This window comes from Humulus lupulus, chromosome 1 (assembly GCF_963169125.1).
Source record: "Humulus lupulus chromosome 1, drHumLupu1.1, whole genome shotgun sequence".
NCBI lineage: Eukaryota > Viridiplantae > Streptophyta > Magnoliopsida > Rosales > Cannabaceae > Humulus > Humulus lupulus.
This window is the reverse complement of record NC_084793.1, coordinates 84,128,412-84,200,500: the sequence shown is the minus strand read 5'-3', so window position 1 is coordinate 84,200,500 and position 72,089 is coordinate 84,128,412. Positions and strand designations below refer to the sequence as shown.

The following is a 72,089-nucleotide window of genomic DNA, read 5'->3' as shown; positions in this document are numbered from 1 at the left end:
ATATATACAATCATGAACGAAAAGTTAATTCTCATTGCTCAATACATAAAAAACGGCCTTTCTGAGTAAGCCTTACAAGGGTGTTACTGATAATACTTTTTCAAGTAGGTGGCGTTCCAAGCCCGTGGGACCGTTTCTCCACTAAGCCGGGCTAGCTTGTAGGTTCCTTCCTTTATGACCTCGACTATTTGATAAGGTCCTTCCCAGTTTGGTCCCAGTACTCCGTCTTTGGGATCCTTGCTGGCTAAGAAAACTCTCATGAGGACTAGGTCACCAATGCTAAAAGCGCGTTTTTGAACCTTTGAGTTGAAATAATGCGTAATTTTTTGTTGGTAATGCGCGAGCTGGAGCCGTGACTCTTCTCGCCTTTCATCAATCAGGTCGAGAGATGAGCAAAGCAGTTCATGATTGCGATCCTGGTCATATGCCTGGACTCTATGAGAATATACCTTTAACTCAACAGGAAGGACCACCTCGCTCCCAAAAGCCAGGGAGAAAGGAGTATGACCCGTAGAGGTCCGATGCGAGGTCCGGTATGCCCACAGAACCTGGGGGAGCTGCTCCGGCCAGATCCCCTTGGCTTCGTCTAGTCTTTTCTTAAGGCTCGCCTTTAGCGTCTTGTTGACAGCCTCGACCTGGCCGTTCGCCTGAGGATAGGCCACGGAGGAGAAACTTTTCATGATGCCGTACCTTTCACAAAATTCGGTGAAGAGGTCGCTGTCGAACTGAGTCCCATTGTCGGATACGATTTTCTTCTGCAGCCCGAATCGGCAGATAATGCTCTTGACTACGAAGTCGAGGACTTTCTTGGATGTGATCGTTGCCAAAGGCTCAGCCTCAGCCCACTTTGTGAAGTAGTCGATAGCCACCACGATGTAGTGGACCCCGCCCTTTCCAGTAGGGAGGGCGCCAACCAAGTCGATTCCTCAAATTGCAAATGTCCATGGGGAGGAGATCATCTTCAGCTCAACGGGGGGAGCTCGGGCAACTGTGGCGAATCGCTGGCACTTGTCACACTTCTTGACATACGAGATCGAGTCCTTTGATAGAGTGGACCAGTAATACCCTTGCCTTAAAACTTTTAGGGCCAGGCTTTGCCCCCCAGTGTGATCCCCGCAAAAACCTTCGTGCACTTCCTGCAGGATGGCCTTTGCTTCGCCTGGAAAAACACATCGTAGGAGAGGTAGGGAGTGCCCACGTCGGTACAGCACCCCATCTACCGTCGTATACCTTGGAGCCTGGTACAGTACCCGCCGTGCGTCATTACGTCCTCCGGGTAACTTTCCCTTGGTGAGGTACTCGAGGATGGGAGTCATCCAGATCGGTCTGGCGTCAATCATCTCGACCTCCGCCCCAACCTCTTCTATACTTGGTTTTTCCAGGAACTCCATCGGTACTAACCCCAGCGTCTCCGTCTCCCCGGAGGTAGCGAGCTTGGCGAGGGCGTCTGCGTTGGCGTTCTGCTCCTGAGGTATCTACTCGATTGAGCCTCGCCTGAACGCGGACAGTTCGACTTTTACCTTGGCCAGGTAAGCGGCCATCTTGGCTCCTCATGCTTGATATTCACCTAGCACCTGGTTTACCACGAGCTAGGAGTCACTGAAGCACTGAATAGAGCTCGCCTTCAGCTCCTGGGCTACTCTTAGCCCGGCCAGTAAAGCTTCGTATTTGGCCTCGTTGTTGGAGGCCTTGAATCCGAATCTCAGCGCCGAGTGGAATCTATGTCCCTCAGGGGATACCAAAATGATTCCAGCCCCGGAGCCATTCTCATTGGATGAGCCATCCACAAAGATCTTCCACGACGTCTGGGTCGAGGTGACCTGGGGTGAGTCTTCCACAGGATCCTCCCTGAATCCTGTGCATTCAGCCACAAAATCGGCCAGGGCCTGACTTCTTATAGCAGTCTGTGGGGTGTACAAAATCTCGAACTGACTGAGTTCGATAGCCCATTTTAACAGGCGTCCCGATGCTTCAGGTTTTTGCAAAACCTGCCTTAGAGGCTGATCGGTCATGACGTGTATTGAGTGGGATTGGAAATACGGCCTGAGCTTTAGGGAGGCCGTGATAAGACAGAACGCCAATGTCTCCATCAACGGATATCGAGATTCAGCCCCTAGAAGTCTCTTGCTGATGTAATAGACCGGTTTCTGAACCCAGTCTTCTTCTCGGACCAATACGGCACTAGCTGCATCCTCTGTGACAGGTAGGTAGAGGAAAATGGGCTCCCCTGCCTTTGGTTTGGACAATACGGGCGGCTCGGCCAGATGTGCCTTCAGGTCGAGGAAAGCGCCCTCGCACTCCTTGGTCCACTCGAACTTCTTATTTCCTCGGAGCAGGTTATAGAATGGCAGGCACTTGTCGGTGGATTTTGAAATAAACCGATTTAGGACTGCCACCCTTCCTGTCAGGCCTTGGACGTCTTTACGCGACCTAGATGAAGGAAGCTCGAGCAATGACCTGACCTTATTGGGATTGGCCTCGATTCCTCTAGTGTTGACAATGAAACCCAGGAATTTTCCAGATGCGACCCCGAAAGTGCACTTCTGAGGGTTAAGCCTGATGCCGTATTCTCTTAGTATCTTGAAGCACTCCTCCAGGTCGGAAACATGGTTATCGGCAGTCTTTGACTTGACCAGCATGTCATCAATGTACACTTCCATGTTCTTCCCGATCTGGTTTGCGAACATTCTATTTACTAACCTCTGGTATGTAGCACCGGCGTTCTTCAGCCCGAATGGCATGACCTTGTAACAATAGATGTTAGTCGGGGTCATGAAGCTGGTGTGCTCTTGGTCTGCCGGATTCATGGCGATCTGATTATAGCCTGAGTACGCATAAAGGACATGAGCTCGTGCCCCGCCGTGGCATCCACCAATTGGTCAATCCTTGGCAAGGGAAAACAATCTTTGGGGCAGGCTTTATTCAGGTCGGAGAAGTCGATGCAGGTTCGCCACTTTTCGTTGGGCTTCGGGACCAGCACAGGGTTGGTGACCCAAACCGGAAAATTGGCTTCACGGATAAAGCCGCATTTCTTGAGCCGGGCCACTTCTTCCTCTAAGGCCTCAGCCCGAGTTGTTCCTAGGCGCCTCTGCTTCTGGGACTTTGCAGGAACGCTCTTATCCAAATGAAGGGTGTCCATGATGACATTTAGACTGATTCCCACCATGTCCTCGTGTGACCATGCAAACACATCCAGGTTATCCTACAAAAATTTGATTAGCTCCGCTTTCCTCTTGCCGCAGAGGTTTTTCCCGAGCTTGACCGTCCGTGAAGGATTTTGTGGATCGATGTTTACTTCCTCAAGCTCTTCAATAGCCTGGAGCTCGGACTTATCCTCGCCTATTCGGGGGTCAATATCCCCACTTAGGATGATACCTTCCCCCTCGGCGCTCTGAGGTTTTTCAATCTCAGGATTAGTTAAAGGTTCCTGAGATTCCTCTCCTCCACCTTGGATGGCCATCGTTAGCTGCCCGGATTTCGATTTCCCTTCATGGAAATGCTGTAGCATTCCCTGGCAGCAAGCTAATTGCCACGGACCGTGCATATCCCCGTGGAAGAAGGGAATTTCAGCGCGAGGTGGCGAACAGAGGTGATGGCCTCAAAAGCTATAAGTGTGGGTCGGCCCAAAATAGCATTGTATGCAGTGGGGAAGTCGATGACCACGAACTCGAGGAGTTTGGAGACTGTCCGAGGTCCCTCTCCTAAGGTGATCAGCAGCTCGATCGTCCTTATAGCCGCTGATCCTTCTTCCGAAAAACCATACAGCACCATGGAGGTCGCCTTCAGCTCGGCGACAGTCAAACCCATCTTCTCCAGCGTGGACCGGAATAGAAGGTTTACCGAGCTCCCATTTTCGATCAGCACTCTCCTAACCCTCTGATTAGCGAGCTGCACTGCTATGACCAGGGGGTCGTTATGAGGGAACTGAACATGGCCAGCATCTTCTTCTGTAAAAATGATTGGTTGCCTCTCCAATCGTTGTTGCTTTGGCAGATGCTGCTCCGGGACAAACTCTACTCCATTATGCGCCTTGAGTTCGTTTACGTACCTCTTTTGGGCACCCCGGTTTGTGCCAGCCAAATGCGGACCTCCTGAGATTGTGGATATCTATCCTCCCATCACTGGAGGAGGGACGTCTTGATCTACCCGAGACCCGGGCTGACTGACCAGGACTTCTGGAGTAGGTCGGCCGTCGGGACCCTATTCCACGCGTATTGAGCCAAGGGGCCAGCTCTGATGAGAGTTTCGATCTCATCTTTCAAATGCCTACAGTCATCGGTATTGTGGCCAACGTCGTTGTGAAAACGGCAAAACTTGGAGGTGTCTCTCTTCCCCTTCTGGTGCTTTAACGACTCCGGCTTCTTCCAGGGGAGGCGAGCAGAGTTCGCTAGGAAGATGTTCTCCCTAGAGTGGGTGAGCTCTGTATAAGTCGCGTAGATCGGCTTAAATTTATCTACAGACTTATTCTTCTTTGGGCCGTGCTGGTTGCCCTCGCCGTTCCCCTTTCTTTTGCCTCCACCGAACTGGTTATTCTGTGTAACATTCTGGGTCGCTGTCACGACCTCCGTTCCCACTCCAGTGGGCTGCTCAGGGACCTGGCTGGTTCCTGCTGCTGAGGTTTGGACCTCCTCCAAGTTGATCCACCCTTGGGCCCTATTAAGGAACTCGTTTACTGAGCTGACTCCCTTCCTTTGTATTTCGTTCCAGAGTCCCCCTCTGACGAGGATTCCAATTCTCAAAGCCACGAGCTTGGAGTTGTCATCTGCGTCTCTGGTCCGAGCAGCGACGTTCGCGAACCTGCTCAGGTATGCCTTCAAAGGCTCGTCGGGTTGTTGCCTCACGTTAGCCAGGGAGTCGGCCTCGACGCGGGCAGCCTGGGAGGCTCGGAATGCCCTTTTGAAGTCAGTAGAGAAAGTTTTCCAGGAGCTGATTGATTGTTTCTTGCTTTGTTTGAACCACTGTCTGGCTGACCCGGTCAGTGTGGAGGGAAATATCAGACACCTCAGCTCAGGGCCAATGTTGGGGGCCATCATCAGGGTATTGAACATCCCCAGATGATCCGACGGATCTCCGTCTCAGTTGAATTTGGATAGGTGCAGCATACGGAAACCGGGTGGGTATACCGTTGCCGCTATGCTTGGGGCGAAGAGCTCAAGCTCATCCCCCGAATCATTTTCGTCTTTCTCTTTCTCCGACAGGAGCTTCCTCATTAGCTCGTCCATCTGAGCCAGGTGCTCAAGGGTTTTGTCCTGATTTCCTTAGTTATTCCGGGGCTGTTCGACAGCTCCGGATCCATTGTATACGTTTGGTGGGTTATTGCCCCTCCTATCTTGAGAAAGGTTATTTGGGGCATTCCCGCCGTTACGTACCTCGGACAGGTCTCCCCCTGAGCGAGCATGGCTGCCACCTCCTACTGGTTCCCCCCTATGAGAGTTAAGGCGCTCTCGCAGGTCGCCCCTCTGGGTGGCTTGAGGACTTTGCACAGAGCTTAAGCGTTGATGCAGGTCTCCGCCAGAAAGGTCACTCCGGCGACTGCCGGTCCAGTAGCTCCTGTCAGAGAAGCTCGGAGTTCGCCTCTGGGGGTGAGGATCCGGGCTCCCTCTGGGCGCCCTGCTACGTCGGGAAGGTCCTGCGGATGGCGGGCTTCTCCTGCTGCTTCCATAAGCTGGAATATCTTGGATAGGCCGAGGAGGAGATGGATATCTTATTAGTGACGAAGGATGCCTGATCGGAGATGCAATCCTGGTTCCGCTAGGGCGGATCAAGTTAGGTGGGGGCCTTTCGACCTTGCCAACCTGCGGTCCCCGTGCCTGGCGATCTAGACGAGGCGCAGGACGGCTGGTGGGGACGGGCTGATGCTGTGAGCCCTCCCCGGATCTCCTTCTAGAATTCCCTTGAGCCCTCCTGGGCGCGCTCGAGGCTGGCTGTGAGCTGGGAGTTGAAGTTCGGACTGAGCGGCTATACTGTTGTTCAGCTCTAGGTATTTCTTCGAAGTTTGCCTCTCGACGGTGCGATGAGGGAATAGAGTTGGATGTCGGAGGTCTATCCGAGTGGCTAGGCTTGGACCGATTACCCTGGTGGGACTTACGAGTCCCGCCTTGCCTCTTTCCGACGTTAGCGTCGGTTGTAAGAGGGGGTAGTCGGGCCAACACCTCCTTAATCTGCTGACTAGCTTTTGCTAGTTGGCTCCTTAACTGAGCGTTCTCCATTTCAACCGCAGTGTAAAAATCTGGGTTTGGATTAGGTGGCCTGGGTGCCGAACTTCCAGTGTCATCCTGGCCTATTGGCTGCTTGCCCGGCTGCTGCGGGACTTCAAGATTTTGCTCACCGGAGATGGCGGCACGATGAGCCTCCTGCCCATCATGTTGTTCCGCCTCGTTACCGTGTCTTGATCGAGTGGTCACCATAGTTGGACGTTTGCGATTGCACCAATCTAACTAGCTCTAAATGAAAGCACCAAACTGTTGACGCGGTTCTTCGCCAACAGGTAATTAAGAGAATAAGAGAAAGAGATTAGTGCTTAACAATGAACCGAAACAGATGAATGATCTTTTTATGGACTGATGACACAATTACGTTTTTAGGTGGTTCAAAGGTTAAAATCCTTCTACTCCACCAGCCAATATTATTGGTATATTTCTGGTATTCTTTACAGGGTATTTCATTACACAATAGAATCCAACCCTTTCCAACTCCCAGGGTCTCCATATTTATAGGAGAGGGCACCTGAGAGTTGGTAAAAGGGGGTCATCCCGTGACCCTCTTACCCATCATGTCACTTCTGTGACATTCATGATTAATTCCTAAAACCTGACAAATGAAGTGTGGTCTAATCAATAGAAAAGGGGGATAATGGGCCGCACGGCCCAACCCAGTCGTGGGTGCCTGAATACGCACGTTCATGCTGCGTGTCCGAGAAGTCAGGGATATGTCAGACACGTGATGTCTGATATATGCACGTTTACCTTGCGTGGTTGACTTTATAAAAGGTCATAGCTTCCAACTCCAGCTCGTACCACGAGCTGGATGCCTCCTCGACCTGCAGCCTTCACAGTCCTGATTTGGTCCTTAAGTAATCTTGGTGAACCTTTGGATACCCCGAGCTAACGAGGTAGGACCTGACGACAACAGCTCTGGTCATGGGGGATCCACGTGGCTGATACAATTAGGCCATATCTCAGCTCGCTAATAGCCCATTGGAAAATTAGGGCGTACAATAGTCATCCAATCAAAAGGGCAGGATTTCTTATCCTGGATACCCCAACATTGTTTGAATTCATTTGCATGCTTGAATAAAGTTATGTTTGCTAGGCATGCCAGATATGATTTGATATCATGATATGACTGTTCATGAGCATATTGAGTTTTCTTGCTGGGCTTCGGCTCACGGGTGCTATGTGGTGCAGGTAAAGACAAAAGAAAGCTGGACCATCCTTTAGTTGGAGAGCTTAGGTGACAATGTGTACATATGTAGCTGCTCGACCGCCACGGCTGAGGTTTGAAGGAGAAGAACTAGGGCTAAACCCTGTTTTGCCGCTTAGATCGGCTGGTTGTAAATATCTTCTTGTAATAGACCTTTAAATTATATTTTTGGGATCCCAATGTATACAGTAAACGTTCTAGTGAAACGTTACATCTTAACCGAAATTTTTAATCCCTAAACCGCTAATCATACTTAGTTACACGTTTATGGCCAAATGACTCGATTAGCGAGTTTAGCACTGTTTGCAATGTGCACCGTAACGGTCCCTGGAGTTTAGGGTGTTACAAATTGGTATCAGAGCGAGCCAAGGTTTATGGGTTCCTGAAGACAAGCTAGGCATGTACACTCGTCACTAAAGATAGCTTCACTCAGGGAATGGTAACTATTTTTGTAGTTATGTGTTTAACTGCTTAAATAGAATGTAAATGCTTTACCTGCACATTGTATTAGGGAGCATGAGATTTTGATAGAGCCTGGCTCTTGACTATATGATTATATGCTCCGTGATTATGTATATGAATATGATCATATGATTACCTGCTCTGTGAATATATAATTGTGATATCTGCATGTTGGAGTTGGAGGCATGGTGTGAAAATTGGAAGAGCAGGGATTATAATTGATGTGTGAATGCCATGGGCATGTTTCTAGCACCGCAAGTGGTTTGAGATTGTGGTGTGGTAAGATTGGTCCCGTGGGGAAAGCTCTTGATATGCTCATAATGATTAATGGGTCCAGTTATTGACTGCAAATTCAAACAGCAGGTTTATAGGCAAGGCAGATAATGAGGCCTGGTGGTGGTCATACAGAGGCTGGAAATCACAGCCAGGGTATCAGTTCTTCATCTGCTCCTATGAATTTTCAGCAGATAGTCACAGATTTGCAATCAAGATTGCAGAGGCATGAGGAAGAGATTAGGAGTTTGAAGCAACAACGAAATCTGTTGGGAAGCACCTCTTCCTCTGTTGTGCCAGGAGTGGCACCAGCTTTGGCTCAGCCTAGGGTTGAGAGCAGATGAGAATTTCTCTGTGGAAGATTCCAGGAGTATTACCCTCCAGTTTTCGAGGGAGGCCTAGATCCATTTAGAGCTGAGCAATGGATGGGCATGATCAGTTCCATTCTTGATAGTATGGGGCTGGAAGGCCACGATAGGGTGGCTTGTGCGACATTTGTATTGCGGGATGATGCTCGGACGTGGTGGGAAGTGATATCCCAGACACGAGATATAGCTGTGATGGATTGGAAAGAGTTTAGGCAGCTGTTTAATGAAAAGTATTATTGTGATGTAGCTAAGACAACTAAGAGGAATGAGTTTTTGAATCTCGTTCAGGGAAAGGCATCAGTATCCGAGTATGTTAGTAGATTTAATGGGTTGACCAAGTTTTCTTTAGACATGGTACCCACAGATGTAGCTCGGAAGGAAAGGTTTGTTCAAGGACTGAATCCTGGAGTAGCTCAGGGCATTAGAGTTGCCCCAGTGCATGAAGTCTCTACCTATACTCAGGTGGTAGAGAAGGCTCTTACTGTTGAAAGCATCAGAGATGAGAAGAAGAGTTCCAGGGAGCACGAAGCTCAGATAATGGTATCTCTATCTATTGGAGCAAGAAAGAAGAAGAGTTAGAAGCCTTACCCAGAATGCGCTCGGTGCAAGAGGCATCATTTGGGAGAATGTCGAGCAAGGGCATGTTACTTATGTGGAATGGTTGGGCATTTCAAGAAGGATTTCCCAAGGCTAAGAGAGCATGAACAAAAGGGGATGGATAGCTCGACTCCAGCTCGAGTGTTCATTCCAAGGCAGTCAGAGTCTGAGTCTGAGACTAGTTCCTCAGGGGTGGCAAGTCAGTTTTCTAGTTCTGATTTCTAAGTTACGCTGATTGGTTTTGGTGCCATTCTATCCCTTTGTCAGTTGCATATAGAGAAGCATAAAGTTGACATGTAGATCACATGATCATGTTGTGATGGGAAGATGATACTGTATTGGTGACTTAAGAAATAAGTGGGGTTGTGATAAAAAGGACTCCTCAGTGGTTTGGACAAAGCTGGTTATGATTAGCTTTGGTTTGATCTGAGATATGGATAAGTTAAGTAAGTGTGGGGCAATTCTAAATGGCAAGGAAAGAATAGCATCTCTTGGGCTTGAGAGTGGAAAGCCTTGTGGCAGTTGGCACTGTGCATAGATTTGGTATGCTGATGATATCTGTATTGAGAGCTAGAGTTTTGTTGCAGGGAGATGCATAGAACTCTTAGCTAGTATGGTGGATACCACTTGGATTGTGCCAGTGAGATCAGGACAGACTGGGCTAGTCTGTGAGTTCCTGGATGTGTTTCCGAGGGATTTGCCAGGGTTTCTTTTATGTGAAACAGATAAAATGGTAATTTGATTAGTGCCAGGGATGGAGTCAGATTTAGGGCACTGTTTTGAATGGTTCCCACTACCCAGAATAGACCAACTGTTATGCAACTGCAGGACATGAAATACTCTCATTCATGGATGCATATTTTGGGTATAATCAGATAAATATGCACCTTCTCGACAAGGAACATACCAGCTTCCAGACAGACAAGGGATTGTATTGTAATAAGGTAATGCCATGCGGCTTGAAGAACGCAGGAGCCACCTAGCAGCATTTAGTGAATGGCGTGTTCTGAGACTTTATCGGCAAAAATATTGAGGTATATGTCGATGACATGTTGGTCAAGTCCAAAGAAGTTGGAGGGCATGTTCAAGACTTGGAATAATGCTTTGTAATCTTAGAAAGTATTGCATGAAGTTAAATCCTCTTAAGTGCTCATTTGGAGTTGGTTCTGGTAAGTTTCTCGGATACATAGTCAATTCACGTGGAATCGAGGCTAACCTCGAGAAGATCAAAGCATTGATTGACATGAAGTCACCTACCACAATCAAAGAAGTGCAAAGCTTAACGGGGAGAGTAGCTACCCTCAGTAAGTTCATATCGAAGTCTACTGACAAGTGTGTCCCCTTTTTTAACTTACTAAGGGGTAGCAAGAAGATCCAATGGACCTAGGAATGTGAGAAATCTTTCCAAACTTTGAAGGAGCATCTCGCTCAACCTCTAGCCCTAGCAAAGCCAATAGAAGATGAAGTGTTATTCATCTATTTGGCAATCACCGAGCATGCAATCAGTGCTGTTTTGGTGAAAGAAAATAACAGGGTACAACACCCAGTTTACTATATCAGTGAAAGGCTAGCAAGTGCAAAGTCTAGGCATCCCCCTCTTGAAAAGCTACCCTACTATTTAGTAATCGCCTCATGAAAGTTGCGTCCATACTTCCAAGCTCACTCAATCCGAGTCCTAACCGATCAACTGCTACGACAAGTTCTTCAGAAGCTAGAGGCCTCGGGACGGTTACTCAAATGGGCGGTGAGCATTGGTGGACTTCATAGCCGAGGGTACCAACCTTGAATACTCTTCCTACAAATCAGAGAATGGAGATACTGAGAAGGAAGGAGATACTCTCGTATGGAAGCTATATGTCGATGGAGCATCCAATGAACACAACTCAGGGGAAGGAATCATACCGCTCACTCCAGAGAATCATCGAATCCATTGCCCTCTCAAATTTTGATTCAACGCTTCAAACAACGAGGCTGAGTACGAGGCATTGCTAGCAGTATTATGCTTATCTTGGGATGTGCATGCACAGTCCCTGGAGATATTCAACGATTCCCAACTAGTAGTGTACCAGGTACTGGGGGAGTATCAAGCCAAGGGACTTAGGATGGTGCAATACATGAACAATGTGAAGGACTTGTTGACACAGTTCAAGAGATACTCGATTACACAAGTCCCAAGGGAATAGACTGTTGATGTTGATGCCTTAGCCAATATTGTCAGTGCCAAAGACGCGAACACCCTAAATGTCATTCCCATCGAATACTTGGCAGAAAGAAGCATAGCCGAGCAGGAGGCAAATGTATTATTTTCGAATTATCTATGTAACAACCATTTTGTTTCAGTGAATGAATGAATTTAATTTCTCGAGTTTCATAGAATTCCATTATGGATCATTTCGATCTTGGTTCCTGAGGAGCCTATCGAACCATATGCTCCAAACAAGAGACTGTTCCGAGGACCTGTCACCATTATGGAACATGTTCGATCTTGGTCCTTGAGGGACCTATCGACCCATAAGATCCAAACAAGAGACTGGTCTGAGGACCTGTCACCATTATGGATCATGTTCGATACTGGTCCTTGAGGGACCTATCGACCCATAAGATCCAAACAAGAGACTGGTCCGAGGACCTGTCGCCATTATGGATCATGTTCGATCCTGGTCCTTGAGAGACATATCGACCCATAAGATCCAAATAAGAGACTGATCCGAGGACCTGTCGCCATCATGGATTATGTTCGATCTTGGCTCTTGAGGAACCTATCGACCCATACGATCCAAAAAGAGAGACTAGTCCTATGACCTTGTCGGCAAATTATTTGATCATGTTCGATCCTGGTTCTTGAGGAACCTATCGACACATGCAATCAACAAAAGAGACTGGCCCAAGGACCAATCACCATTATTTGATCATATTTGATCCTGGTTCTTGAGGAACCTATCGACCGATACGATCAACAAAAGAGATTGTTCCCAGGACCAAGTGCCACTATTTGATCATGTTCGATCTTGGTTCTTGAGGAACCTATCGACCCATACGATAAACAAAAGAGACTGGTCCGAGGACCAGTCGCCACTATTTGATCGTGTTCGATCTTGGTTCTTGAGGAACCTATCGACCCATATGATCAACAAAAGAGACTGGGTCAGAGGACCATACGCCATTATTTGATCATGTTTAATCATGGTTCTTGAGGAACCTATTGACCCATACGATAAAAAAAAGACTGGTCCAAAGGCTAGTCGACATCATCGGATCATAATCGAATCTGGTCCTTGAGGGATCGATCGATAATTTGATCTAACACTCGTTACAGGATCAATTAGCCCATTAAGACCCGATTGGTCCAACTTAGACACTTATATCTACAATCATTATAACGAGTACATGAGAGATTATGTAGATCGTGATCGACACTTGCTACATAATTTGCATCTGTGTATAGATATCATTACTACAAAGTATGAAACCATCACCCGATTACCAATGAGGGACAAGAATTTGTTGCTTGCATCATTGGGTGAAAAGGGTAGTACTACATGTCTAAACGCTCTAAGGAAATCATGGTCAAGTAGCAAGTGACCAAGGCTTTTAAACCCATGATCAGTTGGGGGGCATATTGTAATGCCCCGAAATCCCTAATGCGGTTTAAGGGCTGGATTAGTAGGCCGGGAGGGCCATAACTGTTTAATTATGCCATTAAATGATAATATGCATGTTTATGTGAATTATATTATAATATGATGTTAAATGCATGCATGTGGGTCCATATTTCATGACAGGGGTATTTTGGTAATTTGGCCCGTTGAGGGCATAATTGTATATTTGTATGCATGTCGGTGATATATTGCTGAGGCCACATTATAATGTGGATTTGTTCGAGCTATTTGGCATGAGACGATTTTTGAATATTAAGTAGCGGTTTAGTCATAACGGGAGTAAGTTCGAGGCTCAGGGTGAGTCTCGGGATGTTTTAATGATTAGAGCGTTGCCGGGAATAAAATGGTAACGGGATATGAATTATTGGTATTTGAGAATATCGAGAATAACAGGAATTGGAGAGCGTTAATTATGATTAACGAAATAGGTGAAAGATGACCATTTTACCTTTGGGGAGACTTTAGAAACTTTAAATGACCTAGGGGCATTAGGGTCATTTGGCTTGAGATATATATGGTTTTGGTTGGCTGTAGAAACATACAGAACAAAAACAGAGCAAGGTTTCCTCTTCACGTACATCACCTTCCCTCTATCTTCCTTTGGAGTTTTTGGTCCCATATTGAAGAATCAAGCTAGGAAATCAAAGCTTGGAGGTTATAGACTTAGTTCATCTATTAGGGAGGATTCAAAACCAAGCTGGAGGTAAGAAATTGTCCATGAATTCCAAGTATTACTCTGTTTTTCTTTTAGTTTTCAGCCTATAGATTTTGATGTGGATAGTTGGAATCAATGGGAGTTTTTGTGTATGATTGATTGGGTTTTGGTGAAGGGGTGATGTAGATGAATTTTAGGGGTTGAATTGGATGTTTTGGTAAGGTTTGGGATTGGTTTGGAAGGTTGGTTTCAAGGGGAATCGCAAGGAGGGAAAATAAGAGGAGTTGCTGGTTTGAAGTTGGCGCCCCAGCGCCAGTCCTAGCACTCCAGCGCTATGCAGGGCAGAGAATGGCCCTCTCTGTTTCTGGGGCAGCACCCCAGCGCTGGTTGGAAGCGCCTAGGCACTAGGTCAGTTTCAGGGAATGTTATTTTTAGGGCTCGGGATGGTTTTTAAGGCTCGGGGGTTGGTTCATTTACCCCTTTTGAGTAGTTTGAGAGTCCCGAGAGTGAGGCATTGATCCCGGGAGTGTGGTTTAGATTGTGAACCATTCATTGATTTACTTTATTTATGGTTTCAAATTGGTTATGATTAGGTAACCGCTAAGGAATCTAAAGGTTGATCATTCTCAAGGGTCGTTCTTATATTATTTCTCGCTCGAACCCGAGGTAAGAAAACTGCACCCTGTATATATGACATGCATGATTGCTGTTGAGGTATGTTGGTTGAAAAATGTGGACATTGATTGCATATTAAATGCTAGTGAATATTGTTTACTTGTATATGGTACTGACTAGTCAGGGATACTGACCTAAGAGTCAGAAACGGCATAAGCGTTCTGAACGCAGGGCCGAATGAAGATTAGATCTAATCGATATCAGCGTTGAATGACTCTAAGGCATTAACGCTGGACCGACCCTAAGGTCGATGAATTTTATAAGCGCTTGGCTAGTCTAGGACTAGTTACTCAGAGCCAGGGCCAAAGGCCTAGGTGACTGTTTGTCACATGGCTAGGGAACTGTGTTCCATGGTTATGACTCTATGGTCATGATGTAGGTTATGTTGATGACTAGTCATCGTGCACTTAACCTGTTTAAGCTAGTGAAATGATCACTTATCTTTAAAGCCCCGGTGACCCTATCATCACATGGCTATTGGGAACTGAACCCACTTTAGTGACTTTTCCAATTGTCACTGATCTATTTGGACTGAAAGTCCTGAATGATTATTATGATCATTGTTGATATTATATCATGCTATATTGTGTTTTCTTGCCGGGCCTTGGCTCATGGGTACTATGTGGTGTAGGTAAAGGGAAAGAAAAGCTCACCCAACCTTGAGTGGAGAGCTTAGGTGGTGATGTGTACATATGCGGCCGCTTGACCACCACGGCCAAGGAGTTCTCAGAGGAACTAGGGGGTTTACCCTATTTTTGCCGCTTAGGACGGCGGGTTTGTAAATTTGAAATAGTAATGACCCTTTTTGAGTTGTAAATAACTTGTAAAAGATTTATGGGCCCATGAAAAGTATTATGTACTTAATAAAATATATTATTTCCTTTTTATTGGTTTTTCACCTTAGCCTGTTAATAACACTTAGATGCACGTTTTTAACCAAAGGACTCGGGTAGCGAGTCAAATTTTCGATTCACCGTTCATAGTAACTGTCCTGGGGTAACCATGGCATTACACATATAGTACATACCAATCGGGGTATACACAAGCAATGAGGACGTGACCTAAAGTACTAAGCAAGCTCAAGTTTTTCCTAGGACGTTTGTTCAACATATGTTCCGAATGTGCAAAAAACAAAAACAAAAAAAGTCATTGGTAGGGAGACTCCTAGCCATGTCCCTTATAGGGTGATCGGCCTATCACCCATGGGGTGGTCGACCTGACTGTTTTGTTCATGGTACTTGGCGAAGTATCGTTACTACTCACATTACCATGGTTGTTAGCATGAAAAACGTAAAGGAGTAAGGTAGTATGGCGCGTGAAATACATGAGTTCAGAGTATACTGATACCTGAACCAATGAGGGTTATGAGTTAATATACTTAGTAAGCATTGGAAATAAAAAATTTCAATCAATACACTGAGTATTCATAACGAAAAAGCATAAAAGCATAAAATGTCATATGTAAAAATTGTCAAGTACAAGGTGCCCCACCAATGGCACAAAAGGAAAGACAAAGAATAAAAGACCAAAAGAAGATTAACTAGGGCGAGGAGTATCATCTGAAAGATGGCCCTGAGCCTCGGCAACCTCATGAGCCAGACACTTCTTAAGCTCCTTCTCTTGCGTCTTTTCAGAAAGGAGATCCAAGTTCATATTTTTGTTAGACTTCCAGATCAAGTAGAAGCAAGAGAAGGTAGTCTCTGAAATACTCCTCTCGTGATTTTTCCTAAGCAGCCTTGACCTCTTGCTCCTTCTCGACAAGAGCATCCTTCTGCAGTTGGTCCATGTTAGGAATCGGCTTCTCTTTCTCAGCTTCAGACTAGTTGAGTTGATCGGCGAGTTTCCCCTCCATCTGGGTTACCTTGAGAGTCAACTAGGTCACTTCTTGTTGTTTGAGCTCCATGGTACTGCAGAGAGTGTTGATCTCTTCATCTTTCAAAGAAATGTCCGCATCCCTAGAGCCAAGAATGCGCCTAAGGTCCAGCACCTCCTAGCAGACAACTTCAAGCTCAGAACGAAGGTTGGAAAACGTAGAGGTGTACTCCACAGACCTATCATGGACATGGGAGACCAACATCAGTGCCTGAAAAATACATACAAGTGTTAGATAACATCAACACATAAGCTAACCAGACAAAAAGAAAGCTTTAGAGGACTTACACTCTGAATGTCAAGGAGTGACTTCGTGAGGATGGTTCTCAAGTCCTCATTCTTAATCCCATTAAAGGTCATTGTCTTCTACTCCAAATGGGACGCTTGGTCCATGATGGCACCTAAATTCTGCATGACAGACTGATGTGGCTCAGATAAGGGAGTAGGCGCAAAGGAGGAGGCACCCGCATCGGTGATATTGTGAGAAACCAGCATGGGAAAGGATGGCTCTACCTATGCAATGGGACTAGGTGCTAATGGATCTGAATGAGGCTCAAGAGGGACCTTTGTTAGTGGCTCAGGCTCAACCCTGGCCCTCTTGGCCGCTCGGACAGAAGGACTAGTTTCAATTGGAGTCGACCTTTGTTGTGTATGAACAAAGTCGAACATATCCGAACTTGCAAAAGAAGATTAAATATTAGAAAGATATCAAACACATACGAAACATAAAGTAGAGATGATAAAAGTGTCAAACCTTATGCATGAGACTCGGTTTCGAACAGTGCTTCATCAAAGTCATCTGAAGCAAGTAGTGAGTGTGCAGATGCACCCACCTTATCACCCTCCTGTTCGACTAGCACGGGCGAAGATGATACCTCCTCGATATGAATAGGCCCCGGTGAGTCTATGGTGTTCACGGGCTCAATACCATCTTCATCCGGAACATCACCGACAGTAGAAGGAAATAGCCCGACCTTCCTAAGGTTTTCCAAAGTAACGAGAACCTTGACGTTCTTCTCCTCAGGGGTCATGGCAATCAATGCCTTGGCCCTAACAGTCATGGCATGGGTCGGGAGAGGTCTATAAAAAGGCCCGACATGCTTGAACTTGGAGTAGTTGGCCTCTGCATCTTTTGTGAAGAAGTAGTTGTCAGCATATCTAAACGCCTTGTTGTTTCCATAGATCTCTTCCAAGAAGGTGTCGGTACCCTCGTTCGTATAATGATGGAAGTGGAAGTACCCTGAGTTGCGCTGAGAAGAGTTCGTCTTCACATCAAACAAATAGTGGATCGCAAGAGGTATTAGACAAGCCCATTTCTCTATGATGATTAATAATGTACAACATAGATAACACCAAGATAGCGTTGGGAGCCAACTGAGAGGGACTAATACCAAAATATTCTGCCACGCTCCAGAAATACGAATGAAGGGGAAGTAGGGCGCTAGACTTAATGGCAGAGCGTGTCCAAGCACACATACCCAAAGGGGGGTCCTCAGCTCTGTCATCCAGACCAGGGATAGTAATAGAAACACTAGAAAGGTCGAAGGTCTTCCTTAAGTTCTTTACCTTCTCTTCAGTCATGTCAGAGGCAGCCCCCTTGAACCAAACCACCTCGTAATCAGCAGGGTGAGGCTTCTCAACCAGTTTCCATATGATCTAACTAGCAAAGGTGGCCTCAGAATCTGATGAATGGAACTATTTTTGTCGTCTCTTCTTCTGCTGCGTAGCTGGTGAGACCGTCTTGCTCTTTGGAGAAAGGCGAACCACCTTAGGCTGAAACTTGTGAATAGAACACTCCTGGGGGTGAGTATCTTGGCGATGAAAACCCTCAGTATATTATTGCTGAGAAGATTAGAGATGGGGAATCCAACTGGTATCTTGGTGCAAAAGGTGTTGCGAGGAGTCTCACATACTAGACAGACTCTGCTAAGAAGAATGACTTTGTTGAGATGTGCCCTTAGAGCCACGGGGAGTACTATGTTGAGAAGAGTTAGGCGAAGACCCCTGAGTGATGTGCCTGGCAATATGAAGATTATCTTCTGAGGGTTGCCGAGTTGTCTATTTTACTCTCGCCATTGGGCTATACCTTTTCAAGAAATCTTGGTCACTGAATAAATATAGACCAGAACGGGGGAAAGTCCTTTTCACCTTTTCCAACAGCTCTTGGGGAGTATGCTCACTCAAAGACTTGTTAGACAAAGAGGAGCTGGACATCTGCAACAAAGAAAAGGGCAAAAAGTAAAGTTAGTATATCGATGTAATGAAGCTCCCTACCATGAACCATATAGGTCAGTAGCTGGGGGCATATCCATTACAAAGGAGAAAAAGTGAAGAGATCAAAAGAAAAAAAAAAATTAGGGTCCTGAGTGGTCGGCCTATGATTGGGCCGACCACCCTAGAACTTGGATCCCAGGAAATCGCCCAAAGAATATGGTGGTCAGCCTATGCTAAGGGTTAGGTCGACTACCCAGGCCTAGGAACCCTGGAAATCGCCCAGAATATGGGAAATGCAGTCTAGACTTGGATTTGTAACCCTGGGAGTTGCATATGCCTGGATTTGTATCCCTGGAAATCGCCCAGGCTAAAGAAGCCCTAGGGGTGCTTGGCCCATGATTTGATCTACAAGCCTTGAAGTTGCACAAAGTAAGGGAAACCCTAGGGGTAGTCGGCCTATGATGGGAATTGTAGGCCTGGAAATTGCCCAAGCCATGGAAACCTAGAAGTGGTCAGCCTATGATAGATTTGTAACCCTGGAAATCGCCCAGTATAGGGAAAATCTATCTATGGGCGGTCGGCCTACATACCTCCAAACCCTAAGTATCACATAAAAATGAAACAAAGATCAAGCCATTGATTAAAAACAAGTTTCTTTGATTCAAACAAGTCAGTTGTTTTAAATCAAAATAGAGCAAAGCAAGGAAATTCAGACATATTCATCAAAGACATAAAGATTGGGAAAGAACACTTACCCAAGAGAAGATGTGCAGAGTTGATGAAGACTTGGAGAATTTCACAGCTCAAACTTTCCCAAAGATAGGCGCATGGATCTAGGATGTGATGAGTGAGTCCCTACTTATAGCCTCTTAGGCTAACCATATTTTTAGGAATTCAAATTCCTTGAAAAATATCTGGTATAGTTAAAAATTCAAATTCCTTGAAAAATATCTTATATTTTTAGGAAGTCAGACTCCTTGAAAAATATTTTATATTTTTAGGAATTAATATCCTTTAAAAATATATATATTTTTAGGGCTTCAAAACTCCTTGAAAAATATATTATATTTTTAGGATTTCAAAATTCCTTGAAAAATATACTAGATTTTTAGGAAATTAATTTTCCTTGAAAAATACATGCTGAGCAAATTATCAATAGTTGATAAAAGTACTATGTAATGTCCTGAGGGACTTTGCTGTCAGAGTACTACTACGATATGTTTCTCGGCTCAGATTAAGTTTACCGTAATGTTGAACACAATACGATAAACTTGGGAGGGGGAGGGGGGGGGGGCAAATGTTATCCCTTAAAATTCAAGAGATGACGTGGCGAATGAGAAAGTGACACGTGGCATCACAAGTCATGAAAAAACAACAAATTATTGAAAAAAGACCGATGAACAAAAATGGATAGGTCCAGGACCTATAGGGAAGTTGACCAGACTTGAACCTCCTAGGGGTGGTCGGCCTGGCATGCTCAAGGACTGCATGAGGTGGTCGGCCCACCTTATTCTTAATAGGGTGGTCGGCCAAAACTCACAAATACATTTCGTTGGATAAATTTCATGCTTGTTCAAGTTGAAATCAACAAGCCTAGCACCCAGAAGATCAACATGCCTAACACTCAGAAGATCAACAAGCCTAGCATCCAGAGGGTCATCAGGCCTAGCACCCAAGATCTAAAGGGTCATCGGGTATAGATCAATCGAGACTTAGCGTTTTCCCAAAGTATTCAATCATGCATCATCAACCACGATCTATAGAAACGACTAGAAGACCCACAATCTCATATTCATGGGGAGGTGGACACGTATATCCATTACCCAATGAGCATGTACCAAACCACGATCCCCAGTCTTGCTCACCATGTAACAACTCCTGGGTACTATAAATAAAGGACCCAAGGCTTCATAAAAGGAGACAATTCTAGGACAGATATTTTTGGGGGAGGAGAAACTCTGGATGAATTTGTGATGACTGAACTCTTTAGTTCATCTTTGTAATTGTCAATCGAGTGATTCAAATCTAAAGACTAAGTGGATTAGGTTATTACTGTTCATCAGAACAGGGCAGAACCACTATAAATTTATGAGTGTTTGCTTAGATATTTGTACTCTATCGTATATTTATATTTATCTCATTCAAAAGGTGTCATATACCATACATACGACCGTTGACCAATTTAACAGGTCAACAATAACGAAAAGATCTTAAAAATTTGATAAAAATAATAATTAAAAAGACGTAATTGTTACTTTTTGAAACTCAAAAGCTTGATTTCCAAAATAATTTCTCACGGACTAAATTGTCAAATAGAGAAAAACTCAAGAAATATTTATGCTGATTGTTGACTCATTTTTTTGTTAACTCGTCTAACACCTAAAGAAAAATATTAAGAAGATTTTTGAAAGCTAAATAAAGCACATGGGATGCTTTTAGTGCACAAAAATAATGGATAGAGAGAGAATTTTATAGTGGTTTAGCCTTGTTTACCGAGTTTCTCAAAAACTAGAAATATAATGAGAAAAGAGAGCTAGAAAGATTGGATCAAAGATAAACAAGCAGAGTTTTTACGTGGTTGGGGCTTTAAGAGCCTTAGTCCACGAGTCTATTGTATTGGATTTTAGAGAGCTTTTGACAATGGAATTTTTTGCAAGTTTGAGCAGAGTAATTGCTTACAAGAGAAAATCTGGGATCCCCGCTACAATGCACAACTGGTCCTAGTTATAGCTAGTTTAGGTGCGATGGGCTTGGGCCGGACTAATTCGGGCCCAATAGGTATGTAATCATGGTTTGCTCGCTAATGGAGGCTTAATACAAAGGATGTTGCTAAATAATACATATTAATCAGGGCCTATTGGGTCGGCTTAGGCGTGGCCAAACCGTACAGCTGTCAATAGTACATAACCTTCGACTGGTCTGCGTGGGCTTCTAAGGGGATCCTGGGGACAGGATCTATCAAAGTAGTGGCAGTATTGTTTCCTAGTAGCACGCACATTTTGTATGTAACCTCTTCTGCAGGTTAGTTGAGGAGACCAACTTTCGTGTTTCTTGGGAATATGCCAGCGTCAGGGAAGATCAATCTTGCCCTATCCGAACGTCTGGTCCAGGTTCCTTTACTAATGTCCCAGTTCATTTACTGGGGTCCTGGTTCATCCACCAGGGCTCGGGTTCATTCTTGACAAGGTTGTATTCCCACTCATGAGCCCGCCATCCCTATTGATATCCCGGAAGGTACGGATAGGTTGGGACCAGGAAGATGAGTTGAGCTTCCATCTTGGTCTCGGTTCCCTTGTCATGGTTGCGCCTATCAGCGTTGTTGGGCTTACTAATGATTGGGCCTTTAGAACTTTCTACTTCCTTGTTCATCGGGCTCAGGATGGGCCCATATCTCTTTAAAGGAGCCCATAGGCCCATTACGTCATGCCATGTGTTCAGGGGGAAAATAGGGATAACATTTACCCCCCAAGTCTTCATTCGTGTTTACATGGTGGAGACTTGCCTCATTCTCCCAGATCAAATTCAAATATCCCAGTTTGTTTCCTAGAAGACGGGTTCATTTAATTAGGGGCCACTCGGGGAATTTTGCATGGGAGACTTGCCTCATTCTCCTGAACCAAATCCAAATATCCCAGTTTGTTTTCTAGGAGACAAGTTCATTTACTTGGGGGCCACTTGGGTGATCCCAGTCCTTTCAAATTCACCACGTTTCACACATGTGTCTTCCAGTAATTGGTGCGTCTGTACCATTCGTGCCTCTCAGATCTAAAAAGAATCTTTTGATTGTCACAGTGACTGATGGGTGTTAGCATAATTTCTAAGGCGTCCCGTCTGCACACGAGTGAAGTTGATAGGGTACTCGAGTAGGTTGTTTAATGCCTCTGCATCATTTGGGACTGCTGGATGGGGATAGCCTTGAAATTTTTAATGTAAACCATTGGATCAGGTGGGTGTGGATCGTGGATTAAAGAATCCATGATCTAGTGCTCGATTGGGCTAATTAAAGCCTCTGCATTATCCGGGATCGTTGGATGGGGATAGTCTTGAGATCCCCATTCTGAACCGTTGGATCAAATAGTAGGTTTTTTCCATATAAATACCTCGACAATTTCATTTCCAACTTTACAAATTCTACATATTCAGAGCAAAAACGAGATCTTTTTATGTCCCAATTTGCCGACAAGCTTTTCCGGTGATTACTTCATTTATGTTCCTGTCTGTTTCGACCAGACCTCTTGCTGTTCATCTACCCGACGGTTCAATCCTGGTTCAACCAATATATGACTTGCTGCATCACCTTCTTAGATTCAAGGCTGAGATTCTGCCGACCCTATCGTCGGAGACTGTACAACTTTCAAACTCAGCACCTCATTGTAAGTTTTCTGGTCATTTTTCTCTCTGTTCATTCTTTTTTATTGTAATGTTACTTTCGCGACCATAAAACTGTTAGGGCTGTGACCGCTGCGTAGGGTGGTTCTAGGTAGGATAGCGCATGTTTGAATTATAGATTTTCTAGGTGATAACTCTTGTTTAGTTGTCTCAAATCACTTCGGACCTCCTAAGATTTATTTGGGAGAGTTAGAAAAAACCTCTAATTTTTAGTTCCCGACCAAGGTTCTTGGGATCTTTATTGATCCCGAACTTGGGTCCGGAGGGGATTTCTCCAAGCAGTTTTAGGAGAACCCTCGTACCTTAACCAATTTTTTTTGGTTTTGGTGCTGACTACTTGGTTTTTGTTTCCTTTGCTGCTTCCAAGTCCCTGATCACGAGTCACGGTGCCACCCTTCATCCGGAAGACTTCATACAGTCGGGCCCCATAGTCTTGGAAGGGCACAAACTTCTCACGGGAAATACATGGGAAATGGACGGGGAGAGGAACGAGTTCCGGAACTATCGAATGTTGGATGCTCTGGAGAAATATCTAGGAGTGGAATTGACTCTAGGACTCTTCTACAACCGATTGGCCCAGAAGGAAGAGAAGGCCCATACTACCGTGGGCGAGTTCGAGGCCTAGAGCATAGGCCATATCAATGCGGGAGCTACACTCCCACTTCATAACTATTTCACGCGATTCCTCAAGTTTTTGGGGATTGCGCCATTCCAACTTTTACCCTGGGCATATAAGCTGCTCGTGGGATGGCGCATCTTCTACGCGTCAAAGGAGATCCCGGCGCCTACCCCTGCGGAGGTGCTATATTTTTACAAGCTGGAGCCGCAGCTTAACGCTAAGGATAAGACCCAAGATGTATTTTATAGATTGAAACCCCGTGGTAATTATCTAGCTCCATTCAGCACCTGGAAGCACCCCCCGGATGTCAGAAATGATTGGTTTATGACATCCGGGTTCCTCCTCGAGAAGAAACCCACATTGGTGCTGGACTTTCAGCGTGTGGGTAAGTCACTTTTCTTCCTCATTTATTTAGTTTTTTTTGTCTGCTCATCACTTACGTTCTTGGATAACAGGACCGTATGCCCAGACCTTCCTCACCAAATCCATCCTAGATCGCAAGAAGTACTATGCCACCTTTAGCGCCGAGGAGCTGGACATGGGGGGCTTTGTGACCATGGACAATCTTCGGCTGGTTGGGATGCTTGCCGCAAACGAGATGATAGATGCCCCTAGATTTTGGGGGATGCAATGTGAGAGGGATCCCACCCTAAAAGAGGACTTGGCCCTCAATCACATCGAAGCAGTGGAGACCGCGACCAAGGTGGACACAGAGAAGAAGAAGAAGGAATAGGCCCGTCAAGCGAAGAGGGTCGCATTCGAAGAACTAGACACCCTTTTTGAGGGGACTCAGCCAAACATTGCAGCTCCTGGAGCTAGCATTTCAGGGCAAGGTAACTCACCTCTGATTTTAACTTATGCTCCTCATTTTGAGGACTTAGTTAGGGATAGGCAACAATACCGGGATTACCTGACCGGGGCTGTCAAAGAAGTGAGGCTTCCTTGCCCCATTGTTATAGATACATTAACCCTCATGTATTCGTCTAGTTTCTTACAATACGATAACTTTTTGGACCTAGACGACATGGGGGACAAGATTCATTCTTTCGCCTTAGGGGAATTGAGTCGTGCCAGTTCTTTAGATAAGGGTTCGTCTGGGGGACTTTAGACTACTATTTCCTTTAATTTTTTACTTTCGTCCCCATTCGTATATTTTGCTAATGAGTTTCTGTCTGTCTATTTTAGGTGATCCAGAAATGTCTAACCTCATGGCCAAGACAAAGGAAATGATCGAGGCTTGGGTGGCCACAGCCAAGGCGTCGGTGAAGAGGGCCGCCAAGGGCCAGACCAAGAAAAAGGTGATCGAGCTATTCCTTGGGGATTCGAGGCCAGACCCAGAAGTTTCCGAGAGGGCTCCAGCTACAAGTATTCTCCCGGTGACGAGCACCAAAATGGTCCCATCCCCGTCCGCTCCTCTCCAAGTTATCAATTTGGATCAGGAGCCTTCTGGAGGAAGAGAGGCGATCAAGAGGAAAGCCGACCCTGTTGTGGCAGAGTCCCCAAAGCGGGCCAGGAGGGCCAGGACCAAGGATATTCCCTTGGTCAAGGAACACTCCTTTGGGGAAATCCTGATCATCTCGTCCCAGCTTTCGGATGCGCCCAGGCTTCCTGTCAATCCAGCCCTTCCCGAGGAGGAGGACTTGATCCTCTGGGTAGAGAAGATGAAAGTCGTCTCCTAGTCATGGAGGGGGGGGGGGGGGGAGAACAAGATGAGAATATTCCAGATGTCTCGGATCAGGATGAAGCCTAGGCCTGGGCCTTTGTATTGTGATTAGGGCTTCTTTCCTTTTTTCTTTGTACTTGTATTAATTTTATAGACGCGGATGCGTTCGAGACAATTTTTATCGATTGTATTTATATATTAATTTTATCTTATGCACTATGATTTCCATTTTACATTCGTCTATTTTTCCTCAAAATCCACTAAGTGTTTTATGACTTTGCATGAATCTGGGTCGAATGTTGGGTCCTGGTTCCAATGACCAGGACCAATAGGGAAATGTTGTAGTGGATATTTAGTCTGTCATAAGACCCATGTTCGAGTCTTGACAGCCTGGACCGTTTTGGACTTGTTAATACGACTTAATTGATTTACCCCGACTTTATAGTTCAGGCTCCAACACTCTGGACCATTAGAGATTTGTTTTAGGTATGACTTAATTAGTTAACTCACTTTAATCTTGATGTCTAGCTTCGAATGGTCTGGGCCATTAAGAAGTTAATAACTATCGTCTGATTTGTCTATCCTAACTCTGGTGTTCAGGTTCCAACGGTCTGGACCATCAGAGATTAATTGATTATCTTAATTCGAACCTGAGGTTCAAGTTCCGATGGCCTGGGCCATTTATAAGACTAATTTTAAACAACTTAAACCTAAGACTCACGTTCCAATGGTTCTAGGCCATTATAAAAGGAAACATGAATAGGGATTTGGTTATTTGAGACCTCGTTAGGTCAACCAATTTTTAGGAGTTGTGTTTTGAACCCCCCGGACCATGTATGTCTGGGTTGGGACTGGGCTTTAAGTCTTGTGTCTTATTGGGTTTTAAACACCCCAGACCATGTATGTCTGGGTTAGGACTAGGCTTTAAGCCCTGCGTCCCATTGGATTTTGAACCCCCCATACCATTTATGTCTGGGTTAAGACTAGGCTTTGAGCCTTGCACCCTATTTTGTTGGGAGTTGGGTTTTGCATTCCCAATCTATACTAGTTTGGATTAGGACTAAGCTTTTGAGCTTTGCATCCTATTTTTTCTTTATTCCTGGACTTACTTGTACAGATGCTCATAACCCCCAAGTGATCGAAGACTATAGTCTTAGGTCACTTGTTTGTGTAAAAATTGAAGACGGATGTGAAGTTTTTCTTTCCTTACAACACTTCTTTATGGTGTTTTTTATACACCATTTTTATTAAATAAGAAGTTGCCCAGGGGCGTACATTATTAAAAGGAAGAAAAATTAGGAAGGAACAACAACAAGATTAGATCCTCCCGGCTACTGATAATACTGGCAGAGGTGTTCTGCGTTCCAAGCCCTTGGGACCTCCGTTCCTTCTAGTCGCCTTAAGCGATACGTTCCCGGACACACTTCATTTTGGATTTCATAGGGTCCTTCCCAGTTTGGTCCTAGAACCCCCATTCCCGGATCTTGGGTTGCAAGGAAGACTCTTCTAAGGATTAGATCGCTAGTTTCGAACTTCCAGCTTTTAACTTTAGAGTTAAAATGCCTGGCGATCTTTCTCTGGTACATCTTCAGCTGCACTTGTGATTCTTCCCGGATCTCCTCAATGAGATCTAAGGATTCTAGGAGTAAGGTGTGGTTCTAGACAGGATCATATGTGTCCCGTCTGTGAGACGAGACTGCCGTTTCTACTGGGATGACCGCTTCACATCCATACACCATCGAATAGGGAGTATGTCTGGTCGGCATTCTTTCTGTGGTCCGGTAGGCCCATAGGACGCAGGGCAACTCTTTCAGACACTTGCTCTTACAGGCTTGTAGCTTTTTATTTAATGTTCCCTTCAAAATCTTGTTCATGACCTTTGTTTGCCTGTTTTCTTGAGGCCTTGCGACTAAGGAGAAACTTTTGATGATGCCATGTCTTTCATAGAAGTCAGTGAAGTGAACGCTGTCAAATTGCTTCCCGTTGTCGAACACGATTTTGTGAGGGAGGTCGTATCGGCACACAGTGTTATTGATGACAAAGTCCAGGGCCTTTTTGGAGGTGATGGTGCTCATTGGTTCTACTTCGATCCACTTGGTGTAATAGTCGACGGCCACGATGGTGTATTTTACACCACATTTCCCGGTCGGGAGCGATCCTACTAAATCGATTCCCCACACTACAAAAGGCCAGGGACTGGTCATTAGGGTTATTTTCGTTGGACGGGATCGCGGGATCTTTGCGTACCTTTGGCACTATTCACATTTGCAGACGTAATCAACACAATCATTCTTCATCGTTGGCCAAAAATATCTCTGCCTTAGGATTTTCTTTGACAAGTTGAGTCTGGCCGTGTGATCTCCATAAAAACCTTCGTGCATGATCGCGCTCATTTTTTTCCCGGATACACATTGAAGATGTGGCATGGAAAACCCCCTGCGATAGAGTTTTCTATCCATCATGACATATCTGGGAGTCTGGTATTGAAGTTTCCTGGCTGCAGCCCTATCTGTGGGCAACCCCTCTGTGGTTAGGTAGTGGATGAAAGGGCCCATCTAGGACGTGGAGTAATTTATGGCGTTGATGATTGCAAGGGATTGAATACTGGGTGCGGGAAGATGTCGATCATGACAAGCCCAGAAAGTTCTGCTTCAACATTCGTGGCCAATTTTGCTAATGTGTCTGCAAACACATTCTGTTCCCTGGGGATCTGGCGGATGAAGTATTTCTTGAAGGATTGGAGTAACTCTTGGGTTCGCATCATGTAGGCGGCCATCTTTTCCCCCTTCGATTGGTATTCCCCTGAAATCTGCCTGACCAATAGTTGGGAGTCGCTATGGACCTCTATATTCGTTGCCCCTACCTCCCGGGCCAAGCGCAATCTAGCTAACATGGCCTCGTGTTCGGCTTTGTTGTTTTTTCGCTTTGAACTGGAAGCGTAGGGCGCTCTGCAACTGATGACCTTGGGGAGATATTAAGATGATCCCGACCCCATTTTCATTCGAGGCTCCATCTACGAAGACTTTCCATAGAGGTGTGACGGGGTCGACGGGTTCTTCATCTTTGGTAATCCTAGTGCATTATAAGATGAAGTCAGCTAGGGCTTGTCCCTTGATAGAGATCCTAGGGACATATGCTATGTCAAATTGACTAAGCTCCATGGACCACTTCAAAAGTCTTCCCGATGATTTGGGTTTCTGTAATACTTGTTGTAGGGGATGGTTCGTCAATACCTTAATGGCGTGGGCTTAAAAGTAAGGTCTCAGCTTCTTGGAAGTGATCAGTAAGAAAAATTTCAGCTGTTTGATTAATGGGTATATGAACTCTACGCCCAACAACTTATTTCTCACGTAATAGACCGGGAGCTGGACCTTTCCTTCTTCCTGTACTAACGCGGTGCTGATGGTGTGTTCCGACACAGCCAAATATAGGTGTTGACTGTGTTTTTAGCCAACGACGTGAGAACGTCAAAAACGATAAACCTTCAAGAGAATTTAAACGACACAGACAGTTTAATCAAGAAAAGTAAATAACTCAGGAGATTTTATAGTGGTTCAGCCCCGATCAGTCGGTAATAGCCTAATCCACTTAGAGTTGTGATTATATATCTGTACTCAAGATGAGATGGACTGAGCCAACTGAGTTTCTTCAGTACAGATTGCAAAAATACAAGAATCCTTTCAAATACCAGCACTTTCTCTCTCTAGAATACTCAGACCCAAATTTTCTCAAAAGTCTTGAAAGAAGAAGCAGAAGAAGCCCCTCTCTAATCCCATAAGCCCTCTATTTATAGGCTTAGGGTCATACATCTGATTCCCCTAGAATCGGGATATTTTATTATATTTATTACATTTAAATTACAAAAAACATTCAAAATGTAACCAAACCCCCCATTTGTGGGAAGAATGAGAGATTCCCGTGTATCTTGTTGAAGCTGTTTCTGGGAATCTTGACTTAGTCCTCCTCTAGCTAGTTGATCCACCTCTCCTACTGACCACTCATGCAAGTGTTGGTCGGACATGTGCATGGTGGTAGGACATACACTTGTTGGTAGGGCTTGTGCATGGTGGTAGGACATGCACTCCTCTCCTCTACCATGCCATGTCTCTATTTGGACAACCATGCACTAGTTGGGTATATGCATAAAGACCAAACTCTTGGGCTCTCCTCAGACCACATCCTTGGGGTCTCCTAGGACCACTCTCTTGGGGTCTCCTCGGACCAAAGTCCCTTGGGCTCTCCTCGGACCACATCCTTGGGGTCTCCTAGGACCACCCTCTTGGGGTCTCCTAGGACCACTCTCTTGGGTTCTCCTCAGACCAAAGTCCCTTGGGATCTCCTAGGATGCACTCTCCTTAGCTCTCCTAGGATGCACTCTCCTTAGCTCTCCTCGGACCACACCCTTGGGATCTCCTAGGATGCACTCTCCTTAGCTCTCCTAGGACCACACCCTTGGGGTCTCCTAGGATGCACTCTCCTTAGCCCTCCTAGAATGCACTTGGCTTGGTTATGACATCTTTCAAGCAGTCCAAACTCTTCACCAGTCTACCGGGTCACTTTATCACAACTCTGAGGAGTCAATGTATTTATTGACTATTAATATGTCTTTTACTGACCATGCACTGCCACTTGTCACCTTTATTGCCACGTCATTGATCTCCAATTTTTGGGTATAACAATAGGTATAACGATTCCCCATCCACTGGTTTCGACAAGATTGGCGCTTGGGTCAGATATTCCTTCAACTTCTGGAAAGCCTCTTCACACTCGGCCGTCCATTCGAACTTCTGGCTTTCGCGAAGTATATTGAAGAAATGGATGCACTTGTCTATGGACTTTAAGATGAAGCGGCTTAGAGCCACTATTCTTCCCATCAAGCTTTGAACTTCTTTATGCTTCCATGGTGAAGGCATCTCGATCAATGCTCTGATCTTGTCTGGGTTGGCTTCTTTTCCCCTCGAGCTCACTATGAAGCCCAGGAACTTCCCGGATGCCACGCCAAAGGTGCATTTTTTGGGGTTCAGTTTCATCCCATATTTCTGAATGATGGAAAATGCTTCTTCCAGATCATCCGCATGTCCCTCTGAGGTCTTGGATTTTACCAGCATGTCGTCTATGTAGATCTCCATGTTCCTTCTCAATTGGGTCTGGAACATCCTGTTGACCAACCTCTAATAAGTGGCTTCGGCGTTTTTAAGCTAGAAGGGCATGACGATGTAGCAGTATACACCTTTGTCTGTTTGGAAGCTTGTGTGTTCCTGATCTACTACGTGCATTGAGATCTGGTTGTAGCCGGAGTAAGCATCCATGAAACTCAATATCTCATATCCGAATGTAGCATCTACCATCTGGTCAATCCGGGGTAGAGGGAAGCTGTAACGCCCTACTACCTTAGAGCCGTTACTTAGTGAGTTTAAAACAGAAATCGTGCTTTTGACTGACTCTTCGTGGTTTCTAAAACCAAAAGTGTGAATAAACTAGAATCTAAGGCTGTACTCTTTAAAAATGTTTAGTTTCATTGAAAACGTTAAGTATCAAACATCTGGGATCCCAACATAAGGTTTACAAAATATTTACAACTCAAAAATAGATTTACACCAGGTTAACTATCAAAAGAATGAGTTAATACAGCCATATACAAAATGCCCCCAACCAAAGCAGTCGGGCAAGCCGAACATGTACGCGCCGCCCCCACGCTCTCCATACTCATGGCCGGTTGACTGACTCCTTGCTTTTACCTGCCACACAGAGCACCCGTGAGCCGAAGCCCAGCAAGAAAACCCAACTAGTACATAACATATGCAAATAATATAGCTGACATAATCCACTGATAAATATGAAAACCATCAGACTAAACAAGCACGGCCATGCCGCCCCAGAGACCTTACCAAAGCCTGGGGTCTCGGTCCTCACCGTTGGGATAACTCATGTATCCCTTGGGTCTCACCCTGGCTATAGCATCCCATGTGCTGAGTGTTACTTCCGGCCCCAAGGCCGTACCCGGCCTTTGCCGCTCTCGGCCTTAGCCGTTCATTTCATTATAATCGCACGCATAATACATTTCGAAATAATCATTCAAACATATAATAATTCATCCAAGGTCACACATTTGCAAGTAAAACAATCTAGGGCCATGCCCTGCAATAACACTGTGGGCCCATGCCCTAATCCCGGGTGTTACGGTTTTCTTACCTTTAAATTCGATGGCCTTGATCAACCTGACTCCTTGAGCACGATCCTACTCGAGCCCTAGCGCTTACCTAAGAAAAATCCATAAGTCAAAGTCATTACCAAACCTCAAGTCCAAAACCTAGCCTCGGGACCAATCCCGAGCCCCCGGGAAGTCCTAGATCCCCAAAACAAAGTGGCAGAATCGAGCCCCGAACCCTAGGTCAAAATCCCTTCACAAAAGCCCAAAAATCCCCTCTGTGAACAGTGCAGCGCTACAGCGCTCTAAAGAGGGCGCTGTAGCGCTACAAGCAGAACCACCCCATCAGAAACAGGGGCTAGCACTACAGCGCCCCCTGACTAGCGCTGTAGTGCTAGTTGCAGACCAGCCAAACCCAAAAATCGCTTCTTGCGATTTTCTTCCACCATTTCAACCCCAAACTTGTCCAAATCTTTCCCAAGCCCAAAAACACACTTAACCACACCTCACACTCATCCCAAGCATCCCAAGAACTCAACCCCAAGCTCAAGCAACCCAAAACTCAAAATCTAACATCATGAACCCAAAAACCAGAAATCCACTCAAACAATCAAAGATAAGGTCTTAGAAATCATACCGTGGGTGGAATCTCGTCCTTGAATTGAACCCTAGACCTCCTTAGCTTGTACCTTCACAACCTTGACCTGATTTCCCCAAAAATCCCATCCATTTAGCTCAAAAACACAGTTCAAACCAATTATGCCCTAAAACTGAAATCTCCAAGAACTTACCTCAAAAAATTCAGATGCGATCTTGCTAATCCCTTGCCAATCCTCAAGTCTAGCTTAGGATCCTTGATGCTCAGCCTACCCTAGCTCTCCACTGAGCTTGACTCCAAGAAAAATGAAGGAAATTGGTTGGGAGAGCCACAAACCGATCTTTGGAACAAACACCCTTCAACTTTTCTCTCTTTTCTTTTCTCTTCTTTCTTTCTTTCTTTTTCAGCTCTAACTCATTTTCTACTAAATCCACTAAGTATAAAGCTCCCTTTAACTCATCTCTTACAAGCCTAAAGACCAAAATGCCCTCCCTTAATAATTCTAAACCTTTATGTCCATAAAGGGGCATTTTAGTCATATTACCCAATTCCCACTAATTCCTCAAGTGTTCCTAATAATTCCCGCTCGCTACCCAATACCTGATTAATCATCAAATATACATTACTCATCATCAAGATTAACCTCAATATATCTCCCAAATTCTCATTTAAGCTCCCAGGCTTAATCCAAGCCGGGTATAGATTCCCGCTTTGACTTTTCCGCTAACTCGCTCACTCTAGGATCGTCTCGAGTCATAGATCACAGATATCAACACGGTCATGCCCAAAATGGCCAAATTACAAATATGCTCAATCAGGTCTACATGCATACTAATTCACATAGCCATGCATCACAAATAATCAAATAGTCATATAACGTGCATTAAATCACATTCATGCATTAAACTCATAAAAGTCACACACAGAATCCCATTATGCCCTCCAGGCACACTAGACAAGGCCCTTAAGCCTTAATAGCGAATTTGGGTCGTTACAGAAGCAATCTTTCGGATAGGCCTTGTTAAGGTCAGTGAAGTCGATGCAATTTCTCCACGTCCTGTTTGGCTTTGGGACCAACACCAGATTGGCCAGCCAAACGGGATATTGGGTTTCCTGAATGAAGTTGATCAAGGATAACTTCTCAACTTCTAATTTGAGGGCCTCTGCCCTCTCCGCTCTTAGAGGTCTCCACTTCTGCCAGACTGGAGTTGCATTTACGTCAATGTTCAGGGCGTGACATATGACGTTGCGATCGATTCCGATCATATCCAAGTGAAACCAGGCCAAGGAATCCTAGTTCTCTTTTAGCCAGACAATAATGGCAGCCCTGACCTCCAAATTCAGGTTCCTCCCGACCCAGATTACTCTGGTGTGGTTGTTGTCACTAATGCACACCTCTTCTACCTCCTCCATGGGTTCTAGTGCCCTGTTTGCTCCTATTCATGGATCCAATTCATCCTCCTCCCGAATTACCCTCAGTGATGGCTGCAGGAGTGGAATTGGATCAGCATTCTCCTCTTCAAGAGGCTCTTCATGGACCATATAAATTGGTCGGGTGGAGATATGATAGCACTTCTTGGCGCTCTTCTGGTCTCCCCGGACAGTCCCCACCCTTCCATTATCGCATGGGAATTTCATGCAGAGGTGGCAGATGGAGGTGATGGCGCCGAAATCGACTAGTGCGGGATGACCAAAGATAACGTTGTAAGCGGTGGGGCAATCCACCACTACAAACGTGCAAAATTTGAACGAGCCCTAAATCTTGTTCCCTAAAGTTACAAGAAGTTGAATCTTACCCATCGGGAGCAATGAATCCCCATTAAAGTCGTAGATCTGCGTTGGGCATGAGGCCAGATCTGCCTCGGTCAAGCCAACTACGATGAAGTCCATCTTGAACAACACATTGACGGAACTCCCGTCATCCACCAACACTTTGGATACCATTTTATTGGCGATTTGGGCATCGATGACCAAGGGATCATGATGCGGGAAATGAACATTTCGGGGATTCTCTTCCGTGAACATGATGGACAGGTTCATTAACTTTGGGCGTTGGGTCAAAGTCTGGACCAAGGTGCATACCTCGTGGTCGTGGTTGAGTTCGATGAGGTAGCATTTTTTATTGTTCTGGGATGGTCCTCCCAGATATGAGCCTCCTGATATGGTGACCATGTGACCATTTACTCGCGAAGGCACGGTTCTGGGAGAATATGGCATTCCGGGTCTAGGTGCCTGCACAATTGGAGCCCCCTGAGGGGCCTGTGCCCCCGAACCTGTAGCGTACCCTCCCTGGGGATGTCAGTACGGTCCAGGTGCAGTTGGGGCCGTAGGTTGTCTGGGAACTACTGGCAGTCTCTGAACCCCTAATAGCATTCTGACCCATTGGTGGAGATGCCCCAGCTTGATCAAATTTTCGATCTCGTCCTTCAGTTGACGACACTCTTCGTTCGTATGACCCACGTCCTTGTGATAGGCACACCTTTTGCTGGTGTCCCTCAAATTCTTTCCCCCTTTGAACATGGGGGCTGGCTTCCGGTAATGGATCGTATTGCCCGTCGCTAGATAGATATTCTCCCTGATGTCCACCAGGTTGCTATACTCTATGTATTAGGGTTCGTAACCCATTTTTCCCTTTTTAGAGGGTTCAGATTGGTCCTGTCCCTTGTCCATTCTCTTTCCCCGGGATGGGTTTACGCTTGCCTTAGTTCCTACGGGTTGAGACGGTTGGGCTCCGTCGGGAGCGGTACTATACCCGACTGGTGCCACCCCGTACCCAGAAAATGGGGCCGACTGAGCCGGAACGTACCCCGTTGAAGTGGGACCGTAGACCGTCGAGGTCATGAACGTCATCCCATGGGTACTAGCAGATCCAGATGCCGCCGGAGGTGTTAGATAGAGGCTTGCAGGATGTTGCATCCCGTATCCGGGGAAGGTTTGGGCATTCGACTGGGTTGCCGACTGCCACCCAAAATCTTGGATTCGGGCGTCCTCCCAGTTGATAAACCCTTGTGCCCTCATGATGAACTCTTCAAAAGGGTGGCTGCCTTGCTGCGTTGCATGTCGTCCTAGAGAAGGGATCCAACTCTGATCCCGGACTGGAGAGCCACCAGGCGTTCTCCATCATCCACCTTAGTTTTTTAGGCTTCCTCAGTGAACTGTTGGATTCATGGCATCATCTAAACAAAATGCTAATAAGCATATTCTTTGGCATGCATAACCACTTAGCAATGTTAATAAACATTTTCCTTAAGCATACTACGGCGCTAATAAGCATCCTCTATCCAGGGTACACATACAACAGCGCTAATAAGTGTTTCTGACATTCATCAAGTTCAATGACGCTGATAAGCAGTCCTATAACATTTACAAATATCTATCGTGCTAATAAACACGTTCTCAACCTACATACAATAGTCAAGGGCCAGGCCTTATCAGTATAACTCATGCTTCTTATTTAAACTAGCAGATAAAACACACATGACTCATTTAAGCAATTATACACATGACTATATTAATAGTTACCCAACCCTGAGTCGAGCTTGTCTTTAGAAGTGAATGTACATGCCCAGTCCAACATCAGGAACCCTTAAACCTTGGCTGCTCTGATACCAAGTTGTAACGCCCTGCTAATTAGGGACCATTACCAAGTGTGTTTAAAACCAGTGCTGGACTTGCTAAACAAGTCATTTGGACTAAACATGTGATAAAGCCATTAAGGGTTTAGATATTAAAATTTTTGATCAACTCATAAACATTTCCATTTAGTTAAAAACATGTTCTCTACATGGGATCCCAAAAACGTTAGTTTAAAAGCTTATTACAAAACTCAGATTACACAACAAGCTGACCTAAGCGGCAAAAGTTGGGTTTAACCCTAGTCCCTTTGAGCATCTCGGCCGTGGTGGTCGAGCGGAATGCATATGTACATACCACTACTAATGCCCTCCGACTCATGGCTGATTGAGCTTTTCTTTACCTATACCTGCACCACAAAGCACCTGTGAGCCAAAAGACTCAGCAAGAAAACATAATCAACAGTTCACTGAATAACACAACCATTAAACAGTAATAACTAAAGCCCGTACATTCGTCAAACCCAATTGGAGACCATAGAGTCTCACAAGTGCATGTTGCACTTCTTTTCAAGTTGTTGGCATCCGAGCCAGTCAAGTGCATGTCGCACTCCCAGGGTCGCCCAGCCATGGTGGCCTGCACTCCACGTGCATTATGCTAATCTTAGCTTATAAACTAAGTTCCTTAAGCCCTTGACTTATAAGTCAAGCCACCACGTGCCTCCAACTTATAAGCTGAAGCCTTGGGATTCTCAACTAATAAGGATCTCCTAGAGCCCATCATATTCTCAACTAATAAGTTGATCCTCACTTAACATCCTAATAATACCTTAGTTTATAAACTAAGCTTCACAGTCATAACAGACAGCCACATGTTTCATATAGCATACCTGTCAAATAGTCACACAATGCATTATAATACATTCACTCAACAGTCATAAGCATAATCATAATTATGCACGTTACAGCATACCTAATAAAAAATTCGCAACATAATTATAATCATGTTCATCACCTTAACTAAGCTCTAATCATGCATTCACATAACAGGTGCAGTTTTCTTACCTTTGGTCCGAATGCGGGTTACTAGAGATGACCCTCCGAGTACGATCCCCGATTCAAGCCCTTAGCAAAAACCTAGTCACAAACGCGATAAGGAAGTTCCCATCAATAACAAGTAAATAACAACTTCCAGACCAACTCTTAGCCTCTGGGACATCAAATTCCACTTAACAAGCCCAAATGGATAGGTTCCCAACCTAAAAATCCCATTTAAACCAAAATTCCCCTTAAGGGCCGCGGTCCCTCACACCTGAGCCGCGGCCCGCCTCTAATTCCAGAGGCTCGGCCTCACTGGAAACCAACGCGCGCCGCGACGCACCCCTGTGGTGCCGCGACCCGTCCCTACCTTCGAGCCCTGCTGGCTCAAAAATCCATTCGCAGGCCGCGGCTGACCACCATGAACCCAGAAATTTTTGGGTTTTTCTTCAACCGAACCCAACCAAAACCCATCCAATTCCACCCTAACCTTCCAATTTAGTTCCCACAATTATCACAACCCTTTCCAAAAACAAAACCCAGCCATATATCATAATAAAACTTATCAAAATCTATAAACTCAACCTTCCAACTATCTAACATGCATCAACACCATAATTCTAAATTATTCAGCATAATTAACCATAACAACTTTCAGTTTAGAGCTCTTACCTCAGCTGAGTTGAACCACTTGAGCTAAACCTCTGCTTTCCCAAAGCCTAACACCTTGATTCCTAGACTTTACTCTTCAACTTCCCAAGAAAAATCCTCAAACCTCCATAGCACATAGAGAAAACGAGAGAGAGAAATGGAGCTGCTGAGTTCTTTTTTTTTCCTTTAGTTTCCCAACCCTTCTGATAATGTCCCAGCAATCTAGGTCCTAAACTGAAGTGGAAATGACTGAATTGCCCCCTTGCCCTTTGCTTATTCCTCAAATGCTCACAAGGGCAATTTCGTCCTTTGCCTTAAATCCCGCTCTCCACAATTTGCATCCTATAATTCCCGCTACTTCCGATATTCTCACACGGTTACCAATACATTCCCATTACCCACTAATTCTCGGTAATGTACTAAATTACTAGAATACCCCTAAGCTCACCCCGAACCGGGTATTAAGACCCCGTTGTGACTTTCCCGCTAACTTGCTCATTGGGATCGCCTCTCGCCAAGTAACCCAAATATATCCACATAATAATGTGGTCTCAATCACACAAACACATATTTGCATTCATACCCCAAACAGGTCAAATTACTAAATTACCCTTCTTATAAGAAACGAGCCCACGTACACATATTTAATATCTCTAACATATAAGCATGATTATATTATAATATAATTCACATAATAACTCAATTATTGCTTCCCAGCCCGCTAATCCAGGCACTAAGCCATATTAGGAAATTTGGGATGTTACACACAACCTCAAAGGAGGAGGACAACTGGAGTAACAATCAAGGAACCCTCCAGCACCCCGCGAGCTGCTGCTCCCCCCGCCCCACTGGGAAAGGGAAAAAAGAAAGCTACCGAACCTCTCGAGCCTCTCGATGAATCTTCGGATGAGAACGGTACTGATCTCTCGCTCTTAGATAGTTTGCCGATTCCCTGTCACTTGTTTGACGGGGACGACTATTTTAAGTACGCTCCCAATTTAGATTAAGACTTCTTCATGCCAGATAAGTCTATAAAGTATATAATGTAGCGACCAGTAATGATAGCTCGGGTCTTTTACTTATGATTTTCTTTGTTTCTTTTCCTGACATAACATACTCAGTCATTTGTACTATCTCACTGTTCGTGCATTTTCTTTCTTGTAGACATGGAATCCGAAAACGTGTTCGATATGTACTGTGATCCCAAGGCTCCTGAAGCTCCTTCGAGCAAGAAGAAAGCGAGCTGGTGGCATCAAGGGGAAAGCAGTAAAGCGCCTCTGGCCAAGAAAACCCATACTGCAGACCCTTCAGCAGACGTACCCTCACCAAATGCAACACCACCTCCTTCTCCCCTCGAGCAGCAAACTCCGCCTGTTCCAGTCGGGTCGACACCTTCCCCAACAGCTCCAACTGAACAGACTCAGCAGACTGCCCCTGCTTCCACAGGGGGTGACATATCGAGCCGTGCCCTGAGATCAGCCAAGGACAGGAGGGCCAAAATTTTGAAGCATGAACGTTGCTGAGAAGCGATGTCTAGGACAGAGACGATGGACATCGACCAGATCTTAACCCGCGCTCTAAACGAGCTCGCAAGTGTAAGTTGTCTTTTTCCGTGGAGACTAAATCCTTTTATTTATTATAGTCAATTTAACTTTTGTGCTAATCGCAGGCAATGCTAACCGTGACTTTCGGCCGTCTCCACTCGGGAGCCATCACTGAACAGTCCAAGACTTCCGAGCAACGGCACATTGAAGAACTCAAAGCTGCCGAAGCAAAATATGCTAAACAGCTTGAGGTGGCTCAGAAGACAAATGCAACACTGCTCGAGGATAAGAACAAGCTGGCTGAGGAGTAAGGGAGAAGCAGACTACTCTGGACAAGGCCATCGAGCAAAGAGACCAGTTTAAGGAGTCTAACCGCATCAATTACTGCGGGGCTAAAAAACTTGAGGAGGACCTGATTGCGAGCAGACAGGAGACTACAAAGAAGGAAGGTCGGATTGAGGAACTTGAAAAAGCCAACGCCAGCAATTTGGAGAGGTACAAGAATGCCATGGTTAAGTGTTTCTATGAATTCTGGAAACTCAACCAGGAGGCCAACTTCAGCTATCTTCCCGAGCGCACGAGGCATGCTGAGATAGTGTAACACCCTGGTTACCCCAGAACTGTTACGGTGAACGATGAACTGGAAATTTGACCCGCTACCCGAGTCCTTCGGTTAAAAACGTGTTCTAAGTGTTATTAACAGGCTAAGGTGAAAAAAATCAAAAAAAGGAAAGGATATGTTTTATTTAATACATAAAATTGTTCATGGGCCCACAAGAACATTTACAAGTTATTTACAACTCAAAAAGGTCATTACTATTTCAAAATTATAAACCCGCCGACCTAAGCAGAAAAAATAGGGTAAACCCCCTAGTTCCTCCGAGAACTCCTTAGCCGTGGTAGTCAAGCGGCTGCATATGTACACATCACCACCTAAGCTCTCCACTCAAGGCTGGGTGAGCTTTTCTTTCCCATTACCTGCACCACATAGCACCCATGAGCCAAATCCCAGCAAGAAAACACAGTATTGTATGTAAATGTTATCAAATGATTATCATTATAATCACACAGAGCTTATAAACAGATGAGTGAATATCACTTGAGGTTCTAGACAACCATACTGAGTGACTGACAAGCAAGTCGCTAATTTCAACAGAAGAGTGGCTGCTAGGTAAGCCACTAGCCTTAAACAGATGAGAGACTAATAGGTAAGTCTCTAATTTAATAGATGAGTGGCTGATGGGTAAGCCACACCAGCGCTTATAGTATTCATCGAACTTGAGTTCGGTCTGGCATTAATGCTCTTTGAGTCATCCAATGTAGATGTCGATTAGATCTAATCTTTATTGGCTTGCATTGAACACGCTAAGGCCGTCCTGACTTATGAGTCAGCACTGTGTGACCAGTGCCCAGTACCACTGCCGAACTTGACTAATGAGTCACAACTTCACAGTTGATATTGACAATTTTGCCAAATCTGACTAATTAGTCAATCCATGCACAAGTGAGCAATATTTGCTAAGCATTCAATAATCAATCCACATCCACATTTACACAATCAACATGCCTCATGAACAATCATGCGTGTCACGTATGGGGTGCAGTTTTCTTACCTCTTGTTTGAGCGAGAAATAATAATAAGAACGACTCCTGAGAACGATCGACCTTTGATTCCTTAGCGGTTACCTAATCACAACCAATTATAACCTCCATTAATGAAAAGCAACATGGATAGGGTCTTAACCTAAGCACCACTCTCGGGACCTCAAAACATACCCACACGGTGAGCAGATTCGATCTTGGGCCTTAAGGATTGAAACCCCAAGTCAAGAACCCTTAAAAATACTCAAAACAGGACATTGAAGGAACAGAGTAGCGCTACAGCGCTGACCCCTAGCGCCCCAGCACTATTCTCAGAACCCCCAACACGCCCAAAAGACCCCTGTGTAGCGCTGTAGCGCCCTAGGGTGGGCGCTACAGCGCTACCTCCATACCTGATGCCCCCTGAAACCTCCTTCTTCATCTCCTTCGATTCCAACCTGTTTCCAATGCTTCCAAATCCCATTTTTGATGCCAAATGAACCCAAAAACCATCCTATCACACCCCAAACATCACAACCATAAGAACCCTAGCCAAAACTCCCAACAAAACCAAGATCTCAACCTAGAAATCACAACTGTAAAACATAACTAAAACAAGGAAAACTAGGGAATTCTATGGTTAGAAACTTACCCAAAGCTCAGCTTATGATGCTCTTCAATGGAGGAACACATTCCCAAACTCCCAAGGCTTACTTCCCAAGCTTGAATCCTCAAGAATGGTTCAAAAATCACAAAGAAAACTGAAGGGAAGATAGGTATGGGAAGGCTCTTGAATATACTCTGTTTTCTCTCTTCTTTCACAGCCAAAAATGGTTATATCTACCCTAAGGGTGAAATGACCATTTTACCCCTAGGTCAATTAATAGTTTCTAAAGGCTCCCAAGGGAAAAATTGGTATTTTCCACCTATCTCGTTAATCATAATTAACGCTCTCCAATTTTCGCTATTTTCGATAATCTCAAACACCAATAATTCATATCCCGTTACCCTTTAACTCCCGGTAACGCTTTAATCATTAAAATCACCCCGAGACTCATCCTGAGCCCCGAACTTAAACCTGTTATGACTAGACTGCTAATCAATATTCCAAGATCGTCTCATTCCGAATAGCTCGAACAAACCCACATTATAATGTGGTCTCAAAAACATATCACCGACATGCATACAATTATACCCTCAACGGGCCAAATTACCTTCACACCCCTGTAATTAAAATGTGGACTCACATGCATGCATTTAACATCATACTATAATATAATTCACATATACATGCATATTTTCATTTAATGGCATAATTAAACAAGTATGGCCCTCCCGGCCTACTAATCCCGCCATTAAACTAAATCGGAGAATTCAGGGCATTACAACTATCCCCTCCTTACTGAAATTTCATCCTCGAAATTTACCTGAACAGCTCGAGATACTGACTCTGCATATCTGACTCCAGCTCCCAGGTCGCTTCCTCGACCTTGCTGTTCCTCCACAACACCTTAACCAAAGGTATGGTCTTATTCCTAAGGACCTTATCTTTTCTGTCAAGTATCTGAACTGGCTGCTCCTCAAAGGAGAGATCTGGCTCAAGCTCCAAATCTTCATAGCTCAAAATATGACTTACATCAGATACATACCTCCAAAGAGCTGAAACATGAAATACATTATGCACGGCCGACAACGCCGGAGGCAAGGCCAATCTGTAAGCCACTTGACCAATCCTCTCCAGGATCTCAAATGGACCTACAAATCTAGGGCTCAGCTTTCCTTTCTTCCCAAACCTTCTCACCCCTTTCTGTGGTGAGACTCTAAGGAAGACATAGTCTCCCACTTGGAACTCCACGTTCTTGCGATTGGGATCTGCATAGCTCTTCTGCCTACTCTGAGAAGTAAGCATCCGAGCTCTAATCTTCTCAATAGCCTCACTGGTCCTCTGAACTGCTTCAGGACCCAAGTATCTCCTTTCATCTTTCTTATCCCAATGAATGGGAGATCTGCACTTCCTACCATACAGCATCTCATTAGGTGCAACCCCAATGGTAGACTGATAACTGTTGTTGTAGGAGAACTCTATCAAAGGAAGATACTTGCTCCAAGATCCACCAAAGTCCAGCACACATGCTCTCAGCATGTCTTCCAATATCTGAATCGTCCTCTCAGATTGCCCATCTGTCTGAGGATGATAAGCTGTACTGAACTTCAACTGTGTCCCCATGGCTTTCTGCAAACTCCCCCAAAACTTGGAAGTAAAAGTAGGGTCCCGATCTGACACGATCGACCTAGGTGCTCCATGGAGGCGCACAATCTCTCTCACATAGAGATCTGCATACTGGTCAACTGTATATGCAGTCCTCACTGGCAGAAAGTGAGCTGACTTGGGGTAGCGATCCACTATCACCCAAATAGAATCATGCTGACCAACAGTCCTAGGTAAACCCACCACAAAATCCATTGTGATGCCTTCCCACTTCCACTCTGGGATATCCAGAGGCTGCAATAATCCTACCGGCTTCTGATGCTCAGCCTTGACTTGTTGACATGTCAAGCACTTAGCTACATACTCTACTACATCTCTCTTCATCCCTAGCCACCAATACAATGATCTCACATCCTGATACATCTTCGTGGTGTCTAGATGCAAAGAGTTAGGTGTAGTATGAGATTCATCCAGAATCTCCCGCCTCAAAGCAGTGTCTAGAGGAACACATATCCGCCCTTTGTATCTCAACAAGCCCATCTCAGACACTGTATAATCTCTAGATGCTCCAGCCAGGACATCCTCTCTGATCTTGATCAGCTGTGGATCACTCAACTGACCCTCTTTGATTCTCTCCAACAGCGTAGACTGTAGCGTAATGTTAGCCAACTGGCCCACCAGCAACTCTATACCAGCTCTGGTCATATCATCTGCTAACTCTCTGGCTATTAGCCTCATACTATGATTCTGTCCCAGACCTTTCCAACTTAAAGCATCAGCTACCACGTTGGCTTTTCCTAGATGATACAAAATATCACAGTCATAATCTTTTACTAACTCCAGCCAACGGCTTTGCCTCATATTAAGATCTTTCTGGGTGAAGAAGTACTTCAGGCTCTTGTGGTCTGTATTGATCTCGCACTTCTCTCCATAGAGATAATGCCTCCATATCTTTAAAGCAAAAACCACCGCTGCCAACTCTAAATCATGAGTGGGATATCTCTTTTCATACTCCTTCAACTGACGAGAAGCATAAGCTATTACCTTCTCTGATTGCATCAAAACACACCCTAAACCCTGATGAAAAGCATCACAATAAATCACAAACTTCTCCTGATCTGTTGGGAGACTCATAATCGGAGCTGTAATCAACCTCTGCTTCAGTTCCTGGAAGTTGTTCTCACATTTATCTGACCACACAAATTTCTGACTCTCCCGTGTCAGCTCAGTCAATGCGCTAGCAATCTTTGAGAACCCTTCCACGAAACACCTATAATAACCTGCCAATTCAAGAAAACTCTAACTTCAGAAGCATTCTTTGGCCTTGGCCAATCTTTGACTGCTTCAATCTTTGCTGGATCTACCTTAATCCCCTCCTTACTGAAAATATGCCCAAGAAAGGATACCTGAGACAACTAGAACTCACACTTCTTGAATTTAGAAAATAGTCTGTGTTCCCTCAGTCTCTGTAGAACCAACCTCAGATGTTGCTCATGCTCTGACTCAGACTGAGAATATACCAGAATATCATCGATGAAGACGATCACAAACTGGTCTAGATAATCCTTGAACACTCTGTTCATCAGATCCATAAAAGCAGCAGGGGCATTAGTCAATCCAAAAGACATAACTAGGAACTCATAATGCCCATACCTGGTACGAAAAGCAGTCTTCGGTATATCTCCCTCCTTGACCCTCAACTGATGATAACCAGAACGGAGGTCGATCTTAGAGAATACCTTCTTACCTTGCAACTGATCAAACAGATCATCTATCCTTGGCAAAGGATACTTATTCTTAATTGTCAGCTTATTCAATTCCCTGTAATCTATACACATTCTCAGAGAACCATCCTTCTTCTTCAGAAACAGAACTGGAGCACCCCAAGGTGAAAAGCTAGGTCTGATAAAACCCAAATCTAACAGCTCTTGCAACTGTACTTTTAACTCTTTCAACTCAGCTGGGGCCATTCTGTAAGGCGCTCTAGACACTGGCTTCGTCCCTGGTGCCAGTTCTATAACAAACTTAATTTCTCTATGTGGTGGCAACCCCGGCAAATCTTCTGGAAACACATCTAGGAACTCACATACAAGTCTAGTATCCTCTGGTCTCACTGGCATGACCTGAGTGGTATCAACCACACTGGCTAAGAATCCAATGCAACCTCTTTGCAATAGATCCCTGGCCCTCAACACAAAAATCATAGGAATGCGAGGTCCATGCACAACACCAACAAACACAAAATGATCCTCACCTTCAGGCTCAAAGGTGACCATCTTCCTTCTGCAATCAATGGTTGTTTCATACTTTTCCAACCAGTCCATACCCAATATCATATCGAAGTCAGTCATAACTAACTCTGTCAAATCCACTGATAACTCTCTGCCCTCTACTGTCACTGGCAAAGATCTGACCCATCTCCTGGATACCACTAACTCTCCAGTGGGTAACAAGGTTCCAAACCCCACAACATAAAAATCACAGGGTCTACACAATCTATCAATAACACTACTAGCAACAAAAGAGTGTGTAGCACCAGAATCAATCATTACATTATAAGGGGTTCCAGCACTAAGAAGCTGACTTGTAACAACTGAGGGAGAAGCCTTAGCTTAAGTCAACGCGAACACTCGAGCTGGGGCCAAGCTGTCCGCCTTCATGGGTTCTTCTTTTCTTACCTGAGGGCAATCCTTCTTAAAATGACCTACTGCTCCACACAAGTAGCATGCCTTTTCCCTACACTCTCCCAAATGACGCCTCTTGCATCTAGGGCATTTAGGACGCCTCTTCCAGGCTTCACTACCCCCTAGACGACCCATTGTAACACCACGGGGCCGCCTATCCGGACCTGGAACTGGGAAGGTGTCAGGAACCTTCCTCTTATGATCACTAGGGCCTACACCCCTACCAGAACCCACAAATGGAGGAACTGTCCGCCTAAAATCCTTCCTGGCTGCACTGTCACGACAGATTTTGTTCTCTGCACTCTCAGCTGTGAGTGCCTTCTCCACCACCTGTGCATAGGTAGTAACCCCAGCCACAGTGGTAATACGTACATCACAGGCTAATCTGGGTTGTAGCCCCTGAAGGAATCTCTCTCTCTCCTGGTCCCATCAGTGGGCACCAGTTCCTTGGCAAACTTTGCCAAACGATCGAATTTCAATTCATACTTAGTGACTGACAAACTTCCCTGAAGTAGCCTGATGAACTCCTCGGCCTTCGCCGCCCTGATAGCACCATTATAATATTTTTCATTGAATAGAGTCTGAAACTCTTCCTAAGTCAGAGCATTAACATTCTTGGTCTGGGTAATTACTTCCCACCAAATCCGGGCATCCTCCTGAAACATATAAGTGGCACAGGCCACCCTCTCATTACCAGTTACCCTCATAAAGTAAAGGATAGTGGTAATCATGCTCATCCATTGTTCAGCCTTGGCAGGATCTGCACTGCCTTAAAAAATAGGAGGTTGTTGCTTCCTGAACCTTTTATAAAGAGGTTCCCATTTACTTCCTACCTCAGGCAGCTGCTCTGCTGTTGGCACCGACACAAGAGGTGCCTCTGATACACTAGCCACCGCAGGCACTTGTTGCTGTCTCAGGAGACGAAGCTCCTCTCCCTGCTTCAACACTGTAGCCTGCAGATCATTAAACAACTGCTGCCAGTTTGCAGGAGTTGGCTGTTGAATCTGAGACTGGTCATTTTCCTGACCCTGACTGTTATTATTATTCTGGCCCTGATCACTTTGGCCAGCTGAAGTATCTGTCTGCCCTGGATTCATTCTTATTTGACACCTTGCTAAAACATTAATCAATACGGTCGGTCAGGTAGTAATAACTAAACCTCTTGCTGCCTTATGGTCCAAGAACAAGCAGACAATTATCGTATTCCACAGTCATACAATTATACAGGTAGATACATGTGTATAGCATTTAGAACTCAGCATGTATCACATAATAATTCATAATCAACAATACTAATGAGTATGTTCCAACAATTTTAGTACTAATTAGCACACAGTTGCTGAGGGTATCATATTTCAGGGCACAGGTTCAACATGATGTCTCATGCATACAAGTAAAGCATATATACTATATTTAAGCATTTATACATATAACTACATAAATAGTTACCAAACCATGAGTCGAGCATGACTTCAGTGATGTGTGTACATGCCCAACCAATCTACAGGAACCCTAACCTTGGCATGCTCTGATACCAAGTTGTAACGCCCTGGTTACCCCAGAACTGTTACGGTGAACCGGAAATTTGACCCGCTACCCAAGTCCTTTGGTTAAAAAAGTGTTCTAAGTGTTATTAACAGGCTAAGGTGAAAAAAATCAAAAAAAGGAAAGGATATGTTTTATTTAATACATAAAATTGTTCATGGGCCCACAAGAACATTTACAAGTTATTTACAACTCAAAAAGGTCATTACTGTTTCAAAATTACAAACCCGCCGACCTAAGCAGAAAAAATAGGGTAAACCCCCTAGTTCCTCCGAGAACTCCTTAGCCGTGGTGGTCAAGCGGCCGCATATGTACACATCACCACCTATGCTCTCCACTCAAGGCTGGGTGAGCTTTTCTTTCCCATTACCTACACCACATAGCACCCATGAGCCAAAGCCCAGCAAGAAAACACAGTATTGTATGTAAATGTTATCAAATGATTATCATTATAATCACACAGAGCTTATAGTTCTTAAACAGATGAGTGAATATCACTTGAGGTTCTAGACAACCATACTGAGTGACTGACAAGCAAGTCACTAATTTAAACAGAAGAGTGGTTGCTAGGTAAGCCACTAGCCTTAAACAGATAAGAGACTAATAGGTAAGTCTCTAATTTAATAGATGACTGACTGATGGGTAAGCCACACAAGCGCTTATAGTATTCATCGAACTTGAGGTCGGTCCGGCATTAATGCTCTTTGAGTCATCCAATGCAGATGTCGATTAGATCTAATCTTTATTGGCTTGCATTGAACACGCTAAGGCCGTCCTGACTTATGAGTCAGCACTGTGTGACCAGTGCCCAGTACCACTGCCGAACTTGACTAATGAGTCACAACTTCACAGTTGATACTGACACTTTTGCCAAATCTGACTAATTAGTCAATACCATGCACAAGTGAGCAAGATTTGCTAAGCATTCAATAATCAATCCACATCCACATTTACACAATCAACATGCCTCATGAACAACCATGCATGTCACGTATGGGGTGCAGTTTTCTTACCTCTAGTTCAAGCGAGAAATAATAATAAGAACGACTCCTGAGAACGATCGACCTTTGATTCCTTAGCGGTTACCTAATCACAACCAATTATAACCTCCATTAATGAAAATCAACATGGATAGGGTCTTAACCTAAGCACCACTCTCGGGACCTCGAAACATGCCCACACGGTGAGTAGATTTGATCTCAGGCCTTAAGGATTGAAACCCCAAGTCAAGAACCCTTAAAAACACTCAAAACGGGACTTTGAAGGAACAGAGTAGCGCTACAACGCTGACCCCTAGCGCCCCAGCGCTATTCTCAGAACCCCCAATACGCCTAAAAGACCCCTGTGTAGCGCTGTAGCGCCCTAGGGTGGGCGCTACAGTGCTACCTCCAGACCTGATGCCCCCTGAAACCTCCTTCTTCATCTCCTTCGATTCCAACCTGTTTCCAATGCTTCCAAATCCCATTTTTGATGCCAAATGAACCCAAAAACCATCCTATCACACCCCAAACATCACAACCATAAGAACCCTAGCCAAAACTCCCAACAAAACCAAGATCTCAACCTAGAAATCACAACTGTAAAATAGAACTAAAACAAGGCAAACCAGGGAATTCTATGGTTAGAAACTTACCCAAAGCTCAGCTTATGATGCTCTTCAATGGAGGAACACATTCCCAAACTCCCAAGGCTTACTTCCCAAGCTTGAATCCTCAAGAATGGTTCAAAAATCACAAAGAAAACTGAAGGGAAGATAGGTACGGGAAGGCTCTTGAATATACTCTATTTTCTTTCTTCTTTCACAGCCAAAAATGGTTATATCTTTCCTAAGGGTGAAATGACCATTTTACCCCTAGGTCAATTAATAGTTTCTAAAGGCTCCCAAGGGAAAAATTGGTATTTTCCACCTATCTCGTTAATCATAATTAACGCTCTCCAATTTCCGCTATTCTCGATAATCTCAAACACCAATAATTCATATCCCGTTACCCTTTAACTCCCGGTAACGCTTTAATCATTAAAATCACCCCGAGACTCATCCCGAGCCCCGAACTTAAACCTGTTATGACTAGACCGCTAATCAATATTCCAAGATCGTCTCATGCCGAATAGCTCGAACAAACCCACATTATAATGTGGTCTCAACAACATATCACCGATATGCATACAATTATACCGTCAATGGGCCAAATTACCTTCACACCCCTGTAATTAAAATGTGGACTCACATGCATGAATTTAACATAATATTATAATATAATTCACATATACATGCATATTTTCATTTAATGGCATAATTAAACAAGTATGGCCCTCCCGGCCTACTAATCCCACCATTAAACCACATCGGAGAATTCGGGGCATTACAGATAACCCGCTGCGCTGCTCGCCTGGCGGAAGAAGAGAGAGCAAGGATACTGGTGTGGAAGGGGCGGACAATGAAGCTACAACTGTCGTTGACCAGGACACCCCTCAAGATCCTCCTGCCTCGTAGTCTAATATTTTTCTTTTATTCTTTTAAATACTCAACCTACGGGTCATGATGTAGAGACAATATATTTTTTGATTGCTGCTCGGGCAGCTACTTTTTCCTTTTATCAAACAATTACATCCGAGTAGTAACTGCTCGCGATGTAAAAGGTTTCCCTAAGATATTATAATATTTACATTTTATTATAACATCTGTTCGCATGACCGAACTTAGCATAGTACTTTGGTTTGATTTAACAAAATACAAAATTTTGAAAAATACTCTAAGTACCCTGACATGCTTTCAGTTATTTTGCTCATGTGTTTACATACCTTTCGATATGCCTTGCTTGCTAGATGCCTTATATGCCCCCCAAGTGATTGAGGAGCTTTAGGTCCTTAGTCACTTGCCTTGACCAAAACCTGTTCGAACATTACTGCTCGAAGAAAATAATTAAAACAATAATACAGCAAAACAACACACGTAATGAGAAAATACTTGTAATAAATACAATAATTGTCAAGAATGACTGGCTGCGCACAGTCCCTTATATTTCTCGTAATAAATGGACAAAACGTGTATGTATGAGTGATCAATAAGATCTTACACTTATAGCGATTAGTCACATAAAATGACCAACCTTTTTCATAACTTGTAAAAAGTAAAATTAATACAAGCCAACTCTTTAATAAGAATTGTTTATTGATAGTACTTGCGCAGGTGTTCTCCATTCCAATAGCGAGGAATGAGATCTCCATTTAAGCGAGCAAGTTTGTAGGTGCCTGGATGGAGAACTTCTTCAATCTGGTATGGTCCTTCCCAATGAGGTCCGAGTACTCCAGCAGCCTAGTCGCGGGTAGTTAGGAAAACTCTTCGAAGTACTAAATCTCTGACGTTGAACTTTCTTTCACATACTTTAGAGTTTAAATATCAGGCGACTTTTTGCTGGTATGCAGCTACTCGAAGTTGGGCTTGTTCACATTTCTCATCGATCAAGTCCAGGGATTCCATCAATAGTTGGCTGTTAGATCCTTGATCGTACGTTATCCTGCGATGTGAGGGTGGATCTAACTCAACAGGCAACATAGCCTCATACCAATATGCCAAAGAGAATGGAGTATGGCCTGTTGCTGTTCGGTGGGAAGTTCTGTACGACCAAAGGACTTCAGGAAATTGCTCTGGCCATGCACCCTTAGCTTCTTCTAGTCTTTTCTTCAGGGCATCCTTTAGCGTTTTATTGACTGCTTCGACTTGTCCATTTGCTTGGGGATGAGCGACTGAAGAAAAGCTCTTGATAATCCCATGCCGTTCGCAAAAGTCTGTGAATAAATCACCATCAAACTGTGTGCCGTTATTTGAGATGATTTTCCTTGGCAATCCATAGCGACAAACGATGTTTTTGACCACAAAATCCAGCACCTTCTTGAAGTAATTGACGGCAACCACATCATATTTGATGCCACCCTTTCCTGTGGGTAAAGATGCGATTAAGTCTATCCCCCACACAGCAAACGGCCACAGACATTGCATCTGTCTCAGATCATTAGGGGCTGCTCGCGGGATTTTTGAGAATCTCTAGCACTTGTCACACCTCCGTACGAATCCCATCGAATCCTCATTCATTGTTGGCCAGAAATACCCTTGCCTCAGAATCTTCTTCGACAAACTTTGCCCCTCAGCGTGGTCCCCGCAAAAGCCTTCGTGCACCTCTTTCATCAATTCTTTGGCTTTCTCTTTCGAAACACATCTAAGGAGTGGCATTGAGTATCCCCTTCGGTACAAGATTCCATCGACTAGGATGTACCTAGAAGCATGTCGCTGAAGGGTCCTAGCTTTGTTTTTGTTCGTTGGTAACACGCCTTGCGTCAGATACTCTACGTATGGTGCCATCCATGTATCCGCCACATGGATCACCAGAGTGGTGTCCTCTGCTTGGATGCTTGGTACAGATAGTCGTTCAACTGGCACTATGTTTAGAGTATCAGCATCTTTTGCACTTGCTAACTTGGCCAAAGCATCAGCGTTGGAATTCTGGTCGCGAGGTACTTGCTGAAGGGTGTATCTGTCAAACGGTGCTAATAGATCCTTTGTTTTGTTTAAGTAAGCAATCATCTTTAAACCTTGGGCTTGGTACTCTCCCATGAATTGGTTTACCACCAGCTAAGAGTCACTATAGATGTCAAGTATCTTTATATTCATGTGCCTGGCTAATCGTAACCCAGCGAGCAACGCTTCATACTTAGCCTCGTTGTTGGAAGCAGTGAAGTCAAACCTGATTGCACAGTGAAATCGAAGCCCTTCAGGCATAATCAGGATCACCCCCGCGCCTGCATGATGCTCATTATAAGAGTCATCTGTAAACAACTTCCATGAGGGAGGTTGGTTTTGAGATTCAGGCTCATCAGGATTTTTGGTCTGCTCGCTATCTGTAAGTTCAGTGAACTCTGCAATGAAGTTAGCCAGGGCTTGTCTTTTCACCACTGCTCGTGGTAAATAAGAGATATCGAACAGCTCAAGTTTGACTGCCCATTTCAACAATCTTCCCGCAGCCTCTGGCTTTTGCAGCACTTGCTGTAGAGGCTGGTCGGTCAAAACTGTGATCGGGTGGGCTTGAAAGTAAGGCCGCAACTTCCTTGAGCCTAAAATTAAGTAATAGGCTAACTTTTCAATCGGTGGATATCGCAGCTCCGCTCCAATTAGCCTTTTGCTTACATAATAAATGGCCTATTTCATGCCTTCTTCTTCCCTTACTAAGACAGCACTAGCGGCATATTCCGTAATCGCCAAGTAGACAAACAAGGTTTCCTCATTGACCGACTTTGATAGGATGGGTGGTTGCGCCATGTGAGTCTTCAATGCTTGGAATGCCTGCTTGCACTCCTCCATCCACTCAGATTTCTTGTTGCCCCTAAGTAGATTAAAAAATGGAACACACTTGTCCGTTGATTTTGAAATAAATCTACTTAGAGCAGCAATTCTTTCGGTCAAACTTTGAACATCCTTAATCTTTACTGGTGGTTTCATATCGATCAGGGCTTTGATTTTCTCGGGATTGGCTTCAATTCCTCTCGAGTTAACTATAAATCCCAAGAACTTCCCTGATCCTACTCCAAAGGAGCATTCAAGGGGATTAAGCTTCATTTGATATTTGTTCAAGACGTTGAAGCACTCCTGCAAATCCTCTATATGCACTTCTGCCTTCTTTGACTTTACCAGCATATCATCGACATAGACCTCCATGTTTGTCCCGATCAGCTCCTTGAACATGTTGTTGACTAGTTGCTGGTAAGTCGCACCAGCGTTTTTCAAACCGAAGGGTATTACTTTGTAACAGTAAAGCCCAGTATCAGTCCAAAAGCTAGTGTGATCCTCAGTAGGGGGTGCATACTAATCTGATTATATCCGGAGTATGCATCCATAAAAGAGAGAATCTCATGCCTTGTAGTGGCATCGACTAGTTGGTTGATCCTAGGGAGTGGGAAACAATCCTTGGGGCAGACATTATTGAGGTCTGTGAAATCCACGCATGTTTGCCATTTGCCATTCGGCTTAGGAACTAGCATAGGATTAGAGACCCACGATGGATAAAATGCCACCCTGATGAACCCATTCTCCTTTAGCTTTTAGACTTCTTCTTTTAAGGCCTTTGATCTATCTTTGTCAAGCAGCCTTCTTTTCTGTTGCATCGGTGGAAAACTCTTGTCGATGTTCAGGACATGGCTGATGACTGCAGGGTTTATTCCGACCATGTCTTCATGCGACCAGGTGAAGACTTCCTGGTTCCTCCTTAAAAACTCCACCAGTGCTTGTTTTGTTGTTGTCTCCAAGTTTTTACCGACTTTCACAACCTTGGTTGGATTTTCTTCATCGAGTTGGACCTCTTCAAGGTTCTCGATGGGCCCTATTTCTTCCTAAAAATCCCCAAAGCGAGGATCTAAGTCTCTATCCTCACTTTGGGCAACGCCTTATTTGGTGACATTATCACCTGACTGGGCCTCAGCATCTATTGCCATTTGCAACTCCTTTCCGGGAACATCTCTCGACACACCTTTCTTTGCCTTGGTTATCAAGGCATTGTAGCACTCCCTTGCCTCCCATTGATTTCCCAATACGCATCCTACCCCTGCATCTGTTGGGAATTTCATGGCAAGGTGCCATATTGAAGTGACGGCTCGCAAGTCGACCAGAATTGGCCTCCCAATTACATCATTGTATGCCGAAGGAAAATCAACTACTATGAAAGTAGTGAGTAATGTCCTGTTAGTAGGTGCAGTACCTGCTGTAACTGGAAGCATAATCGACTCAGTTGGAGCAAGCCCTTCGCCGGAAAAACCATAGATGGTTTGGTTGCATGGCTCCAGGTCCTTGACGGACAGCTTCATTCTCTCCAGTGAAGACTTGTATAGGATGTTGACCAAGCTTCATGTGTCAACCAACACCCTCTTCACCATCATGTTGGCAATTTTCACATCCACGACCAGTGGATCGGAGTGCGGGAATCGTACGTGCTAGCCACCGGCTTCAGAGAAGGTTATTAATTACTCCTCTGTTCGAGCTTTCTTTGGTGCTCGATCCTCCACACTCATCATCTTGATGTCCTGGTCATGGCATAAGGTTTGAGTGTATCGTTCCCTTGCCTTCCCACTGTCCCCAGCAAGGTGTGGGCCTCCACAGATGGTGAGTAAAGTGCCTGCCACAGGAGCTGGCTGTAGGGGTGGCGAGCATTGGCGTGCAGGCGCCTGCTCGTTGCCACTTTGAGCCTCTCCCTAGGATCCTCCTGCGGCTCGCACATATCTCCTTAGATGTCCCTGCCTAATCAGGAACTCAATCTCGTCTTTCAACTGGTTACATTCATTGGTGTCGTGCCCGTAGTTGTAGTGAAAACGACAGAACTTCGTCGTATCTCTCTTGGAGATATCTTTCCTTATATGTGCGGGTCGTTTGTAAGGCACGCTGGAGCTGGTTGCCTGGTAGACTTTTGCTCGGCTTTTGACAAGGGTCATGTAGTTGGTGAATCTCGGCTCGTATCGACTACCTTTGGGGCATTTATTCTCAGAAGCTGAGGGTTCATTGTTTGCCCATTTTCCACCGTTCCTACCATTGCCATTCTCGTTGCTCTTGCCGTTGCCATTGGGTTTTTCCGACCCGTTGGCGGCTTTGGCGGGTTCTTCCTTCGGCCCCTTATCTTTTGTTGGCGATTTCCCTTCATTGGCAATCGCGTCCTCGAGCTTGATATATCAATCAGCCCGATCCAAAATCTCCTGGGTACTTCTTACCCCATTCTTTCAGAGGCTACTCTAGAGGGGTGAATGGCGCCTAACCCCAGCAGTTAGAGCCATCATCTTACCTTCATCGCCCACTATCTTGGCTCTAGCTGCTGCTCGCATGAAACGTTGGACATATTCTTTTAAGGGCTCTCCCTCCTTCTGGTGTATCTCGACCAGCTGGTTGGCCTCTGTGGGGTGTACGCGACCCACGTAGAATTGTCTGTAAAATTCCTTTACGAACATTTCCCAAGATACTATACTAGCAGGAGGGAACTTAAAGAACCACTCCTGGGCGGTGTCAGACAGTGTCGCTGGGAAGATCCAGCAGCGGGCATCTTTCGACACTTTCTGTATATCCATTTGAATCTCAAACTTATTAACCTGAGATACTGGGTCTCCGTACCCATCAAAGTTCGACAATGCTGGCATCTTGAACTTACTGGGGGTTTCAGCCGCAACAATCCTCTATACAAAGGGAGTGCCCCTCCTCCTATCGTACTCAATATGGGACGTTCGTCCCCCGACCAGCTGTTGTACCGCCTGGTTCAGAGCATCAATCTGAGCCTGAACGGCTTCTGGGACTGCTGGGGCAAGTGGTGCCAGGGGAGTGTACTCGTCGTGCCTCTCACGGCGGTCGTTAAGTACGTCCCTTAAATCATCGTCCCTGCATCTTTGATCGTTAACTCCTAGCCGATTAAAGACGTTCTACTGCCTGGGTTGCCCCCCAGCGTTATGGCTAGTTGGCCTATTTTCTCTAGGTTGGGGGATTATACCTCCACCTCTTTCCTCATTTCTCCGACCAGCATTTCCTCTGCCAGAATCGACTTCATTATAGTCATGGCCATCTCTAAACTGTGGCTAACTATGGTGTGATCGGCTGTTCACATTATTTCCTCCTCGGGCTGGCATCTCCCGAGCGTCAGAGGGAGGCCTGCGCCGGTCGTTGGGTCCTCGTGCATTACTATGCCATGGGGGGCCCCTGACCGCAGTGCCTGGCTCGATGTTCCTTCTATTGGCGGAAGGACGATGTCCCCTGCTCGGTAGATTCAGCTCTACATCCCCTGGGTGTCTAGGGCTGCGGGGCAGTTGCCCAGCCCTATTCTGCCTCAGGCGCTGGGGATTTCCTCGACCAACCTGAGATGGAGGCTGCTGCTCAGGATCCCTAGGTGGGACATCATCTTGAGCCACAGGCGGCTGCTCCAGCCTTTGAGGGATTGCTGGCTGGAGCGGAGGGCTAGGATTGGGACCTCTTTGAGGTGTCGCATTCGGTAGCTGGTCTGGTTGGGAGGCTGGCGCAGCCTGACTCCGAGCCAATTGGATGGCTGCTTCAAGAGCCGCCATGGCATCCCTCTACCGATGATCCATGTCCGCCTACCGCTTACTGAGCTCCTAGCACTGGTGTTCTATTTCTCTTTGCTGCAGCGCCATTGTCTCCATAGCATTCTCCTGATTGGCCCTCAAATTAGCCAACGCATCCTGCAACATCCCCAGCGTTTCAGAATCTAACTCCTCCTCTTCAAACTCCAAATGTGGTTCATTCTTAGCCACATTTGGGGGAGGAGGTTGGGATGGTGTAGTGCCAGCGGCCTGTCCAGCCTTCTTGGATGTTTTCGCCATTAGATTTTCTTACAGTTTTTTATCAAACTCTCAACGAGAGCACCAGAATGTTGACCCTCGATTTGGCCAACGACACGGAGTCAAATATACGACAGAAGATGAGATGACAATTAAAAGTTTAATCTAATGGTAAAGAAGAAAACACCAACGATTTATAGTGGCTCGGCCCCAAAGAATGGTAGTGACCTATGTCCACTTAGTGCTGTTATTAATATTGAATCTCAAAGTCGTGATCAAAGAACTAGGGTTCTTGAGTTTCACAAACCTTGGCAAAATTACAATAAAACGATGGATAATCACACTATAGCTTTCTCACTCAATACTCAGGAAAACGATTTAGAGATCAAAAGTCATTTCCTTGAGCTATTTCACACATAGCTATAGGCTCAAGGAGGGTTACATGGGCCAATGGGCCTTAACTTTCCTTAATAACCGCGTATCAAGGTAATAAAGATGAAATATTCAATGCAATTTGTACGCCCTAAATATCCACGGGTTATTAGCGAGCTGGAAAAGGGCATAATCCTATCAACCACGTGGAAGCCACCATCCTGGAGCTGCGGTTACAAGTCTCTATCTCTTTAGCTCGAGGTAGCCAAAGGTTTAATAAGAATACTCAAAGGCATTGGGTCAGCAGTGTGGACACCACGAGCTGAGACTACATCAAGCTCGAGGTACGACCTAGAGCTGACACCTCCTACCCTTTATAAAGTCAACCACGCAATATAAACGTGCGCATATCAGACATCACGTGTCTACTCCATTCCTGAATTCTCGGACACGCAGCATAAACGTGCGTGTTCAGGCACCCCACGACTGGTTTGGGCCATGCGACCCATTATCCCCCTTACCTATTGATTAGACCACACTTCATTGTCAGGTTTTAGGAATTAATCATGAATGTCACAGAAGTGACATGACGGGTAAGAAGGTCATGGGATGACCCCCTTTTCCAACACTCAGGTGTCCTCTCCCTATAAATATGGAGACCCTGGGCATTGCAAAGGGTTGGCTTCTAATTTGTAAAGAAACACCCTGTAAGGAAGACCAGAGATATATCAATAATATTGACTGGTGGACTAGAGGGATTTTAACCTTCGAACCACCTAAAAAGAGTAAACGAATTACAACCTCCCTTTGAGATTAATTACATATTACAGTTCATCATTTAGCACTAATCCATCCCGTTTATTCATATAATTATCTGTTGCCAAAGAACCGCGTCAACAGCTTGGTGCTTTCATTGAGAGAGTGTTAGATTGGTGCTATTGCAAAATCCCCACCATGGTAGTTACTCGCTCGAGACGTGGTAACGAGGCGGATCAACATGATGGGCAGGAGGCCCACCATGCCACCATATCCGATGAGCAAAACCCGGAGGTTCAGCAGCGACCGGGAAAGCAGCCAGTGGGCCAAGACGACACTGGAAGTTCGGTTGCCCGGCCGCCCAATCCAAACCCGAACTTCTACACGGCAGTAGAAATGGAAAATGCACAGTTGAGGAGTCAGCTGGCGAAAGCAAACAAGCTGATCGAAGAGGTTTTGGCCCGATTACCCCCTCTTACAACCGATGATAACATCGGAAAGAGGCATGGTGGGACTCATAAGTCCCGCCGAGGTAACCGGTCCAGGCCTAGTCGGTTGGTCAGACCCTCAACATCAAATTCTACTCCCATGTCGCACCACCAGGAAACTATATTTGAGGAACTTCCTAGGGTCGATCAGCAGTTCATCCGATCGGTCCGGACCTCAACTCCTAGCTCAGTTCCACCCTTGAGTGCGCCCAAGAAGGCTCGAGGCAGCTCTCGAAGGCGATCCGGGGAGGGCTCGCGACGACAGCCCACCCCAGCCAGCCGTCCTGCACCACGATCAGACCGCCGAGCGCAGGACGCGGGGGATGGTAGAGCGGAGTGGCTGCGACCTAGCTTAATCTACCCCGAGGGAACCAGGATCGCGTCACCAGTCAGGCATCCTCCATCACCAATAAGATACTCATCTCCTCCCCGTCCAGTTCGAGACATTCCGGCTCATGGGAGCAGCAGGAGAAATCCTCCTTCCGTCGGACTTTCCCATCGCAGCCGGGCGCCCAGGGAAATCCCGGATCCTCACTCTCAGCGGCGGGCTCCGAGCTTCTCAAATGGAAGTTACTGGACCGGGAGTAATCGAAGTGGCAAGTCCGGCGGAGACCTGCGCCATCGTTTGAGTTCGGCTCAAAGTCCTCGGGCCACCCCGAGGGCCGACCTCTGAGATCGCCTCAACTCTCAGAGAGGAGACTCAGCTACAAGCGATAGTCGTGCTCGCCAAGGGGAGGGCCTATCTAAAGTACGTGACAGCGAGAATGTCCCACATAACCTATCTCAAGATAGGAGGGACAATAACCCGCCTAACGCGTACCATGGAACTGGAGCTGTTGAATAGCCCCAGAACAACCAAGGAAGTCATAACCAGACCCTTGAGCCTCTAGCTCAGATGGAGGAGCTGATGAGGAAGCTCTTATCGGAAAAAGAAAAGGATGAGTACGACTCAGGGGATGAACTCAAGCTCTTCGTCCCCAACATAGCAGCTACGGTGTATCCACCTGGTTTCCGTATGCCTCACTTGTCCAAGTTCAATGGGGACGGGGACCCGTCAGATCATCTGGGTATGTTCAACACCCTGATGATGGTCCACAACATCGGTCTCTAGCTGAGGTGTTTAATATTTCCTTCCACCTTGACTGGGTCGGCCAGGCAGTGGTTCAAGCAGAGTAAAAAGCAGTCCATCAGCTCATGGAAAACCTTTTCTGCCGACTTCAAGAGGGCATTTCGAGCTTCTCAGGCTACCCACGTCAAAGCCGACACCCTGGCGAACGTAAGACAATAGCTCGACGAACCTTTGAAAGCTTACCTGAGCAGATTCGCAAACGTCGCGACTCGGGCCAGGGACGCAGATGATAGTTCCGAGCTTATGGCCTTGAGGACTGGGATCCTCGTCGGAGGCGGACTCTGGGAAGAGATACAGAGAAAAGGTGTCAGCACTGTGAACGAATTCCTAAATAGGGCCCAGGGATGGATAAACCTGGAGGAGGCGCGAGCATCGGGCGCATGAACCAGCCAGGCCCCTGAATAGCCTGCTGGAGTGGGAACGGATGTCATGACAGCGACACAAACTGTTACACAGAATAACCAGTTTGGCAGAGGCAAGAGAAAAGGGAGCAGCGAGGGTGGCCAGCACGGCCCGAAGAACAAGTCTGTGGAAAAGTTTAAGCCAGTCTACGCGACTTATACGGAGCTCACAAACACTAGGGAGAACATTTTCCTAGCAAACTCTGCTCGCCTCCCCTAGAAGAAGCCGGAACCGTTGAAGCACCAGAAGAGTAAGCGAGACCCCTCCAAGTTTTTTCGATTCCACAACGACATTGGCCACAACACTGATGATTGTAGGCACCTGAAGGATGAGATCGAGACTCTCATCAGAGCCGGACCCTTGGCTCAGTATGCGCGGAATAGAGTTCCCGCCAGTTAACCAGCTCCAGAGGCTCCGATTAGTCAGCCCGGGTCTCGGATAGATAAGGACATCCCTCCTCCTGTGATAGGAGGAGAGATCTCCATGATCTCCGGAGGCCCCCATCTGACTAGCACGAGTAGAGGTGCCCAGAAGAGATATGTCAACGAACTTAAGGCTCATAATGGAGTGGAGTTCATCCCTGAGCAACATCTACCCAAACAGCAACGATTGGAGAGGCAACCAATCATGTTCACCGAGGAAGATGCTAGTCACATCCAGTTCCCTCATAATGACCCTCTGGTCGTAGCCGCTCAGCTCGCTAACCAGAGAGTTAGGAGGATACTGGTCGATAATGGGAGCTCAGTGAACCTGCTGTTTCGGTCTACGCTAGAAAAGATGGGTTTATCTGGCACTGAGTTGAAAGCCACCTCCATGATGCTATATGGATTCTCAGGAGAAGGGTCGGCAACAATAGGAACAATTGAGCTAGTGATCACCTTGGGAGAGGCACCCCGGACTGTCTCTAAACTCCTCGATTTTGTGGTCATCGATTGTCTCGCCGCGTACAATGCTATTTTGGGCCGACCTACTTTGATAGCATTCGAAGCAATAACCTCCATCCGCCACCTTGCGCTAAAATTCCCCTCTTCCTCGGGGATATGCACGATCCGAGGTGATCAGCTCACTGCCAGGGAATGCTATAGCATTTATATGAAGGGAAAATCAAAACCTAGGAAGCAGACAATGACCGTCCAGGGTGGGAGTGAGGAATCTCATGTACTTGTGCCTAGTCCTGAGGTTGAAAAACCTCAGACTGCCAAAGGGAAGGATATCATCTTAAATAATGATATCGACTCCAGAATAGGCGATGATAGATCCAAGCTCCAAGCCATCGAAGAGCTCAAGGAGGTAAACATCGACCCACAGGACCCCTCGAAGGTGGTAAAGCTCAGGAAAAATCTGTGTAGCGAAAGGAAGGAAGAGTTGATTAAGTTTCTACGAGAAAATCTAGATGTGTTCGCCTGGTCTCATGGAGACATGATAGGGATCAGTCCGAGCATCATCATGCACACCCTCCACTTGGATAAAAGCGTGCCTGCAAAATCCCGGAAACAAAGGCGCCTAGGAACAACCCGAGCTGAGGCCCTAGAGGAGGAAGTAGCCTGGCTCTTAAAGTGCGGCTTTATCCGTGAAGCAAAGTTCCCGATCTGGGTCGCCAATCCTGTGTTGGTCCTGAAGCCCAACGGGAAATAGCGGACCTGCATAGACTTCTCCGATCTGAACAAAGCCTACCCCAAAGATTGCTTCCCCTTGCCAAGGATTGACCAATTGGTGGATGCCACGGCGGGGCACGAGCTCATGTCTCTTATGGATGCTTACTCGGGCTATAACCAGATCGCCATGAATCCAGCAGACTAGGAACACACTAGCTTCATGACCCCAACTAACGTTTATTGTTACAAGGTCATGCCCTTCAGGCTGAAAAACGCAGGAGCTACGTACTAGAGGTTGGTAAATAGGATGTTTACCAATCAGATCGGGAAAAACATGGAAGTGTATGTTGACGACATGTTAGTCAAGTCGAAAACTGCTGATAAGCATGTCTCCGATCTAGAGGAATACTTCAAGATATTGAGAGAATACGGCATGAGGCTAAACCCCCAAAAGTGTACTTTCGAGGTCGCATTAGGAAAATTCATGGGTTTCATTGTCAATACCAGGGGAATAGAAGCAAACCCCGATAAGATCAGGTCGCTACTCGAGATGCCCTCACCTCGGTCGAGAAAAGACGTTCAAAGTCTGACAGGAAGGGTGGTGGCCCTTAATCAGTTTATTTCTAAATCTACCGACAAGCGTTTGCCATTCTACAACCTGCTCTGGGAAAATAAAAAATTTGAGTGGACCGAGGAATGCGAACGTGCCTTCCTCGACCTAAAAGCACATTTAGCCGAGCTGCCCGTATTATCCAAACCAATGGCAGGAGAGCCTCTTTTCCTTTACCTAGCTGTCACAGAAGATGCAGCTAGCGCCGTATTAATCCGAGAAGAAGACCGATCTCAAAAGCCAGTCTATTACATCAGCAAGAGGCTTCCCAGAGCTGAATCTTGATATCCGTTGATGGAAAAGATAGCTTTTTGCCTTATTACGGCCTCCCGAAATCTCGGGCCGTATTTCCAGTCCCACTCAATACAGGTCATAACCGATCAGCCTTTAAGGCAGGTTTTGTAGAAACTTGAAGCATTGGGGCGTCTGTTGAAGTGGGCTATTGAGCTCAGCCAATTTGAGATACTGTACATACCGCAAACTACAATAAAAAGCCAGACCCTGGCTGATTTTGTGGCAGAATGCACAGGGTTCTAAGAAGACCCGGCGGAAGAATCAGCTCAGGCCTCATGGAAGGTCTTCGTAGATGGCTCGTCTAACGAGAACGGCTCCGAGGCTGAAATCATATTGATATCCCCAGAGGGACATCGATTCCACTCGGCGTTACGATTCAGATTCAAGGTGTCCAACAACGAGGCCGAATACGAAGCTTTACTGGCTGGGCTAAGGGTGGCCCAGGAGCTGAGGGCCAGCTCCGTCCAGTGTTACAGCGATTCCCAACTCATGGTAAACAAAGTGTTAGGGGAATACCAAGCACGAGGAACCAAGATGGCTACTTACCTGGCCAAGGTAAAGAAAGAACTATTCGAATTTGAGCGCGGCTCAATCGAGCAGATACCTCGGGAGCAGAATGCCAACGCGGACGCCCTGGCAAAGCTCGCCACCTCTGGGGAGGCAGAGACTTTGGGGCTGGTGCCGGTAGAGTTCTTGGAAAGACCAAGCATAGAGGAAGTCGGGGCGGAGGTCGAGATGATTGACGTCAGACCGACTTTAAAATAGAACAAATAGAACTACTAAAAAAAATGAATCAACAATTGTCATGGATGGTTTCCCTTGATTGCATGATAATTATCATGAGTGCCTAATTTCATAGAGAATATGAATAGATTCCAAGACTTAAAGTTGCCAATATGCAGTGGTTTGGCAATCAATGGCATTTCAATAGAGATGTATACTTGATAAAAATGATAGAATGATTACAAATTATGTGCTTAGATACCAACGTAGAAATATCTATTTCCAATAAGATACTAGTGATGAAAACCTATATTTCTCAATATCTATGTCAGAGTAGCTAGTAGTACACACAATTATATTTTATTGTGTCAGGGATCAGACAAAATCCGATTGATTGCTGGCTAAGATCCCTGTGGTCAAAAAGGAGCCCATATTGGACTCAAATTGAAGTCTATGGTTTCAAATTTTGCATATTAAAGCTAAAGTACCAAGAGAAAGTTAAGCCCTTGAGTTCAAATTTTGTGTACTCTTTAACTGTACAAGAATATTGTAAGCCAATCAAATCTGAAGTGCCAACTAAAATTCCCCAAAAGACTAAATCATGACCATGAGAAAGAAAATCTACACCATCTTACAAAGAAGACAGAAAATCAAAAGTAAATTTTATCATGAAGTTTAAACAGCATAAAAATTACCCAAAATAGCACAATAACATGTCCCAATGCTAGCTACTAAGACCATGTTCTTAAGAAAACATAAGTGATTTGCAAGTAAAAGATAATAAACAATATAATCAGAGATAATTAGCTAGATACCAAAATGCATGAAGCCCTTACCTTCAGAGGTTTTGATGATGAGTGACCAGAATCCTCAGTGCCACTGCTCTCATTTTCCAAACTCGACCTCACACGGAGCTCGACTGGCTTCGAGTTTACTACCAAATTTAGCAAAGAAATTAAGGGTTTAAGTTATTTCTCATACTAGTTCATCTTAAGGGTACTAGTAGTGTCATATATATACAGAGAGAAAGAGAGAGATTTACTTACAGTGGGAAAGGGAGGGTTTTGAGAGGCGTTGTGGGATAGTTGTGAGGTGAGAAGGAGAAGGAGAAGCCATGGTCTCTTTCTGCCTTTCTGCTTTAATGATTTACAACACATCAGAGAAGAAAAATCAGAAACAACACCCACGAATGGCAGTAGCTTGGACAATGGATGGCGGTTCACCAATAACACCAATCCCCCTACAATTAGAAAATGACAACAATTCAAAGGGTGTAGAGAATTTGATTAACTTGAAAATAGAAGCTGAAAAAATGCACATTAATAGCAGATGGCATCGAAAGGTAGAAATAACGGACCAGACATTCTCAATTTTTCCATGGGCATCGGTTATAATCCAATGTCTTCTAAGAAGTTGGACAGGGCGTTCTGAGTTATTGGTAATTCGTATTCTGTATGCAAAGAAATAGCGACCCTTTGAAGGCTGACTCTGACCCTCAATATACACACACCTCACTTGAACCCTGATTCCCTAAATAATCATAGGTTTCAAATTTAATATTTAACATTGATGAAATAATCTGATCACTTATGTTAGAAGCTTATCAAGTCTGTCTAATTATAGGAGTAATTCATTAGAAAACAATCAAACATCACTTTAACTTGCTCCAACATCCAACATACAAAATCATAAATATACTTATTATTAAAAATCCTCCCCAGACTAAGGAGAATTGAAATGGATAATCTTGAAGTTAAAATAGGAGTTAGAAGCTAGATAAACCAAATATAAGCAGCAACGTTTATAATATATTAAAAAATGATTGAAATACTAATAGAAATCTAATGATTTGATGAAGCATAAGTTCACAACAGTACCAAGGTTGTTGCATCACTTGAGCATTTCAAAAGAGAGTGGGGTGCAATTTCTCTCAGCTCATCGCGATAGTTAGCTGCATCCTGAGAATAAATTTGAAATGTCAGAATCTGCTATATAGTTAACTGATTTATGAACTCAATAAAGCAACATACCAAAAATAATAAGAATAAAGAAGGAATGAATAGTGGGGCGCCGTCAACAGTCAAGAGAGGAAAACAAAATAATTAAGAAGAGAAACCAAACAAACAATAAAGAGGAAATTAACTTCAGCATCATCTCACAACTGTTTTGAATCCTCACCAACAGCAAAACAACTTAGCAACAATCTCTATCCTTCTAATTTTCCTCACGCCTCTCCAAAAAATTTCATCAACACTGCATAGATCAAAAAACAAAAGCAGCAAAGCCTGTTTTACTGGCAGGGAAAACACTGTCTTTAATGTGAAACCAATAGTACCAACTATTGGTTTAGTAGTATCATTGCACACAGAAACATAAAATACCAGGTCCAAGCCTTTCATATGGGCATAAATGAAAGTTACAATGCATCCTAGCTTTTTCCCATTTCACTCTAAATTTTTCATCTTTTCTCAACTTCTGAACCAAAAGAACATGTACTACAAACAAAAAAGTTATTTTAGGGAAAAAAGCTTAAGTTTGTACATCTTTTAAACTTCTTGATTCCCCCTAATCCCAGAATCGGTTTTAAACGTTTAGATATCGCTATTAGCTCAAAATCTCCATTCTTAAGGAAAAAGGGAAAAGATACCGACACAACCAACAATAAGAAAAACGTAAATTACATTAAGAAAAACAATAGCTCTGTATAAAACTACTAATTTGGATCGAAAAACTACTATTCTGTTTCAAACCCAACGAAATAATTAAGTAGAAACTAATAATTTGAATCCTAAAAGAATAAGCTTTTTCAAAGGGAGCAGGTGATTTACCTCGAACCTTTCATCTGCAACTGCCTCCTTAATCAACCTTCTTAGTCGCAAAACCGACTCCTCTTCTTCGAATAACTTCAACAAGTCGCGAATCCTCGCAGCCTCTTCATAGTCCTATAACTTCCAAAACATATAAATACATAACTCTCTTATTGGCATCCGATAAAATCCTAATAGAAAGAGTGGAGAATACCCCGAACCTTGACCTCAGATTTTGCCGCCACTTCCATTTGCTGCTTCAACAGAGCATAAGTTTGGCTCCGAGAAAGAAACGAGCTAGACTCGGTACTCGAACTCGAGCTCGAGCTCGACCTCTGACTTCTTCCTCCGCCATTGGCATCCCTATCCGAAGAACTCGCCATAATTCTACAACCCCTCCACTTCGAATCTCTGCCTCCATAAACAAACCTTCTCGTCCTGAAATCCAATTCTGAGACGCCATATCTACCTCAACCCGACGGCATACACCTTGTCACCATCACCTTACCGTTAAAATCATCGAAAACTTTAAGACTCAGAGAATGCATTCTTATTCCTATCAAACAACGATATTCTAGGTATGAGGCATTTGGGTTTGTGAACGGTGATGAAGGTGTTTGGATTCAAGCTGAGAGATGAGATGTTTAGGTTCACGAACAGAGATGAAGCCATTTGGGTTCAAGCTCGCAGAACAGGCTTTGGGTTTCAAGACACAGAGATGAATGACGTTTGGGCTCAACTATTCAGACAGAACAAGATGAAGGGGAATGGGTTGGAAGCTCAAAGATGAAGGGTCTCAGCCTAAGGGAGAGAGGGAAAAGATTGAGAGAGATTAGGGATTCAGACTGAGAGAACGAGAGAATAGAGAGAATAGAGAAAACCTTTCTTCATTTTTTATTTTGCTTTTTTATTTGTTAAGTAAAATTTCATTTGGCGCCTGTTACTTTTCATTTGGCGCCTATACTGTGTCCGTGTATTTTTTATTTTTTTTGCATGTATTAATAACACTTCTAAAGTTATGTAAGATTTTGCCGTAATATTTGGTCAAAAATGTTGTAGTGAAGCATAAGACGTCAATCACAAAACCAACAGAAACTAAGTTCTCACCAAATGCATTGAAAAGGAGTAACAATAAGGTCAAATCAAAAATATGTAAATAGATTGAAATAAATCTGGGGATACAGATTGTTTCGAGGATAAAAAACCTCGTAGTGTAAAGTTACAAATAAAAATATAAGAAAAGAAGCAAAAATCCTAAGCCCCGCCAGGCCGCTCCGATGAAGTCACCCCCTCGCCATCCTGCTCGGTGGCAGTGGAAGTCTCCTCGGTCTCAGAGGGCGCCTCTTGTTGAAGGCGAGCTTTGAACTTCTCCAAGAAGGACTCCCACACGTCCGGCCCCAGGAAGGAAAAGTCGCCATCCTGGTTGAAGGCCCAGCAATGGTACAACATGGCCTCCATGGAGGAGCTGGAAGCTGCCCTCTCCACCACAAGGGCGGCCTTGGCCTCTTCAAGTTCAACCTTCGCGGCGTCCTGGGCGACCTTGGCAGCCTCGACCTCCAGTAGCTTGGCCCGAGATGCCTCCAGCTCGGCCTGCACAGCAACCAAGGCGGCCTGCGCGACCCTCTCACTTTCCCGGGCAGTCGCCAGGGCAGCTTTGGCATCCTTCTCCTGTTATTGAGTGGACGCGAGGGCGGCCTGGACAGCCTGATGCTCGCCCCTAATCTCGTCGATCCTGGCCCTGAACCGAGATATGCTCCGGTGGAGAGCCAAAGCCACCTGCAAGACAAAAATATAATAAGGCAAGTGCCTTAGAAAAAAAAACAGAAAGAACCAGTGGTGAAAAAAACTTACCGTGAGGGTCATCCCCAGTGAAGACTCCATCACATTCACGGGGTTCCTCGTCTCGATCTCCCGCAAGTCCCTCGAGCTAGCGTTGTAGCAGCGGTCCACCATGTAGGTCGCGGTTTCGTAAACCGTCCCCCTAAAGACCTCGGGGATTTTCTCCAAGGCCTGAGGGTTGACCAGGACGCGCACGCCGGGAGTCGGGGTTGACAAGGTCCCGGTTGGTACATCCTGTTCCCGATTAGGGACAGGAGGTCGCAGGGGAGGTGGAGCCATCTTCTACACTGCAGGAGGGGGTGGAGGCACCTTCTCTATGTCTGGAGGACCCTGGTTTTTCCCCTTGGCAGGTGACTTGGAAGAAGTCTCAGGGGTTTTCTTTGTCAACTGAAGCCTCTTCACCAAGGGCCCGGACGACCCGGAGGAAGGATTTCCCCCCTGGAACATAGATTGCAGAACATTGTCCCCGGGCTACGACATCTCCTCGTCTGAAACAAAGACAAATCATCAGTATGCATGTAAAAATATTTTGTTGCAACACAAAAAATCTAAAGTATGTATTGAAAAAGGTCCTACCCTCCGAGCTAGAGAAGGAATCTATTGTCAAGACCTCCGACCCCGGAGCTTCTACGGGGGAGTCTAAGATAATGACTTCACGAATGAGAGGAGGCTCTGGGTCTGGATCCGCCTCAGGACTGAACTCCTCTACATACTGCCTAAGACCCGAAGCTACTACACCCTCCAGAAGGGAGGGCCACGACCTAAGGTTGGTCCCGTACACCTCAAAGAAAGCCGACCTAAAGGCCAGGGTATTATCTACTACTACAGTACCCCTAAGGCAGCCCATGTCATGACGCAACACGAGCTGGTCAACACACTGGAGTAAAGTGATGTTGCGGTCTGGGTCGTTTTGGTGGCGGTGAACAAGTTGGCTGGGGTTAAACCTAGCAAGTCGTAGGTCTGCGGCAGCTCTGTCTAAGTCCCTAAACAAGTAAGGGTTACCTTGGCCAGAGGGGCCAGCTGCTGCCCCGGACTGGGTCCGCTCTGCGTTGACCTCCTGGGCTACCTCAAGAGCTCGCTTCCGGCTCACGAGGGGCACCTCGTCCTCGTCCTCGTCCTCGTCCTCGTCCTCTTCCGCGGCCTCTTCCTCAGAGATGGGCGCCATCTCGCGAGCTGCGGGGATGGTCCGCCGCCTCCTCAAGGCCAGAGTCTGGCCCAGAGAAATTAACTTACACGCCAGCATCGTCTCATCAAACACGAGCTGGTGGTAGTCTTTTTCACTTGGGAGGAGCCCCGCCAAGGTTTCGTACTGACCCCCAAGGGTCATCGACTTAGCCTTCCTCGCAAAAATAGTTGCACGATAGTTTTCAAGTCAATAACGAAGGGAAGTAAACTAATCAGCGACGATCTTGCGAGCTAAAGTTAGAAGGACTTACGAGGACGATTGAAGTAATGGTATTCACAGTTGCGGAACCCCGTTGACATGAAGAATTGATCCTTGAAGTCATTGGGGTGGCTGGGCAGCTCGATGACCGCGGCCAAGTTGGGAAAACGGGTCAGGTAGTAGAACCTGTCACCTCGCCCCCATTGTTCCGGGCTGGCTTTGAGGCAGAAAAAGTAGAGGATGTCCGCCGATGTGGGGACCTCCCATTCCTGCTTCAGGAATAGGTACCTCAACCCCGCTAACAGACGGTAAGAGTTAAGGGGGAATTGAAAGGGGGCCAACTTCACGAAATTTAGGAAATCCGCAAAGTACTGGTCCAGGGGGAGAAAGGCCCCAGCCTTGAGGTGTTCGTTGCTCTTGGCCGCAAACTCCTCATCGAGCGGTGCGCAGCTCCGCTCGCCCTCAAGGGGAGGACGAACGACCAGGGCACCTTTCCCTATCTCGATGTTGTGGGAAAGCATGATTTTATTGACTTTCCCCTGGGTTGTAACCTTCGAGGCAATCCTCTTGGCCTCAAAGAAGGCGTCAGGTCCCACCTCGACCTCCTTCTCCACGGTGGGACCGAAGTGAGGAATTGGGGAGTCTGTTGCCACCTCTTTCCCCTTGCTGGCCTATTGGGATGACAAGCTGCCGGCACTCTTCTTGGGCATATTCTTCCTGGGTCCCATCTGGTCGCCTAACGAACAAAGATGAAGAAAGTTTAGAAAAGGCGACCTAAGCATAAGAAAGAATCTAGCACGAAGAATGGTTTCCTTTACACGGGCTGAGGTAATCTCAGCCCGCAGCGAGTGAGACCACGCGGTTCTATGAACACGCACCTGTGCTCCCAACGGGTCCCCGATTGCTCGGGATTCGTGTGTCAGGAGGGTCAGGATAAAGTTTTCCGTGGAGGGAAAGTTTCGAAAGGCAAAACCGCCTGTGAAGCGTGTCCCCTAAGCTACTCGGTTTTTGCCCCCCAGAAATTTGTTGCCTTCGCCTATCCAAACATGCATTTAAAAAGATAACCCAGAAAAATCACCCCATAATTTTTTCCTATGAGTCATGTTCCTAAGCATTCTCTTTCCTACGGTCGATACCCCTAGGATAAAATCCTACGCACAAACTACCAGCCAAGAAAAACAACCTACAGTATGCGGCTAAGAAGGGAGTTTACCTAAGCAAAGAAAAATGGAAACATTTAAAGCATATAGCAGACAGAGGACTTACAGAAGTTTGTTGTTGCGTGAAGACCGAAAAGAGCGTAGGAGTTGGAATCCTGGTGGAATCTTTGGAACCGGAGTCTCGAAAGAACCCTCGTGTCTGGAACTCAGGAACGTCTGGAACAATGACCGGAAGAAAAAAAGGGTTTTTGAAGCTGAGAAGAGAGAAGAAAGAAGATGAGAAAAAATTTCAAATAAAAAGGTGGCTAATGCGAAAGGTGGCCAACCTTATATATACCTAAAAGGCCAAAGAATGAGGGTCGTTTGATCGTCTTGATGTGGGATACTAGAATCACAACTCGAAAGACAAAACGACGGCCGAAGATAGGCTAGGCCATTTAATGCAGTTCTCGGAAGACGGACCGTCACCAACCACGATGCTCCACGTATTTGATACCAGCGCAATGGGCAGGACATGAAGAGTCGACAAAAAAGCCTAAAAGCCCCCACTGTGGCCACAGGTGACGTCATATGCCACGAGCAGGGGCTTGGGGGACAAATGTATGCCCTAAATATCCACGGGTTATTAGCGAGCTGGAAAAGGGCATAATCCTATCAACCACGTGGAAGCCACCTACCCGGAGCTGCGGTTACGAGACTCTATCTCTTTAGCTCGAGGTAGCCAAAGGTTTAGTGAGAATACTCAAAGGCATCGGGTCAGCAGTGTGGACACCACGAGCTGAGACTACATCAAGCTCGAGGTACGACCTAGAGCTGACACCTCCTACCCTTTATAAAGTCAACCACGCAATATAAATGTGCGCATATCAGACATCACGTGTCTACTCCATTCTTGAATTCTCGGACACGCAGCATAAACGTGCGTGTTCAGGCACCCCACGACTGGTATGGGCCATGCGACCCATTATCCCCCTTACCTATTGATTAGACCACACTTCATTGTCAGGTTTTAGGAATTAATCATGAATGTCACAGAAGTGACATGATGAATAAGAAGGTCACGGAATGACCCCCTTTGCCAACACCCAGGTGTCCTCTCCTTATAACTATGGAGACCCTGTGCATTGCAAAGGGTTGGCTTCTAATTTGTAAAGAAACACCCTGTAAGGAAGACCAGAGATATATCAATAATATTGACTGGTGGACTAGAGAGATTTTAACCTTCGAACCACCTAAAAAGAGTAAACGAGTTACAACCTCCCTTTGAGATTAATTACATATTACGGTTCATCATTTAGCACTAATCCATCCCGTTTATTCATATAATTATCTGTTGCCGAAGAACCGCGTTAACACAATTATTATAGGATTACAATCTTAGAAGTAAATAAATCAAATTATACGACCAGCCTGATCGTATCTAATAGTTAAGCTTGATAAAGTGATGTGCCTTTGGTCGATAGTTGAGCAGCATTTCCGCCACGTGCAGACCACGTGTGAAAAATCATTGCCACGTCATCAGCAGCCATTTTTTTGTTAAATGGAAAGAAATTAAATTAAAAATATATGTAATTACTAACTCATCAACACGATACACATTTTAATATAAAAACATATGGATAAACATATGGATGGTTCATGGTTACAGTAATAAACATGTACGTCCATATAAAATAATATAATATAATGATATATAAAGGTCTTCTAACTATATAAATATATATATATATATATATTTATATAGGGAAATGTATATGTATCGCCTGATAGTGGTTATACATAGATATTGGGTACACATTTTTAAAGTTCATTTATACAAGAGCCCAAAAATAAAAATAAAAATGAAAGAAAAAAATGAAAAAAGAATAGTATATTGTTGGAATTGTCACCATCAATGATGATAATGCTTAATTGCAGCCATTATACCCACCACACGAGATTAGGCTTATACATCATACAATCTCATTTATGATTGTTTAATTAATATTAGATCTGTTGTTATTGTCACCCTCAATCGATACCAAGTTGATCCCTCAAAAAAAAAAAATGGATACCAAGTTGATTGACATAATTATTTTAAAAGAAGTATTAAATATAAAAAAAAAAAGTTCGTTACCAAATATGTTTGAATATTTTCAAGTATTTCTTTTTCACTTTTAAATTAAAAAGGCAATATATAAATAAATAATAACAAGAAACCCCTTTATTACAAATTAAATTTCCCAGTTATTATGGGAAAATTACATGCATGAATGATGAGTAGCTTGGGGCTGGGCCAAATTAATTAGTAATGACCCTTAGCCCTATTAAATAATACCTCTTTAATATTTCTTATAAGGGACGTCAAGTAACACTTCTTGAATTGTATAATAAAGTATCTATAAAAGAGTGTTACATGTGCCATATTGGAAACAAATTTGAAAGAAACCACCCATATAGCCCTAGAATTACTTAAAGGCAATTTAGTTGAATCTTGGAGTGATTTGGAAGCTGAACTTATTATTAGTTGTAACTATTAGAATTATATAAATATATTTATTTCTTTAAAAGAAAAAGAAAAAGAAAGAAAAGAAAAGGGGGGGAGGGGGGGGGGGGGGGGGGGGGGGAATCCTTTTGACTAAACCAGAAAACTCATCATAAAAAGTTATAATAGTTTGTTATTCATTATAAAGAAGTGGTTTATTCTTTTAAGGCTAAAATCACTTTAACTTAACCAAGCAAAAAGAGCACTCTCCTTTAGATGAATGTGGACATATAAATATATATATATATATAAATTT

General features: G+C 45.0%; 2 protein-coding genes across 2 annotated transcripts; one reads left to right on the top strand and one right to left on the bottom strand.

Annotated features, from left to right (window-relative positions):
* Window positions 1-38,041: 38,041 nt before the first annotated feature.
* Window positions 38,042-38,398, top strand: LOC133817558 (lysine-rich arabinogalactan protein 18-like). The gene has a single exon (XM_062250111.1). It carries the CDS (start codon window positions 38,042-38,044, stop codon window positions 38,396-38,398), a length of 357 nt encoding a protein of 118 aa, XP_062106095.1.
* A 24,985-nt stretch (window positions 38,399-63,383) lies between these two features.
* On the bottom strand, window positions 63,384-65,309 carry LOC133817546 (uncharacterized). The gene is made up of 5 exons (XM_062250101.1): window positions 65,154-65,309; window positions 64,948-65,061; window positions 63,997-64,077; window positions 63,477-63,649; window positions 63,384-63,423 (listed from the first exon to the last, which is right to left on the bottom strand). Exons 1-5 carry the CDS (start codon window positions 65,307-65,309, stop codon window positions 63,384-63,386), a joined length of 564 nt encoding a protein of 187 aa, XP_062106085.1.
* Window positions 65,310-72,089: the final 6,780 nt, after the last annotated feature.

Bases quoted from the DNA above. Each gene is read 5' to 3' on its own strand.
- LOC133817558 (XM_062250111.1), top strand. From the start codon at position 38,042: ATGGAATCCGAAAACGTGTTCGATATGTACTGTGATCCCAAGGCTCCT.
- LOC133817546 (XM_062250101.1), bottom strand. From the start codon at position 65,309: ATGGCGAGTTCTTCGGATAGGGATGCCAATGGCGGAGGAAGAAGTCAG. The intron at 65,062-65,153 runs GTCAAGGTTCGG...TGGAAGTTATAG, and splicing joins AAGTGGCGGCAAAATCTGAG to GACTATGAAGAGGCTGCGAG. The intron at 63,424-63,476 runs GTCCGTTATTTC...GCATTTTTTCAG, and splicing joins GGAAAAATTGAGAATGTCTG to CTTCTATTTTCAAGTTAATC.